This window comes from Coregonus lavaretus, assembly GCF_964263955.1.
Source record: "Coregonus lavaretus genome assembly, chromosome: 32".
Classification (NCBI taxonomy): Eukaryota; Metazoa; Chordata; class Actinopteri; order Salmoniformes; family Salmonidae; genus Coregonus; species Coregonus lavaretus.
The window spans coordinates 33464455-33524585 of NC_140019.1; the positions used below are offsets into that span (position 1 = coordinate 33464455).

Below are 60131 nucleotides of genomic sequence, written 5' to 3' on the forward strand. Positions count from 1 at the left end.
CAACTGAGAAACTAAGATAAAGAGGCCTCCCAATTTAGGGAGGGGAGAAACTGTTATGAAAACATGGTGCAGAATATTGTGAGAACGGCAATAACTGAGTAATGCAGGGAGTAGGATATGTGTGTGTGTGTGTGTGTGTGTATGTGTGTATATGTGTGTGTGTGTGAACTGAAGGTCAGTAGAGCAGTTTTAGAGTGGAAAACTACAGCCCGCCTACAGAGGGAAGGGATTTCTTTTTGTATGAAGTATGAGTATAAAAGATGGACTCTGAAATTGTGATGGCAGAATTCTCAATGAATAAATATCTCTGACCATGCAGACCGGGACTCTGGCCGTTACTTAAATCCCAAAAGACTTACAACCTTTTGGGAGACGCACAGAGACACTAAAATAGTTTGTTAAATAATTCACATAACAGCCTCCCAAACTTCACTCAGTCTCGTTAATAATAGTCCCAGACTTATTAACCACAATCAAACTTGATACCTGGTATCTAGTACATTACATTCGTTGTTATGCAGTGGGGAGAACAAGTATTTGATACACTGCCGACTTTGCAGGTTTTCCTACTTACAAAGCAGGTAGAGGTCTGTAATTTTTATCATAGGTACACTTCAACTGTGAGAGACGGAATCTAAAACAAAAATCCAGAAAATCACATTGTATGATTTTTAAGTAATTAATTTGCATTTTATTGCATGACATACAGTGGGGGAAAAAAGTATTTAGTCAGCCACCAATTGTGCATGTTCTCCCACTTAAAAAGATGAGAGAGGCCTGTAATTTTCATCATAGGTACACGTCAACTATGACAGACAAAATGAGATTTTTTTTCTCCAGAAAATCACATTGTAGGATTTTTTATGAATTTATTTGCAAATTATGGTGGAAAATAAGTATTTGGTCAATAACATAAGTTTCTCAATACTTTGTTATATACCCTTTGTTGGCAATGACACAGGTCAAACGTTTTCTGTAAGTCTTCACAAGGTTTTCACACACTGTTGCTGGTACTTTGGCCCATTCCTCCATGCAGATCTCCTCTAGAGCAGTGATGTTTTGGGGCTGTCGCTGGGCAACACGGACTTTCAACTCCCTCCAAAGATGTTCTATGGGGTTGAGATCTGGAGACTGGCTAGGCCACTCCAGGACCTTGAAATGCTTCTTACGAAGCCACTCCTTCGTTGCCCGGGCAGTGTGTTTGGGATCATTGTCATGCTGAAAGACCCAGCCACGTTTCATCTTCAATGCCCTTGCTGATGGAAGGAGGTTTTCACTCAATCTCACGATACATGGCCCCATTCATTCTTTCCTTTACACGGATCAGTCGTCCTGGTCCCTTTGCAGAAAAACAGCCCCAAAGCATGATGTTTCCACCCCCATGCTTCACAGTAGGTGTGGTGTTCTTTGGATGCAACTCAGCATTCTTTGTCCTCCAAACGCGACGAGTTGAGTTTTTACCAAAAAGTTATATTTTGGTTTCATCTGACCATATGACATTCTCCCAATCCTCTTCTGGATCATCCAAATGCACTCTAGCAAACTTCAGACGGGCCTGGACATGTACTGGCTTAAGCAGGGGGACACGTCTGGCACTGCAGGATTTGAGTCCCTGGCGGCGTAGTGTGTTACTGATGGTAGGCTTTGTTACTTTGGTCCCAGCTCTCTGCAGGTCATTCACTAGGTCCCCCCTTGTGGTTCTGGGATTTTTGCTCACCGTTCTTGTGATCATTTTGACCCCACGGGGTGAGATCTTGCGTGGAGCCCCAGATCGAGGGAGATTATCAGTGGTCTTGTATGTCTTCCATTTCCTAATAATTGCTCCCACAGTTGATTTCTTCAAACCAAGCTGCTTACCTATTGCAGATTCAGTCTTCCCAGCCTGGTGCAGGTCTACAATTTTGTTTCTGGTGTCCTTTGACAGCTCTTTGGTCTTGGCCATAGTGGAGTTTGGAGTGTGACTGTTTGAGGTTGTGGACAGGTGTCTTTTATACTGATAACAAGTTCAAACAGGTGCCATTAATACAGCTAACGAGTGGAGGACAGAGGAGCCTCTTAAAGAAGAAGTTACAGGTCTGTGAGAGCCAGAAATCTTGCTTGTTTGTAGGTGACCAAATACATATTTTCCACCATAATTTGCAAAGAAATTCATTAAAAATCCTACAATGTGATTTTCTGGATTTTTTTCCCTCAATTTGTCTGTCATAGTTGACGTGTACCTATGATGAAAATTACAGGCCTCTCTCATCTTTTTAAGTGGGAGAACTTGCACAATTGGTGGCTGACTAAATACTTTTTTTCCCCACTGTAAGTATTTGATACATCAGAAAAGCAGAACTTTATATTTGGTACAGAAACCTTTGTTTGCAATTACAGAGATCATATGTTTCCTGTAGGTCTTGACCAGGTTTGCACACACTGCAGCAGGGATTTTGGCCCACTCCTCCATACAGACCTTCTCCAGATCCTTCAGGTTTCAGGGCAGTCGCTGGGCAATCAGACTTTCAGCTCCCTCCAAAGATTTTCTATTGGGTTCAGGTCTGGAGACTGGCTAGGCCACTCCAGGACCTTGAGATGCTTCTTACGGAGCCACTCCTTAGTTGCCCTGGCTGTGTGTTTCAGGTCGTTGTCATGCTGGAAGACCCAGCCACGACCCATCTTCAATGCTCTTACTGAGGGAAGGAGGTTGTTGGCCAAGATTGTTGGCTCGCGATACATGGCCCCATCCATCCTCCCCTCAATACGGTGCAGTCGTCCTGTCCCCTTTGCAGAAAAGCATCCCCAAAGAATGATGTTTCCACCTCCATGCTTCACGGTTGGGATGGTGTTCTTGGGGTTGTACTCAGCCTTCTTCTTCCTCCAAACACGGCGAGTGGAGTTTAGACCAAAAAGCTCTATTTTTGTCTCATCAGACCACATGACCTTCTCCCATTCCTCCTCTGGATCATCCAGATGGTCTTTGGTAAACTTCAGACGGGCCTGGACATGGACTGGCTTGAGCAAGGGGACCTTGCGTGCGCTGCAGGATTTTAATCCATGACGGCGTAGTGTGTTACTAATGGTTTTCTTTGAGACTGTGGTCCCAGCTCTCTTCAGGTCATTGACCAGGTCCTGCCGTGTAGTTCTGGGCTGATCCCTCACCTTCCTCATGATCATTGATGCCCCACGAGGTGAGATATTGCATGGAGTCCCAGACCGAGGGTGACTGACGTCATCTTGAACTTCTTCCATTTTCTAATAATTGCGCCAACAGTTGTTGCCTTCTCACCAAGCTGCTTGCCTATTGTCCTGTAGCCCATCCCAGCCTTGTGCAGGTCTACCATTTTATCCCTGATGTCCTTACACAGCTCTCTGGTCTTGGCCATTGTGGAGAGGTTGGAGTCTGTTTGAGTGTGTGGACAGGTGTCTTTTATACAAGTAACGAGTTCAAACAGGTGCAGTTAATACAGGTAATGAGTGGAGAACAAGAGGGCTTCTTAAAGAAAAACTAACAGGGCTGTGAGAGCCAGAATTCTTACTGGTTGGTAGGTGATCAAATACTTATGTCATGCAATAAAATGCAAATGAATTACTTAAAAAACATACAATGTGACTTTCTGGATTTTTGTCTTAGATTCCATCTCTCACAGTTGAAGTGTACCTATGATAAAAATTACAGACCTCTACATGCTTTGTAAGTAGGAAAACCTGCAAAATCGGCAGTGTATCAAATACTTGTTCTCCCCACTGTACCTACGTTTACCCACACACATTCCGGTTAAGTACGCCGACTAACCACATACACAACTGGTAGTTACTACCTAGCACATTTCATTCACTCGTTATATCATCAACGATCGATCGGTTTTAAAATTGCATTCACCACAATACACGCTTCATACATTCAACTAATAATTGTTAATTACGTTATCAACTTTATGAATTATACAATTTGGTAGCTTACATCGAACAGGTGTCTCACAAAATAAATTTGGATAATGCCAATATGCAGAACTTTAGTTATTCACAATAGGTGTCTGCTTACCTTTTTGTCTGACCGGTCAGGATTTGTGAGGCACACCGTCCGACGACAGCAATGGCCAATCGGCCGGACAAGTTCCAGCGAAGTCCTTCTACCAGATCACGTCGGGGTCACCAATTGTTAAGTTGTGTCATTCGAATCTGGTATCAGAACAGAATTTAACACTAAGTCACTGAATATATTCTCAGCTTTTTTATTAATATAATTAGTCAAGCGAATAAATGGTAAATGCAATCTTCGTATATACGGGCTCACTGTAACACCTCACAGGGCTAACAGAGAACTAACTGCTCAAACACAAAGTTATTCTTTAATACTCTGACAGAGATAGTTCCCGCTCAAAGCGGTCCTGTCAGAGTAGAGGCTGAGCGTGGTTTAAACTTACTCAGCCTATCGTTGGCGCACAGGCTGGTCACAGCCTCTTGGCGCTTCACGGTTGCCGGGCATCAGTTGTTTTTGCAACTTGTCTCGAGAGTCAGCAACCACAGACATAGTTTCCTCTTCTTCATTGTTGCAGTACACATGTCCTTGAGCAGTTTAACAAAGAGGCAGTGTGTGTGTGTGTCACAAGTCTATCTCAGCCTCCACCTAACGGTTCCTCACATTAGTCACAGCTTGTTATGTTAAACAATCTATATCAGTACAGCACAACCCTATTATGTTTGATCATTAATGTATTATTTTTAAGCTAGGCATCACATCTAATTATAAGAAAATAGATCCCAACAATACCAAAACTGTTGATATAGTACATGCAGTAAGCTATGGATTTTCTGTTGACAGAAGATACGTTTCTCACCTGTGCTCTTGGCGAAATGTCTGAACTATTGATGCCACTGTGTACCTGCTTAGGTTTGGCTGTACTCTCAGTGTTAGTCCGTGGTTTATTACATGGTCCACAATTGTAGCACGAATTTCGTTACACAGATTTGGTTGTCTTCTTCTTTGTGCATGTCCTACCCCTCCTCCAGGTCTTCCTCTCCCTCTTCCTCTTCCTCTGACACCGTCCATTTTTTTTTGAAGACAGGTGAACTTACCTGTTGCCTTTTTATAGTGCTTAAACCTGATTGGTGTGTCTACAATTAAGCACCAGTGTGTGTGCACACCTGGTGGCTGTGTTTAACCAATTGGTTCATGGGTGTGTTCATTTGAAAGCCTTTGCTTTGAAATTGCAAGGAAATGACATCATGATACATTTCTGTGTCAAATGCATACAAGTGTGTTTAGTGTTTTGCAAATTACTGTGTGTAATGTTTTGCAAAAAGTGTGAAGCTGACAATGTGCTTAGTTGTGCAAATCTAGGCCGGTGTTTTGCTCCTTGAGTGTAAGGTTTTAATTGTGGGAAAGTTGTAATTTTAGTGTGTAAGCAATTGATTTTTTTATTTTTATAACCAACGTTTTGACAGACAAGCTGTCTTCATCAGGTGACAAACACTGTGGGTCACAAGTTTATATCGTGTCAAAGGACACACACAGGTGTCTATAATCATGGCCGGGTGTGGCCTGATTTCGTTGGGAAGGGCTCGTAAACAATCTTTTCAAGGTAAAGCCTACACCTGTTGTATTCATCATATGCGACAAATCAAATTTGATTTAAACAGTACTAATTTTAATTGTAGCCCTCCCTGGAAAAGCACACCTAATTCAACTTGTCAACTAATCATCAATCCCTCGATGAGTTGAATCAGGTGTTTCTGTCTTCGGCTACAACAAAAATGTGTGTTTTTATTTGGAGCTAATCAAATGCTAATCTGCCATAAAGCAGCAGTCCTCCTGTAGTGTGTATTCAAGTGGTTTTTATTTGAAATATTATAAACAACTGAAAGGTGTTATTAAATGGTTTATATTAATTGAATTCATGGTCAAATGAAATGACTTTATCTCCATCCAGGGTCACACACAGGTAAGTTCATTGACCATTCCTGCTCAGTTGATAAATGTTGCAAGGCTGAAGAGAGACTTCTAGTAAACATGGATCATCAATGTTTAAATGTACTTATGGAGTGCACATCATCATCATCAGGAAATCAACAGTGAATTCATGGAATGATAAGGATGTAGAAGATGAGTGGATCCTCCTCTGGTGTTCATCTTGTGTAATTAGTGTCAGATATTAACAACTCACCCAGAGTAAAGACGTATTTTATTATTAAACATAAAATTGGATTAAAACCTTGTCATGTTTATAACTTGGTAGGTATACGTTTCAGTTTAATAAACACTTTTATACATCATTTATGTAAGAGCTCATTGTTTTAATGTTCATACTATAAAATACAATTCTGCCTATCAAATTCTATTACAATTACATTGAGAGAAAACATTATTGGTGTTGATAGTTCTATGAATATAATTTATATACAAATAATTCAACAGTGTCTATGTACAGAACCAGTCAAAAGTTTGGACACTCCTACTCTTTCAAGGGTTTTTCTTGATTTTTACTATTTTGTACATTGTAGAATAATAGTGAAGACATAAACTGTGAAATAACACATATGGAATCATGTAGTAACCAAAAGTGTTAAACAAATAAAAAAATATTTTATATTTGAGATTCTTCAAGTAGCCACCCTGTGCCTTGATGACAGCTTTGCACACTCTTGGCAATCTCTCAACCAGCTCACCTGGAATGCTTTTCATTTATATTTCTTGATAGAACATTACATACATCACCGTCCAATTTCAAGAGAATTCTAAAGTTCTTTACTCTTTTTAGAACATTGGTGTTTCTTTAGCTTGTATGACCAACTGAAACTCTTCCCACACTGGGAGCAGTGGAACGGCTTCTCTCCTGTGTGAATGCGCTGGTGTGTCTTTAAATTTTCTGACCAACTGAAACTCTTCCCACACTGGGAGCAGTGGAACGGCTTCTCTCCTGTGTGAATGCGCTGGTGTCTCTTTAAATTTTCTGACCAACTGAAACTCTTCCCACACTGGGAGCAGTGGAACGGCTTCTCTCCTGTGTGAATGCGCTGGTGTCTCTTTAAATTTTCTGACCAACTGAAACTCTTCCCACACTGGGAGCAGTGGAACGGCTTCTCTCCTGTGTGAATGCGCTGGTGTGTCTTTAAATGTTCTGACCGACTGAAACTCTTCCCACACTGGGAGCAGTGGAACGGCTTCTCTCCTGTGTGAATGCGCTGGTGTGTCTTTAAATGTTCTGACTGACTGAAACTCTTCCCACACTGAGAACAGCGGTGTGGTCGTGGCTTGTCCGTCTCTCTCTGTTTCCTGGTGGGAGCTGGATTGGAGGAACCTGATGTGGTTCCATGGTGTTGTGAGCTGCTGGCGGACATGAGATTCTCTGATCTGATCTCTCCACTCCTCAACAGTCTGACATACTCATCATGGTGACATCTCTTTATGTGCTTGAGGAGGAAGATCTGAGAAGTGAAGGAGAACGGACAGCCAGAACACGAGAAGATCTGGAACTGGGACGACTCAGCGTTCACATCTGAGAGAGATGGAGGGGAGAGAGAAAGAGAGAGTAATTAAAATAAGAGAAATGAAGTTCACAAGGTCATTATTTTTCCAGCCCACTTGACATGAACAGAGAAAATGCAGGACCAGTATGATAATACACAACACAAAATTAATTTAACATCAATGATGACTTTCAATTGAGAAATGAGTAATAATTATGTAATAGGAGGTTAAAAAAATCAATGTAAGAGGAGTGAACAGAGGAGGATATAAACTCAGCAAAAAAAGAAGCGTCCCTTTTTCAGGACCCTAAAAATCCAAATAACTTCACAGATCTTCATTGTAAAGGGTTTAAACACTGTTTCCCATGCTTGTTCAATGAACCATAAACAATTACTGAACATGCACCTGTGGAACGGTCGTTAAGACACTAACAGCTTACAGATGGTAGGAAATTGAGGTCACAGTTATGAAAACTTAGGCCTTTCTACTGACTCTGAAAAACACCAAAAGAAAGATGCCCAGGGTCCCTGCTCATCTGCGTGAACGTGCCTAAGGCATGCTGCAAAGAGGCATGAGGACTGCAGATGTGGCCAGGGCAATAAATTGCCATGTCCGTACTGTGAGACGCCTAAGACAGCGCTACAGGGAGACAGGACGGACAGCAGATTGTCCTCACAGTGGCAGACCACGTGTAACAACATCTGCACAGGATCGGTACATCCGAACATCACACCTGCGGGACAGGTACAGGATGCCTACAACAACTACCCGAGTTACACCAGGAACGCACAATTCCTCCATCAGTGCTCAGACTGTCCGCAATAGGTTGAGAGAGGCTGGACTGAGGGCTTGTAGGCCTGTTGTAAGGCAGGTCCTCACCAGACATCACCGGCAACAACGTCGCCTATGGGCACAAACCCACCGTCGCTGGACCAGACAGGACTGGCAAAAAGTGCTCTTCACTGACGAGTCGCGGTTTTGTCTCACCAGGGGTGATGGTCGGATTCGCGTTTATCGTCGAAGGAATGAGCGTTACACCAAGGCCTGTACTCTAGAACGGGTTCGATTTGGAGGTGCAGGGTCCGTCATGGTCTGGGGCGGTGTGTCACAGCATCATCGGAAGAGTGGGGTAACATATCACAGCTGAACTGGCAAATCTGGTGCAGTCCATGAGGAGGAGATGCACTGCAGTACTTAATGCAGCTGGTGGCCACACCAGATACTGACTGTTACTATTCAATTTCTGTTAGTCACATGTCTGGAACTTGTTCAGTTTATGTCTGTTGTTGAACCTTGTTATGTTCATACAATTATTTACACGTTAAGTTTGCTGAAAATAAACGCAGTTGACAGTGAGAGGGCATTTCTTTTTTTGCTGAGTTTAGTAAGGGCAGTGCTCTTAATGTTCCAGAGGAAGAGAGAGGGATGAAGAGAGGAGGAAGAGGGGAGAGAGAGTCAAGTACCTTTAGCAGAGCTCTTTTTGTCCCAGAGGTAGTCGAAGACAATGCCCAGGTCTCTGGCGTACTCCTCTCCGTACCAAACCAATAGCTCCTCTCCAACAGCTATAGGCTTACAGCAGCGGTATAGAATCTCTCCTCTGTACTGGAAGGCCACCAGATTCTGTTCTTCTTCTCTACGAGCACAGTTCACATACCTGAGAGAGAGAGGGCGAGAGAGAGAGAGAGGGTTAATTATGTACAAGAGATATATTTCTTGAGGTTATCAACTATCAAATAGAGTATGGGACAGGTAGGTACAGAGAAACAGGAGGAGGAAGAGGACTGTGAGACTTCCTCTGTACTTAGAGAGAAACAGGAGGAAGAGGACTGAGAGACTTCCTCTGTACTTCCAGAGAGAAACAGGAGAGAGACAGAGACAGAAACAGGAGGAAGAGGACTGAGAGACTTCCTATGTACTTCCAGAGAGAAACAGGAGGAGACTGAGGACTGTGAGACTTCCTCTGTACTTACAGAGAGAAACAGGAGGAGAGAGACAGAGAGAGAAACAGGAGGAAGAGGACCGAGAGACTTCCTCTGTACTTACAGAGAGAAACAGGAGGAAGAGGACTGAGAGACTTCCTCTGTACTTAACAAAGAGAAACAGGAGGAGACTGAGGACTGTGAGACTTCCTCTGTCCTTACAAAGAGAAACAGGAGGAGGAAGAGGAAGTCTAACAGAAGGAGGAAGAGGACTGTGAGAATTCCTCTGTACTTACAGAGAGAAACAGGAGGAGGAAGAGGACTGAGTACTTCACAGTGTTGCTTACCTCATCCAGTTGGAGTGAGTGTCTCTCCCAGCATCAATGTAGTCGTCCCAGTGTTTGCTCTTATAGATCTGAGGAAAACAACAATTCATATTTACAGTTTTGATCAGGTTGGACAAAATGTAAGCATAGCGCGATGACACACACACACACTCCTCTCACCACCCAGGAGTATCCACTCTCCATGGCCTGGTCCTTGTCTGTGATCTCTCCTTCATAAGGTCCATAGTGGGCTCCTGCAGGCACAGTGTTTCCTTGGTTGAATACCCCCAGTCCTGCTTCAGGGATGCCTGATGTCCTGACCTCCAGGCCGGACGGCAGGGTGAGTCTGGCCCTGTCAGGGGCTCCTAGAGGGGCAGGGATGTCAGGGACAAAGAGAGCAGGACCATGGAGCTCACACTCCTCCATGAAGAAAGACTTGCAGTCCTCACAGTCTGGGAGAGAAAAAGATTAATAGAACATGTTAAACGTCAGTTATCATGATGATGATGATGAAGACATGCAGAGAGGTAGAGAGAGAGAGAGAGCAAGAGAGAGGAAAAGAACAAGAGGAACAAACAGGAATGATACATTTCTGGATAAGAGCGTCCGCTAAATGACCAGGCCATAAAATTAAGACACGCCACCCGAAAAATGCGGGTAGATTTAGGTATTGGCGGGTAAGAATGTCTATTTCACCAACCACATTGACTCTACAGTGTGAGCATTACATTCGCAAATAAAAATAGAGTCAAAAGTAAAGTATGAGCACATGTGCGAGTTGTGATTATTTCACTGGTTGAGAGAGAGCGAAAGACTCACAGAGGTAGTGGTCATCTTTGGGGACCTCCTCTTCCGTGTAAGTGATTCTTGGTCTGTCTCTCAGGTTTCTGCCACGCTTGTATGTGTTCAGCTCTGCTTTCTGCATTTCCAGACACTCTCTCTTAGACAGGCCTGGTACACACACACACACACGTAATAGAATGTATTACTCCAGAAACAGTCTATGTGCCTCGTCTTTTTTCTCTCAGACCAAATAAAATCACAATATCAAACTAACAGTCTATTCCTGTCTGTCTCTGTTACCTGAGGTTGATGGTTTGGAGTACAACAAGGGAGCCCCTCTCTGAGTGACAGCTGGGGTGTCTGCCCCCCTTCCCTGAGTGGATCTCCCTGCCTCCTCTCCACTGGTGCTGGGGGTCACTTCACTCTGACCCTCCTGGAAAGAGACCAGAGGAGAGTTCAAACCTTTGTTTAGTAGCATCATTAATTAAAATATATTGTGTGTTGTGTTATGTGTATGACAGTAACACACACACCTTGTCTCCTAGCGCCTCCTGTCCTCCACTGTGTGTGTCTGCTGTGCTGCTGTCTCTGAGGAAGGCCACTTCTTCAGTCAGCACCTCCAGGAATGGCTGGGGTGGTTCTGTCCTCATATTACTGGGTCCTGCCTCCTCACTGCTGGGGGGCTGCTGAGGACCAAAGGAGGGGGGTTCCAGAGTGTTATGACAAATATCACAATGATGACTAGACAGAGCTGTCAGCCCTCTTCATCTACAGCGTGGCAATTACATTCAGCACATGATATACTGTGCTTTCAGAAAGTATTCACACCCCTTGACTTTTTCACCATTTTGTGGTGTTTTTTGGTCACTGGCCTACACACGATACCCCATAATGTCAACGTTTTTGAAAATGTTTACAAATTAACGAAAAATGAGAAGCTGAAATGTCTTGAGTCAATAAGTATTCAACAGTTTTCCTATGGCAAGCCTAAATAAGTTCAGGAGTAGAAATGTGCTTAACATATTACATATTAAGTTGCATGGACTCACTCTGTGTTTAACATTATTTTTGAATGACTACCTCATCTCTGTACCCCACACATACAATTATCTGTAAGGTCCCTCAGTCGAGCAGTGTTCAACTACAAAGACCAGGGATGTTTTCCAATGCCTCGCAAAGAAGGGCACCTATTGGTAGATGGGTAAAAAAACTAAACAAAAAACAGACATTGATCATCCCTTTGAGCGTGGTGAAGTTATTAATTACACTTTGGATGGTCTATCAATACACCAAGTCACTACAAAGATACAGGCATCCTTCCTAACTCAGTTGCTGGAGAGGAGGGAAACCCCTCAGGGATTTCACCATGAGGTCAATGGTGACTTTAAAACAGTTACAGTTTAATAGCTGTAATAGGAGAAAACGGAGGATGGACCAACAACACTGTACACTGAACAAAAATATAAACGCAACAAGTGTTGGTTCCATGTTTCATGAGCTGAAATAAAAGATCCCAGAAATGTTCTATACACACAAAAAGCTAATTTCTCTAAAATGTTTGGCACAAATTTGTTTACATCCCTCTTAGTGAACATTTCTAATTTGACAAGATAATCCATCCACCTGACAAGTGTGGCATATCAAGAAGCTGATTAAACAACATGATCATTACACAGGTGCACCTTGTGCTGGGGACAATAAAAGGGCACTCTAAAATGTGCAGTTTTGTCACACAACACAATGACACAGATGTCTCAAGTTTTGAGGGAGCGTGCAATTGGCATGCTGACTGCAGGAATATCCACCAAAACAGTTGCCAGATAATTGAATGTTAATTTCTCTACCATAAGTCGCCGCCAACGTCATTTTAGAGAATTTGGCAGTAAGTCCAAACGGCCTCACAACCGCAGACCACGTGTTACCACGCCAGGACCTCACATCTGGCTACTTGACCTGCGGGATCGTCGGGGGTCGGAGGGGGGGAGTATTTCTGTCTGTAATAAAGCCCTTTGTGGTGAAAAACAAATTCTGATTGGCTTGGTTCCCCAGTGGGTGGGCTAATGCCCTCTCAGGCCCACCCTTGGCTGCGCCCCTGCCCAGTCATGTGAAATCCATAGATTAGGGCCTAATCAATGTATTTAAATTGACTGATTTCCTTATACGAACTGTAACTCAGCAAAATCTTTGAAATTGTTGTATGTTGCGTTCATATTTTATATTACTCCACAATACTAACCTAAATGACAGATTGAAAAGAAGGAAGCCTGTACAGAATAAAAAATATTACAAAACATGCAGCAAGGCACGAAAGTAATACTCCCAAAAATGTGGCAAAGAAATTAACTTTATGTCCTGAATACAAAGCATTATGTTTGGGGCAAACCCAACACAACACATCACTGAGTACCACTATCCATATTTTCAAGCATGGTGGTGGCTGCATCAGGTTATGGGTATACTTGTCATCGGCAAGGACTAGGGAGTTCTTTATGATAAAAAGAAACAGAATAGAGCTAAGCACAGGCAAAATCCTAGAGGGAAACCATGTGCAGTGTGCTTTCCAACAGAGACAAATTCACCTTTCAGCAGGTCAATAGACTAAAACACAAGGCTAAATCTAAACTGGAGTTGCTTACCAAGACGACATTGAATGTTCCTGAGTGGCCTAGTTACAGTTTTGACTTAAATCGACTTGAAAAGGGCTGTCTAGCAATGATCAACAATCAACTTGATTGAGCTTGAAGAATTTTTTAAAGAATAATGTGCAAATATTGTACAATCCAGGTGTGCAAAGCTCTTAGAGACTCACAGCTGTAATCGTTGCCAAAGGTGATTCTAACATGTGATGAATCAGGTGTGTGAATACTTATGTAAATAGAATATTTCTGTATTTCCTTTTCAATAAATTTGCTAACATTTCTAAAAACATGTTTTCACTTTGTCATTAAGGGATATTGTGTGTAGATGGGTGAGAAAAAATATATATTGAATCAATTTTGAATTAAGGCTCTAACCCAATAAAATGTGGAATACGTCAAGGGGTATGAATACTTTCTGAAGGCATCATCATTTAATTAATTGGTTCACACTTCATAGCTCCAGTCCTTGAGAGCACAAGTATCTGCTAGTGTAGTGCTGAAGAGAAACAAAACCCCCCCAGATGTATAATATGCAACTGTGAAGGTATTCTAAAAAACACTTACCTGTGCAGGTATTTAAAAAAAGATTTACCTGTACTGTAGGTGTGGCAGATTTGTCAAGCTGAGAGACTCCCTGAGACGCTGCTGGCCTCCTGGTTGGGGGTCGGAAGCTCCGTGGTGCTGTGAGGACAGACTCATATAAGCCCTACCTGGCTACTAAGACTTCTTCTATTAGGGACGTCAAACGTTCAGTCTGCTGCACAGACCCTATGGACGCTCTAGTCTAAAGCGCCTGGTTAAATTGTGCTTAGGAATTATTTATTTTTTTATCTCTAAATGGTTAAACTAGTGAGATATCTGTGATTATTTTAAGAAATCTGTGAGTTTGCTTCATTTACTATCATCCTAACATAAGATATTGAATGATTTTGCCATATCTAATTAATGTATATTACACTACTTTCCATGAAGAGGACAGTATATGTTACTACTTTATACAACCACATCGAATTGGGGGGAATTACATGCCTTTTTTACCTCAGATTAGTGATGTTAGTATAAATATTTATAGTCAACACGATGACAAAAGATCAATTACTTAAAACAGATTAATACCTTTGGTTTTGTTATACGCACTGGGGTTCACTATCATTTTCTTTCTCAAATGGCACCAACAATTCGGAGCGGCCACACCAATTCAAAATCTAGATAGAAGCTAAAAGTTAAAAGTTCTCATCTAACCAACCATGTATTTTGGGGGGGTCATTTAGCAGACACTCTTATCCAGAGCGACCTCAACAGATTTTTCACCTAGTCTGCTTGGGGATTTGAACTGGCAACCTTTCAGTAATTGGCCCAACGCTCTTAACAGCTAGGCTACCTGCCAAGTTTCCGTGTGGCCTTTGAATAGTGTTCGTTTTAACAGTGCAACAACCCAAGCGTTTGCCCCTTTTTCTATTGATTACAGCGTGATATCGATGGAAGTGATTAACAAAAAAAGCATTGCGTTGCACTTACCGTGTTGGCAAACCACTTTAATCAAAATGCAACACTTTAAAATGTAGCTAGCTGTCGTCTACAAATTATCTAACCAGTGATTCCCACGTTATTCCTAGATTCTGTGTGGTTTTTGAGCTGTTATTTTTAACAGGACGTGCAACCTCATCTCCCTGTGATAATCGATGAGTGATTGACAGAACAGTGTTGCGTTTCTCTTTCTGTTTTGGTGACCCCCATATCAAAATGAAACATTCTAAAATATAGCTGAATGTGTTCTGCAGGTTGTCTTCTAACCAGTGATGTAAAAATATATCCAGCTCCATGTGGTTTTTGAGTTGTGGTAGTTTCCACAGAGCATATCTCCCCTCCCCCCATATCGATGAGTAATTTATTGCCACTTGTCAAAACAACAGGGGTTTTGGTGCGTGTGCAGTTTATTAGCTGCTTGTTTAAAACAATACAAGTAACATGATTACTATTGTTGTAAATGTATGTGTAGATAGTAAAGTTTATGTTTTCAATATATCACAAACTGTGTTTTGACATTGGGCCATTTCTCAATATGTCTTGTCAACAGGAAGCAGCAACAGCATCATTTTAAATTTAAGTTTTAGTAATATAAATGCTGAATGAGTCCAAAAACATGCTCTATTTAATTTATTTTCATGATATACCAGATATCAACAAAATGGGTTTGCCCTAAACGTAACACAGACCATTTCACTTATTTTAGCATACCTTCCACTCCTTTAGCCCTACCTGTCTACTAGCCTGGTGGTATCTGGGTAGGTCCTACCTGTCTACTAGCCTAGTGGTATCTGGGTAGGTCCTACCAGTCTACTAGCCTGGTGGTATCTGGGTAGGTCCTACCAGTCTACTAGCCTAGTGGTATCTGGGTAGGTCCTACCAGTCTACTAGCCTAGTGGTATCTGGGTAGGTCCTACCAGTCTACTAGCCTGGTGGTATCTGGGTAGGTCCTACCAGTCTACTAGCCTAGTGGTATCTGGGTAGGTCCTACCAGTCTACTAGCCTAGTGGTATCTGGGTAGGTCCTACCAGTCTACTAGCCTAGTGGTATCTGGGTAGGTCCTACCAGTCTACTAGCCTAGTGGTATCTGGGTAGGTCCTACCAGTCTACTAGCCTGGTGGTATCTGGGTAGGTCCTACCAGTCTACTAGCCTAGTGGTATCTGGGTAGGGCCTACCAGTCTACTAGCCTGGTGGTATCTGGGTAGGTCCTACCAGTCTACTAGCCTAGTGGTATCTGGGTAGGTCCTACCAGTCTACTAGCCTAGTGGTATCTGGGTAGGTCCTACCAGTCTACTAGCCTGGTGGTATCTGGGTAGGTCCTACCAGTCTACTAGCCTAGTGGTATCTGGGTAGGTCCTACCAGTCTACTAGCCTGGTGGTATCTGGGTAGGTCCTATCGTTCTAATAACACGATACTTCTTATAACATCCTAATTTACTACTACTGCTCTACCTGGTGGGCATCTCTCCAGTCGAGGGGTCCACTCATCCTCCTCGGAGTCACTGGGTGCGAGAAGCGGAGCAGTGTTTACCATTTTAGGTCTGCCTCTCCTCATAAACGCAGGTACCGGGGAGTTCAGCCCTGAGGGACACATTAGCACACACAGTAGAGACACTCTGCTCTATACAACACACACAGTAGAGACATGGCGCAATACAGGAGTAAAAAATATATAATAATAACAGTGATGAATCTAAAATCACAGACAGAAGGGGTAAACCAGACACATCACAGGGGCTATAACGATGAAGCGTCTGTTTAGAACGTTCTCACCACCAAATATGGTAGTGAGAGGAAGTCCAGTCTAGAGGGAGAGGATTGAATTAGGTGAAACTGGGCCCACATTCTGCTCATTGTCTCATCGATGAAACATCTGATCTCAATAAATGTTTCTGTTCCCAAATCTAGAATCTGTTACAAACACAGTGCACTAAGTTGTATAGACTTGACGCTTTGGCAAAAAAAATAAAAATGCATTGTTTAGGAGTGCAAAGTGTAATTGAGTTTGTACACACCCATAATTCACAGAGGAGGCGTTCCCTAGTGGAAATATGCAAATACATGCTACAACAAGCCAATAGGATCTCGCTAGCTCTTGCTTGGCTTTGCCCACCTCCTTGCTTGTTCTGCCCACTATGCTCAGGGTTGCCATGTTTTCCCGCTAAATTGGTCTACTTTTAAAACTATGTCGCAGGTGAAAATGTATTGGCTGCGGGTTGCGGGGTTTTTGGGCTACTTCTAAATTGCACCACGGCCACGATGGCATTTCTCTCTTAAGGTAATTTTTTTGTTTAAATATATTCATTGTGACCTGCTGCTGCTGACTATCAGGCAGTGAGGCAGGCTGTTACTGGTGAGTGAGTGAGTGAGTGAGTGAGTGAGTGAGTGAGTGAGTGAGTGAGTGAGTGAGTGAGTGAGTGAGGAGGGGGAGGGCCAGAGGGGGGTGTGTGTTGAGAGCACTGGTTGACAGAGTACTGCAGCAGGCAGCGGAGTCACAGAGACGGACATCATGACAGCTTTTTACCAGTTGCAGGCAGGCTATTTAGATTGGTCATTATGGAGACACCTATTTCCAAAAAACATATTAGCGCGCTAGAACTGATATAAAGGCGACAAAGCACTGGAAAACGACTTTAGGCACACTAGAGCGCTTTAGATACATTCGCTCAGAGGTGGTTTAAAGTCAAATGCATTCTAATGTCGACTTTTCTTATGGAAAACCGTATCAAGAGAAGTTAAGTGTTTTACGCCTTCTCAGTTCTTCGGTCTTGAGCGCTGCACGGGTGGAAATTTGAAATGGAAATGATGGAAATTCCTCCCATCCTTCTGTAATGGGAAAAAGTCCACAATGAAACTGTGGAGAATGATATATTTGCATCTGTTGGCCATCAAGAAGGCTATTAATTTCGATGCCATTGTAGGCTACTGTAGCCTACCATTTGATACAATAAATAAACTCAGCAAAAAAAGAAACATCCCCTTTTCAGGACCCTGTCTTTAAAAGATAATTAGTAAAAATCCAAATAACTTCACAGATCTTCATTGTAAAGGGTTTAAACACTGTTTCCCATACTTGTTCAATGAACCATAAACAATTACTGAACATACACCTGTGGAACGGTCGTTAAGACACTAACAGCTTACAGACGGTAGGAAATTGAGGTCACAGTTATGAAAACTTAGGCCTTTCTACTGACTCTGAAAAACACCAAAAGAAAGATGCCCAGGGTCCCTGCTCATCTGCGTGAACGTGCCTAAGGCATGCTACAAAGAGGCATGAGGACTGCAGATGTGGCCAGGGCAATAAATTGCCATGTCCGTACTGTGAGACGCCTAAGACAGCGCTACAGGGAGACAGGACGGACAGCTGATTGTCCTCACAGTGGCAGACCACGTGTAACAACACCTGCACAGGATCGGTACATCCGAACATCACACCTGCGGGACAGGTACAGGATGGCAACAACAACTGCCCGAGTTACACCAGGAACACACAATCCCTCCATCAGTGCTCAACCTGTCCGCAATAGGTTGAGAGAGGCTGGACTGAGGGCTTGTAGGCCTGTTGTAAGGCAGGTCCTCACCAGACATCACCGGCAACAACATCGCCTATGGGCACAAACCCACCGTCGCTGGACCAGACAGGACTGGCAAAAAGTGCTCTTCACTGACGAGTCGCGGTTTTGTCTCACCAGGGGTGATGGTCGGATTCGCGTTTATCGTCGAAGGAATGAGCGTTACACCAAGGCCTGTACTCTAGAGCGGGATCGGTTTGGAGGTGCAGGGTCCGTCATGGTCTGGGGCGGTGTGTCACAGCATCATCGGAAGAGTGGGATAACATATCACAGCAAGAACTGGCAAATCTGGTGCAGTCCATGAGGAGGAGATGCACTGCAGTACTTAATGCAGCTGGTGGCCACACCAGATACTGACTGTTACTTTTGATTTTGACCCCCCCTTTGTTCAGGGACACATAATTCCATGTATGTTAGTCACATGTCCGTGGAACTTGTTCAGTTCATGTCTCAGTTGTTGAATCTTGTTATGTTCATACAAATATTTACACATGTTAAAAAAGTTTGCTGAAAATAAACGCAGTTGACAGTGAGAGGGCGTTTCTTTTTTTGCTGAGTTTATGTTGAAATGACGATATCACTGGAGTAATACCAAATCAATTTGTGCCACTTGTGTAGCCTACCTGGAGCTGGCAAATGGATAGATAATAAACATTCTATAACTTCAGTTTGTTGTAGCCTTGTGTTATTATGCAATTATTAATGGCCATGTTTAGTTAATTAAATTTGAAGTTATCAATTGTGACCATGGTTACAGCTCTTTCGCAAATGTATCAATCTCCACATTTAATGTCAGTTTCATTGTGGACTTTTCCCTGAAATTAGATGTTGGCTATAGGCTACCTGCATCTAGCTCAGCAAACCATGGCAACATTGAATTGCAATTATAAACCAGATTTTTGTCAGCAGCCTATGCCTATTTAAATAACAAGTAAATCTTGCAAATATGCCATTTATAACGGTTTGTAGTCTTAACATCTGCCACATATTAACAGCACAATTGCCAGGAAATAGCCTAACATTCATTTTTTGAAATTCGTCTAAGTGTTTCTTGCACAGATTTCGAGATCCTATGTCCAACTTCAGCACTCAAACTCTCCTGTCGGATTTATCTATAGTTGTGCACATGAGCAAATGGGATTTATTTCCATTCATAAACTGGGTGGTTCAAGCCCTGAATGCTGATTGGTTGACAGCCGTGGTATATCAGACCACATACCACAGGTATGACAAAACATTTATTTTTACTGCTCTAATTACGTTGTTAACCAGTTTATTATAGCAATAAGGCACCTCAGGGGTTTGTGGTATATGGCCAATATACCACGGCTACGGGCTGTATCCAGGAACTCTGCGTTGCGTCGTGCTTTAGAACAGCACTTAGCTGTGGTATATTGGCCATATACCACAAAACCTTAGGCCTTATTGCTTAATTATAAACTTGGTGGTTTGAGCCTTTAATGCTGATTTGTTGAAAGCCGTGGTATATCAGACGGTGTACCAAGGGTATGATAAAATCATATATTTTTTTTACTGTTTTTTTACTAATTACTTTGGTAACAAGTTTATAATAGCATTAATATTGTATACAGACAGCTGCCGGAGCCAGTTCCCAGGGCACCACCTGGTCAAATATGCTGCGACAGTGCTTTGGTCAGTCTCCTCGAAGGGGATGAGACCAAGCACGGACAGGCTCTGTATGACTTTACTGTCTGGTGCGAGTCATCCCATCTAAAATTTAACACATCAAAAACAAAGGATATGGTGATTGACTTTCGAAGGAACACTACCATGTACACACCATCACTTATAGAAGGTGAGCCCATCGAAATAGTGGAGGAGTAAAAATACCTTAGGCTAGTCATTGACAACAACCTGTCCTGGGATCAGTGTCCTGACACTACTTTTAAGAAAGGCCAACAGACTGTATTTCCTATGGAAACTGCACTTTTGTTTATGTTGATCTAACCATCATAGTTATCTTTTATAAACCATGAATTGAGAGCATTCTGTTCTACTGCTTGACCTGCTAGTTTGAGAATATCAACATTGCACAGAAAAATAGATTGGGCAAGATAGTCAAATCAAATCAAATGTTATTGGTCGCACACACGTTTAGCAGATGTTATTGCGGGTGTAGCAAAAAACGCTTGCGTTCCTAGCACCAACAGTGCAGTAATATCTAACAATACACACAAATTTAAAAGTAAAATAATGGAATTAGAAATGTATAAATATTAGGACGAGCAATGTCGGAGTATCAATATACAGTATATACAGTACCAGTCAAAAGTTTGTGGACACACCTACTCATTCAAGGGTTCTTTATTTTTATGATATAGTAACAAATCAAAATATATTTATTGATGACAGCTTTGCACATGCTTGGCATTCTCTCAACCAGCTTCATGAGGTAGTCACCTGGAATGCATTTCAATTAACAGGAATTGATTTCCTTCTTAATGCGTTTGAACCAATCAGTTGTGGTGTGACAAGGTAGGGGTGGTATACAGAAGATAGCCCTATTTGGTAAAAGACCATGTCCATATTATGGCAAGAACAGCTCAAATAAGCAAAGAGAAACGACAGTCCATCATTACTTTAAGACATGAAGGTCAGTCAAGTTTCATGAAGTGCAGCCGCAAAAACCATCAAGCGCTGTGATGAAACTGGCTCTCACGAGGACCGCCACAGGAATGGAAGACCCAGAGTTACCTCTGCTGCAGATAAGTTAATTAGAGTTACCAGCTTCAGAAATTGCAGCCCAAATAAATGATTCACAGAGTTCAAGTAACAGACACATCTCAACATCAACTGTTCAGAGGAGGCTGCGTGAATCAGGCCTTCATGGTTGAATTGCTGCAAATAAACCACTATTAAAGGATACCAATAATAAGAAGAGACTTGCTTGGGCCAAGAAACATGAGCAATGGACATTAGACCGGTGGAAATCTGTCCTTTGGTCTGATGAGTCCAAATTTGAGATTTTTAGTTCTGTGTCTTCGTGAGACGCAGAGTAGGTGAACAGATGATCTCCGCATGTGTGGTTCCCACCGTGAAGCATGGAGGAGGAGGTGTGATGGTGTTATGCTGGTGACACTGTGATTTATTTAGAATTCAAGGCACACTTAACCAGCATGGCTACCACAGCATTCTGCAGCGATACGCCATCCCATCTGGTTTGCGCTTAGTGAGACTATAATTTGTTTTTCAACAGGACAACGACCCAACACGCCTCCAGGCTGTGGAAGGGCTATTTGACCAAGCAGGAGAGTGATGGAGTGCTGCATCAGATGACCTGGCCTCCACAAACACCCGACCTCAACCCAATTGAGATGGTTTGGGATGAGTTGGACCGCAGAGTGAAGGAAAAGCAGCCAACAAGTGCTCAGCATATGTGGGAACTCCTTTGAAAAGCATTCCAGGAGAAGCTGGTTGAGAGAATGCCAAGAGTGTGCAAAGCCATCATCAAGGCAAAGGGTGGCTACTTTGAAGAATCTCAAATATAAAATATTTTTGTATATGTTTAACACTTTTTTGGTTACTACATGATTCCATATGTGTTATTTCATAGTTTTGATGTCTTCACTATTATTCTACAATGTAGAAAATAGTACAAATAACCCTTGAATGAGTAGGTGTGTCCAAACTTTTGACTGGTACTGTATATATGTGATGGGTGTATAGACATTATGGACAGTATGTGGATAGAATATATAGTATATCTGAAGACTACGTGGATAGAATAGGATAGTCAGGACTCGCAGAAAAATCATGGGGCAGCAACAGCAAGAACTGTCATCTCTCTGCCTGGGCAGAGCCCTCCAGAAGGCAAATAAAATAGCGGTTGACTCTTCCCACCCACTCCACCCTGAATTCCAGCTCCTGGCCACAGGTACTCTTTTATTCCGAATGCAATTCTGCAACTTAACAAAATGTTGGACTAATTACCCTTTATCACTTGCACTTTAACTATGAAATTGCACTTACCCAGCCTACTTCATTGTAAACATCCTTTGCTATTTAAAAAATTATACTTTTTTATATGTGAATTGCCTCTGAGGACATTCACGATTTCTGAATCTGAATAAGGCACCTCCGGGGTTTGTGGTATATGGCCATGTAGAAATGGCGACGACAGAGAGGGCTGCCTCGCTTCTTGTCCTTAGGAAACTTTGCAGTATTTTGTTTTTTTATTTATTATTTCTTACATCGTTAGCTCAGAAAACCTTAAGTGTTATTACATACAGCCGGGAAGAACTATTGGATATCAGAGCAGCGTCAACTTACCAACACTACGACCAGGAATACAACTTTCCCTATGCGGATCCTTTGTCCGCACCAACCAGGGCATTGGAACTGATACCAGATGCCGACCCAAAACAACGCCCACCGCCCATCACTTCAGAGTATATTATTTGCTAATGTCCAGTCCCTAGATAACAAAGTGGACGAGATCAGGGCAAGGGTTACTTTCCAGAGAGACATCAGGGATTGTAACATACTGTTTCACGGAAACATGGCTCTCTCGGGATATACTGTCCCCGTCCATACAGTCATCTGGGTTCTCAGTACATCGCGCCGACAGGAATAAACATCTCTCCGGGAAGAAGAAGGGTGGGGGGGTTTGTTTCATGATTAGCGACTCATGGTGTAATTCTAATTTTGTTCACCTGACCTAGAATTCCTCACAATCAAATGCCGACGTATTATCTCCCAAGATAATTCTCTTTGGTTATTGTTACAGCCGTGTATATCCCCCCTCAAGCAGATACCACGATGACCCTCAAGGAACTTCAATACCACGATGACCCTCAAGGAACCATATATCCTGAGGCTGCATTTATTGTAGCTGGGGATTTTAACAAAGAAAATTTGAGAAAAAGGCTACTTAAATTCTATCAGCATATTGACTGTGGCACTCGGCTGGAAGAACACTAGCTCACTGCTACACTAATTTCCGCAATGCATAAAACGCCCTCCCCGGACCTCCTTCCGGCAAATCTGACCACGACTCCATTTTTCTCCTCCCATTCCTATACGCAGAAACTCAAACAGGAAGCACCCGTGCTAAGGACTATTGAACACTGGTCTGACCAATCAGAATCCACGCTTCAAGATTGTTTTGATCACGCGGACTGGGATATGTTCTGGGTAGCCTCTGAGAATAAATAGACGTACACTTGAAGTCGGAAGTTTACATACACCTTAGCCAAATACATGTAACTCTTTTTTTCACAATTCCTGACATTTAATCCTAGTAAAAATTCACTGTCTTAGGTCAGTTAGGATCACCACTTTATTGCAAGAATGTGAAATGTCAGAATAATAGTAGACAGAATGATTTATTTAAGCTTTTATTTATTTCATCACATTCCCAGTGGGTCGGAAGTTTACATACACTCAATTAGTGTTTGGTAGCATTGCCTTTAAATTGTTTAACTTGGGTCAAACGTTTCAGGTAGACTTCTACAAGCTTCCCACAATAAGTTGGTGAATTTTGCCCCATTCCTCCTGACAGAGCTGGTGTAACTGAGTCAGGTTTGTAGGCCTCCTTGCTCGCACACGTTTTTTCAGTTCTGCCCACAAATGTTCTATAGGATTGAGGTCAAGGCTTTGTGATGGCCAATCCAATACCTTGACTTTGTTGTCCTTAAGCCATTTTGCCACAACTTTGGAAGTATGCTTGGGGTCATTGTCCATTTGGAAGACCCATTTGCGACCAAGCTAACTTCCTGACTGATGTCTTGAGATGTTGCTTCAATATATCCACATAATTTTCCTTCCTCATGATGCCATCTATTTTGTTAAGTGCACCAGTCCCTCCTGCAGCAAAGCACCCCCACAGCATGATGCTGCCACCCCCTTGCTTCACGGTTGGGATGTTGTTTTTCAGCTTGCAAGGTACCCCCCTTTTCCTCCAAACATAACGATGGCTACCCGGACTATTTGCCCCCCACCCCCTCTTTTTATGCTGCTGCTACTCTGTTCATTATTTATACATAGTCACTTTAACTCTACCCACATGTACATATTACTTCAACTACCTCAACTAGCCGGTGCCCCCGCACATTGACTCTGCACTGGTACCCCCCTGTATATATAGCCTCCCTACTGTTATTTTATTTTACTTCTGCTCTTTTTTTCTCAACACTTTTTTGTTGTTGTTTTATTTTACTTTTTTATTAAAAATAAATGCACTGTTGGTTAAGGGCTGTAAGTAAGCATTTCACTGTAATGTCTGCACCTGTTGTATTCGGCGCATGTGGCCAATACAATTTGATTTGAATTGTTCAAACAGTTCCATTTTTGTTTCGTCAGACCAGAGGACATTTCTCCAAACAGTACGATCTTTGTCCCCATGTGCAGTTGCAAACCGTAGTCTGGCGTTTTTATGGCAGGTCCTTTGCTGTTGTTCTGGAATTTATTTGCACTTTCCGCACCAAATTACATTCATCTCTAGGAGACAGAACGCATCTCCTTCCTGAGCGGTATGACGGCTGCGTGGTCCCATGGTGTTTATACTTGCGTACTATTGTTTGTACAGATGAACGTGGTACCTTTAGGCATTTGGAAATTGCTCCCAAGGATGAACCAGACTTGTGGAGGTCTACCATTTTTCCCCCCGAGGTCTTGGCTGATTTCTTTTGATTTTCCCATGATGTCAAGCAAAGAGGCACTGAGTTTGAAGGTAGGCCTTGAAATACATCCACAGGTACACCTCCAATTGACTCAAATGATGTCAATTAGCCCATCAGAAGCTTCTAAAGCCATGACATCATTTTCTGGAATTTTCCAAGATGTTTAAAGGCACAGTCAACTTCGTGTATGTAAACTTCTGACCCACTGGAATTGTGATACAGTGAATTATAAGTGAAATAATCTGTCTGTAAACAATTGTTGGAAAAATTACTTGTGTCATGCACAAAGTAGATGTCCTAACCAACTTGACAAAACTATAGTTTGTTAACAAGAAATTTGCGGAGTGGTTGAAAAACAAGTTTTAATGACTCCAACCTAAGTGTATGTAAACTTATTAGATTTTTGATATACCACGGCTAAGGGATACGTCCTAAGAACAGCCGTGGTATATTGGCCATATAACACACCTCCTTGGGCCTTATTGCTTAATCATAGCAGTCAAAACAAGTTAAATCAACATCCATTGATGAAAAATGATCTGGCCAGTTTAATAAGGGCAAATTCTATTTTCTCTTGCGATCTATTTTTAAGCTCACAATAACTATTATTTAAATGGAAACCTAATTTTCTTCTTAGCCTATGTCGATACATATTACGTCGATATTCCTTCATAATTCGCTCGATAACATTATGGAAAAACATTTTTGGCCTGCTAGTCTGCCCTTGTGGGCGGGGTTTGAGTGGTCATTGGGCTAGAAATTTCAGCTTGACCTGGCAACCCTGACTATGCGTCATTTGCTCCCACTATAAACAACACAGATTAACTATCGTGGGTTAAGTTATAAATATCTTTACAAAATTGTCATTTTGTCACTGTTCAGCTACATCTGGGACACTTACCTATAGTAAGCATAGCCAGGTGGTTCCTCTTCAAGTTTCTGTACCGAACTTTCTCACATTTCACTAGATGGGTCCATTCCATCTTTGAGAAATAGGTCTTCAGATCATCGAAATCATCCTAGTGGGAGTGTGCAGGTGTAGCTATAATGTTGGCTCAGGTACAAATGGCACAAGCAGAAATCACCTGAACATATAACAATATAATATAATAATAATAATATGCCATTTAGCAGACGCTTTTATCCAAAGCGACTTACAGTCATGCGTGCATACATTTGTGTGTATGGGTGGTCCCGGGGATCGAACCCACTACCCTGGCGTTACAAGCGCCGTGCTCTACCAGCTGAGCTACAGAGGACCACCATATCAGATACAGTAGCTACCTAGATAGATAGATGGCTAAATTCTACCTCTCCATCTTAAGTGGTCCCATCTAGAGGTTGACATGGGAGTGAAAATGAATTCCTGTCCCATCTTGTCCTGCAATTTGTTTTCCTGTGCTGTCCTGATCCCGCAAATTCTATATCCCTGGAATATTACTGTCCCTTCCCGATAAAAATCACTCCGATCCCGTTGCGCGCAGAAATATGTAGGCTATTGTGTTAATTTAGGAAGTATTTACAATAATTTCAGTAATGCAATATGCGACTGTGACATGTGGTTCTCTTACATATTTTAGTTAAATGCACTGACTGTAGGCCTAAGTCATATTCTATCAATGACCTAAATATAGATCGATTAAGGCTGGAGGATGAGGACAGAGACCCCAGCAGGATGGTCTGCTCTGCACAGGCATAAAACTGTAGCCTACAGCTGAGCACTGCGCACATATTAACATTTACAAGGCATTGACATTTACAACATGATCATCAAATATGTATAACCTGAGCGGCAGTACTGCATAAGTCAATCAATTTATTGTTCACTCTTCACCTCAGATGGCACGGTTTAGTAAAATACTCGAACAATTGGGATTGACAGTAAAGTTGTTGGGAGTTGAGCAGCTACAGTATGCCCGCTCTCAGGTTCGTAGCCTATTTGATTAAACCGCAGAATGTTTTACAAGCCATGTACTTCGTTCCTTTGTTGTCAAAGACAACTGAACTCCATCAAATTGAGCTAAAACATCTATCCTTGGGTTTAATGTTAATGTTAGTGATGGGTCCTTGGCTGCAACTGATGTAGGTTGGCAATTGAGGCAGCCTAGTAACTACAGAAGCTACAACTGGACCTAACAGAGAGCGAACTGGGAGAGGAGAAATTACAATTTATTTTGTTATCGATTTCTATTAAGTAAACTATATTAGGCCTAGCCTACATTGTTGGTTTTCTTTTATGAAATGCTACATACATTACATTTTTCCTGCCAAAATAGTTTAACACTATTCCTGTACTGACCTTTCCTGTGGACTGTTTGATACTGTCCCATCCTGTCCCGAACTTGACTCTAGAATTTGACTCCCATTCCTGACAGAATCCTGCGGGACCCGCAAGACCCATGGGAGTCCTGTTCCCCTGTCCTCTAGTCCCATCATCAGTATCTTGGTCTATGCTAGTTAGCTACTGTTAGCTGATAAACTTGCTAGGCATTTCTCAACTCACCTCTTCCGAAGAACTCATTTTAGCTGTCTTCCCTCGAAGTTCTTTGCCCCTGAACTTGTAGCTACAAGTGCGAAATATAGGAAAATAGTTAATATCATTATCAAGTGTTAATTTGTCAGCAGGTAGCTAATTAGACTATTTTGGTTAACTAGCTAACGTTAGCGTTAGTCTTTTAGCTAGCTAGCTACCACTAGCTAGGTACATATATAGTAGTTAACACAGTAACGTTCGCTAGCTAGCTACGTTACAGCACTGTACTTCTGTAATTTAGCGCTGCAAATTTGTTTATGGTAACGTAGCTAACGTTAGCTACTGTACATTACCGAGCTAACAAATTATTCTCAATATAGCTAATAACATAGCAATATTTTACTATTTATGGCCTGGTATTCTAGCTAGCTAAATTACCTACCTTTTGAAACCGTTGTTTGGAAAAACGAGCCAATATAATCCGACCATCCACAGTTCAGTCACTCTAAACTGAGGTAAATTTCGCGAGCAATTGAACAAGCCCACTGGTCCGCGAGACAACTTCTGGCGCCAAACAAAGCCCACTGGTCCGCGAGACAACTTCTGGCGCCAAACATACAACAGCGGGAAAGAGGGTGGAAAATCACTGACTGAACTCTCTCTGCCCAGTTGCCACTTGCCAGTGTTGCTGTTGTTGTCTGCCCATGGTGCTGACAGTCCAGCCAGTCTGTCTCTTCATTATCTGATAGAGCTCAATGGTTGACTGTTTCTTTCTATGTAGAATTATACATTTAGTCTGAGCTGCCAACTCTCAAGCATTGGCCATGAGTCACATGCATTTGACCAAATTCTCATGCTCTCAAGGCATTATATCTCATGCATTAAAAAGTACAGCGCATTAACCTTTCAACTGTGCTCCAAATCTATAGGATTATAATGATGACAGAACTATGTGAGCATGTATTTTGAATTTCGTGGTAGTACATTGACATTCGTGGTTGCAAATATGATTGCAAATGTGTAATTTAATTTAGCAAGCTTGTATCATATGTGAAAGATTTAACAATGGTCGCAAACTTGTAACTTGACATTTGTTCATACATTCAATAAGATTTGCAAGTATAATTTATTTTCAGAATTATTACAGGTCCATTTATGAGTATGAATATTCTGCTGTAAATAAAAAATACACTTGCAGATTTTGAATCTGCCGCACACAGAGTTCTGTAACTGTTGTCATGTTACCAAAATATTCATGAACTTGTAAAATGTTTTGTAAATTTGTAGAAAGAGATTTGCAAGTAAAAATGTGATTTATGCAGCTCTGGGGGCAGGATCTTTTACTCCTGACCAATCAGTTCCCTCTGCCAAAACCACAACCACCTAACCATTGGCTGGATTGTTGCATCAATCAAATCTCAGGAAGTAGCTCCCCACATGAGCAAGAGAGGATGAGTGAGGTAAATGCAGTGGCGATTTTAGCATGTCAATCTTGGTGGGGCAAACAATTTTTTTTTTTTTTTAATGCAAGCCAGCAAAGCCACTACACAACACTAAACAATACATTAACTGCACTATAACGGTGACTAATGGTGCCCACAAACTGTTAGGACCTACATAAAGCTGTCCCAACACCTTACCACTGCTACATCAGCAGAGCCTTGTCTGTCTGCGAAACAGTTCATCAGCCTCATTTACTGCCTTTAAAAAAAAAACATAGCTGATATGGCTGACTTGCTTAAACAAATGTGGTTTCTACTGACAATTGAGATGTACAAAATATGGCATAAGGGGACGATGAGCGGATAAGAGGCAATCCGTAATTTCGATTAAGACATTAATGAGCGAGCTAGGACGGACGTAGTCAATATAACTATTTTTTCAGCACTTTTGAAATGTACAGCGACAGAATTCAGAACATGGCCCATTCTTACAGCATTTTCCCTGTACAACAAGTCAGAACCATAGGATAAATAAAGGGGGCATATAAGCAGACATTGAAAGCTCTTACAATATTAGATGATTACATTTCTCTAAAACAGGCTATAGGCTACATGTGCTCCACCAAGTCAGAACAGTACGCGGAATTCAAATCAAATCAAATTTTATTGGTCACATGCGCCGAATACAACAGGTGCAGACATTACAGTGAAATGCTTACTTACAGCCCTTAACCAACAGTGCATTTATTTTAAACAAAAAAAGTAAAAATAAAAACAAAACAAAAAAAGTGTTGAGAAAAAAAAGAGCAGAAGTAAAATAAAGTGACAGTAGGGAGGCTATATGTACAGGGGGTACCGTTGCAGAGTCAATGTGCGGGGGCACCGGCTGGTTGAGGTAGTTGAGGTAATATAGGCAGGTTATCTTAGTGTCCTTGGGCACGGGGACTATAGTGGTCTGCTTGAAACATGTTGGTATTACAGACTCAGTCAGGGACATGTTGAAAATGTCAGTGAAGACACTTGCCAGTTGGTCAGCACATGCTCGGAGTACACGTCCTGGTAATCCGTCTGGCCCTGCGGCCTTGTGAATGTTGACCTGCTTAAAAGTCTTACTCACATCGGCTACGGAGAGCATGATCACATAGTCATCCGGAACAGCTGGTGCTCTCATGCATGCTTCAGTGTTGCTTGCCTCGAAGCAAGCATAGAAGTGGTTTAGCTCGTCTGGTAGGCTTGTGTCACTGGGCAGCTCGCGGCTGTGCTTCCCTTTGTAGTCTGTAATAGTTGCCACATCCGACGAGCGTCAGAGCCAGTGTAGTACGATTCAATCTTAGTCCTGTATTGACTCTTTGCCTGTTTGATGGTTCGTCGGAGGTCATAGCGGGATTTCTTATAAGCGTCCGGGTTAGAGTCCCGTTCCTTGAAAGTGGCAGCTCTACCCTTTAGCTCAGTGCGGATGTTTCCTGTAATCCATGGCTTCTGGTTGGGGTATGTACGTACGGTCACTGTGGGGACGACATCATCGATGCACTTACATTTACATTACATTTACATTTACGTCATTTAGCAGACGCTCTTATCCAGAGCGACTTACATTATTTTTTTTCATACCCCCTGTGGGAATCGAACCCACAACCCTGGCGTTGCAAACGCCATGCTCTATCAACTGAGCTACATCCCTGCCGGCCATTCCCTCCCCTACCCTGGACGATGCTGGGCCAATTGCGCGCCGCCCCATGGGTCTCCCGGTCACGGCCGGCTACGACAGAGCCTGGATACGAACCAGGATCTCTAGTGGCACAGCTAGCACTGCGATGCAGTGCCTTAGACCACTGCGCCACTCAGGAGACACTTGTTGATGAAGCCAGTGACTGATGTGGTGTACTCCTCAATGCTGTCAGTATATGCTGTCTGAAGAATCCCGGAACATGTTCCAGTCTGTGCTAGCAAAATAGTCCTGTAGCTTAGCATCTGCGTCATCTGACCACTTTTTTATTAACCGGGTCACTGGTGCTTCCTGCTTTAGTTTTTGCTTATAAGCAGGAATCAGGAGGATAGAGTTATGGTCAGATTTGCCAAATGGAGGGCGAGGGAGAGCTTTGTATGCGTCTCTGTGTGTGGAGTAAAGGTGGTCTAGAGTTTTTTTTCCTCTGGTTGCACATTTAACATGCTGGTAGAAATTAGGTAGAACGGATTTAAGTTTCCCTGCATTAAAGTCCCCGGCCACTTGGAGCGCTGCATCTGGATGAGCGTTTTCCTGTTGATTAATGGCCTTGTACAACTCATTCAGTGCAATCTTAATGCCAGCATTGGTTTGTGGTGGTAAATAGACAGCTATGAAAAATATAGATGAAAACTCTCTTGGTAAATAGTGTGGTCTACAGCTTATAAGATACTCTACCTCAGGCAGGCAAAACCTCGAGACTTCCTTAGTATTTGATTTTGTGCACCAGCTGTTGTTTACAAATATACACAGACCGCCACCCCTTGTCTTACCGGAGTCAGCCGTTCTGTCCTGCCGATGTAGCGTATAGCCTGCTAGCTGAATGTTATCATTGTCGTCGTTCAGCCACGACTCGGTGAAACAAAAGATATTACAGTTTTTAATGTCCCGTTGGTAGGATAACCGTAATCTTAAGTCGTCCAATTTATTTTCAAATGATTGAACGTTGGCTAATAGGATTGATGGAAGAGGCAGTTTACTCGCTCGCCGTCGGATCCTTACAAGGCACCCGATCTACGTCCACGATATCTCCGTCTCTTCCTCACGCGAATGACGGGGATTTGGGCCTTGTCGGGTGTCTGTATGATATCCTTCGCGGCCGCCTCTTTGAAGAAAAAAATCTTTGTCCAATACGAGGTGAGTAATCGCTGTCCTGATATCCAGAAGCTCTTTTTGGTTATAAGAGACGATGGCAGAAACATTATGTACAAAATAAATTACAAATAACGCGGAAAAACACACATAATAGTACAATTGGTTAGAGGGCTGTAAAACGGCAGCCATCTTCTCCGGCGCTGTTTAGAGTGAATTAAGAGGGCAAAATAGACCAAATTATTAGTGTGAGGCACATGGGCTACTAACATTTTACTACACAACATACACTTAGTATTACTTTCTTAGCTACAGTACACATATCTCCCTGGCATATTACATCATTTATGCAGCAGCATACAATACATTTTTGGACTCACCTTGTTGTGCTGTGCTCACTTGAACAGGAAGGTGGCGTGGCAGTTCTTTGTGGGCAAATTTTGTCATCAAAGTCTGGCATTCTCTGGATATACAGTGGGGAAAAAAAGTATTTAGTCAGCCACCAATTGTGCAAGTTCTCCCACTTAAAAAGATGAGAGGCCTGTAATTTTCATCATAGGTACATGTCAACTATGACAGACAAATTGAGATTTTTTTTCTCCAGAAAATCACATTGTAGGGTTTTTAATGAATTTATTTGCAAATTATGGTGGAAAATAAGTATTTGGTCACCTACAAACAAGCAAGATTTCTGGCTCTCACAGACCTATAACTTCTTCTTTAAGGAGGCTCCTCTGTCCTCCACTCGTTACCTGTATTAATGGCACCTGTTTGAACTTGTAATCGGTATAAAAGACACCTGTCCACAACCTCAAACAGTCACACTCCAAACTCCACTATGGCCAAGACCAAAGAGCTGTCAAAGGACACCAGAAACAAAATTGTAGACCTGCACCAGGCTGGGAAGACTGAATCTGCAATAGGTAAGCAGCTTGGTTTGAAGAAATCAACTGTGGGAGCAATTATTAGGAAATGGAAGACATACAAGACCACTGATAATCTCCCTCGATCTGGGGCTCTACGCAAGATCACACCCCGTGGGGTCAAAATGATCACAAGAACGGTGAGCAAAAATCCCAGAACCACACGGGGGGACCTAGTGAATGACCTGCAGAGAGCTGGGACCAAAGTAACAAAGCCTACCATCAGTAACACACTACGCCGCCAGGGACTCAAATCCTGCAGTGCCAGACGTGCCCCCCTGCTTAAGCCAGTACATGTCCAGGCCCGTCTGAAGATTGCTAGAGTGCATTTGGATGATCCAGAAGAGGATATGGAGAATGCCATATGGTCAGATGAAACCAAAATATAACTTTTTGGTAAAAATTCAACTCGTCGCGTTTGGAGGACAATGAATGCCAAGTTGCATCCAAAGAACACCATACCTACTGTGAAGCATGGGGGTGGAAACATTATGCTTTGGGGCTGTTTTTCTGCAAAGGGACCAGGATGACTGATCCGTGTAAAGGAAAGAATGAATGGGGCCATGTATCGTGAGATTTTGAGTGAAAACCTCCTTCCATCAGCAAGGGCATTGAAGATGTAACGTGGCTGGGTCTTTCAGCATGACAATGATCCCAAACACACCGCCCGGGCAACGAAGGAGTGGCTTCGTAAGAAGCATTTCAAGGTCCTGGAGTGGCCTAGCCAGTCTCCAGATCTCAACCCCATAGAAAATCTTTGGAGAGAGTTGAAAGTCCGTGTTGCCCAGCGACAGCCCCAAAACATCACTGCTCTAGAGGAGATCTGCATGGAGGAATGGGCCAAAATACCAGCAACAGTGTGTGAAAACCTTGAAGACTTACAGAAAACGTTTGACATTTACATTTACATTTAAGTCATTTAGCAGACGCTCTTATCCAGAGCGACTTACAAATTGGTGCATTCACCCCATAGCCAGTGGGTTAACCACTTTACCACAACATTTTTTTATTTTTTATTTTTTTTGGGGGGGGGCTAGACGGATTACTTCATCCTATCCCAGGTATTCCTTAAAGAGGTGGGGTTTCAAATGTCTCCGGAAGGTGGTGAGTGACTCCGCTGTCCTGGCGTCGTGAGGGAGCTTGTTCCACCATTGGGGTGCCAGAGCAGCGAACAGTTTTGACTGGGCTGAGCGGGAACTATGCTTCCGCAGAGGAAGGGGAGCCAGCAGGCCAGAGGTGGATGAACGCAATGCCCTCGTTTGGGTGTAGGGACTGATCAGAGCCTGAAGGTACGGAGGTGCCGTTCCCCTCACTGCTCCATAGGCAAGCACCATGGTCTTGTAACGGATGCAAGCTTCAACTGGAAGCCAGTGGAGTGTGCGGAGGAGGGGGATGACGTGAGAGAACTTGGGAAGGTTGAACACCAGACGGGCTGCGGCATTCTGGATGAGTTGTAGGGGTTTAATGGCACAGGCAGGGAGCCCAGCCAACAGCGAGTTGCAGTAATCCAGACGGGAGATGACAAGTGCCTGGATTAGGACCTGTGCCGCTTCCTGTGTAAGGCAGGGTCGTACTCTCCGAATGTTGTAGAGCATGAACCTGCAGGATCGGGTCACCGCCTTGATGTTAGCGGAGAACGACAGGGTGTTGTCCAGGGTCACGCCAAGGCTCTTCGCACTCTGGGAGGAGGACACAACGGAGTTGTCAACCGTGATGGCGAGATCATGGAACGGGCAGTCCTTCCCCGGGAGGAAGAGCAGCTCCGTCTTGCCAGGGTTCAGCTTGAGGTGGTGATCCGTCATCCATACTGATATGTCGGCCAGACATGCAGAGATGCGATTCGCCACCTGGTTATTAGAAGGGGGAAAGGAGAAGATTAGTTGTGTATCGTCAGCGTAGCAATGATAGGAGAGGCCATGTGAGGATATGACAGAGCCAAGTGACTTGGTGTATAGGTAGAAAAGGAGAGGGCCTAGAACTGAGCCCTGGGGGACACCAGTGGTGAGAGCACGTGGTGCGGAGACAGCTTCTCGCCACGCCACTTGGTAGGAGCGACCGGTCAGGTAGGACGCAATCCAGGAGTGAGCCGCGCCGGAGATGCCCAGCTCGGAGAGGGTGGAGAGGAGGATCTGATGGTTCACAGTATCAAAGGCAGCAGACAGGTCTAGAAGGACAAGAGCAGAGGAGAGAGAGTTAGCTTTAGCAGTGCGGAGAGCCTCCGTGACACAGAGAAGAGCAGTCTCAGTTGAATGACCAGTCCTGAAACCTGACTGGTTTGGATCAAGAAGGTCATTCTGAGAGAGATAGCAAGAGAGTTGGCTAAAGACGGCACGCTCAATAGTTTTGGAAAGAAAAGAAAGAAGGGATACTGGGCTGTATTGTTGACATCAGTGGGATCGAGTGTTGGTTTTTTGAGAAGGGGTGCAACTCTCGCTCTCTTGAAGACGGAAGGGACATGGCCAGCGGTCAAGGATGAGTTGATCAGCGAGGTGAGGTAGGGGAGAAGGTCACCGGAGATGGTCTGGAGAAGAGAGGAGGGGATGGGGTCAAGCGGGCAGGTTGTTGGGCGGCCTGCAGTCACTAGTCGCAAGATTTTATCTGGAGAGAGAGGGGAGAAAGAAGTCAAAGCATAGGGTAGGGCAGTGTGAGCAGGACCAGCAGTGTCATTAGACTTAACAAACGAGGATCGGATGTCGTCAACCTTCTTTTCAAAGTGGTTGACGAAGTCATCCACAGAGAGGGAGTAGGGGATTCAGCAGTGAGGAGAATGTGGCAAAGAGCTTCCTAGGGTTAGAGGCAGATGCTTGGAATTTAGAGTGGTAGAAAGTGGCCTTAGCAGCAGAAACAGATGAAGAAAATGTAGAGAGGAGGGAGTGAAAAGATGCCAGGTCGGCAGGGAGTTTAGTTTTCTTCCATTTCCGCTCAGCTGCCCGGAGCTCCGTTCTGTGAGCTCGCAATGAGTCATCAAGCCACGGAGCTGGAGGGGAGGACCGAGCCGGCCGGGAGGATAGGGGACACAGGGAGTCAAAGGATGCAGAAAGGGAGGAGAGGAGGGTTGAGGAGGCAGAATCAGGAGATTGGAGGGAGAAGGATTGAGCAGAGGGAAGAGATGATAGGATGGAAGAGGAGAGAGTAGTGGGAGAGAGAGAGCGAAGGTTGCAGCGGCGCGTTACCATCTGTGTAGGGGCAGAGTGAGTAGTGTTGGAGGAGAGCGAGAGAGAAAAGGATACAAAGTAGTGGTCGGAGACATGGAGGGGAGTTGCAGTGAGATTAGTAGAAGAGCAACATCTAGTAAAGATGAAGTCAAGCGTATTGCCTGCCTTGTGAGTAGGGGGGGGCGGTGAGAGGGTGAGGTCAAAAGAGGAGAGGAGTGGAAAGAAGGAGGCAGAGAGAAATGAGTCAAATGTAGACGTAGGGAGGTTGAAATCCCCCAAAACTGTGAAGGGTGAGCCATCCTCAGGAAAGGAACTTATCAAGGCGTCAAGCTCATTGATGAACTCTCATGTGTCATTGCCAACAAAGGGTATATAACAAAGTATTGAGAAACTTTTGTTATTGACCAAATACTTATTTTCCACCATAATTTGCAAATAAATTCATTAAAAATCCTACAATGTGATTTTCTGGAATTTTTTTTCTCGTTTTGTCTGTCATAGTTGACGTGTACCTATGATGAAAATTACAGGCCTCTCATCTTTTTAAGTGGGAGAACTTGCACAATTGGTGGCTGACTAAATACTTTTTCCCCCCACTGTATATCCCAGACAAGACTGAAGAATAGGACAAATAGGCTGCATTTATTTAGGTAGCTCAAGTCTGATCTTTCTTTTCACAAATTGGTATTTTGACCAATCAGATCAGCTCTGAAAAAGAGCTGATGTGAACAGATCTGATGTGATTGGTCAAAAGACCTATTAGTGGAAAACACTATTGGGCTGCCTGTCTAAAACGCAGCTAGGGACAAGTGAAGTCAGTTCTTGTGTACGTAGCAGTTCCTATGAATTTGAGTGGGTATATTCAGTACATGTTAAATGGCTACAAGACAGAGATATGGAAACGTGCTGTAATCAAAGGGCACTGAATGCCCCAGTATTCAGGCAGGCAGCTTGAAGCAGATGTGTGTCACCATCCAGGTCCTTGTCACAGCATGCAGTGGCATGATAGGGAGATGACAATAAATACATGATGTACGTTTCACCACCAAAGCCATGTTAGCATTTACTGCACATTGCTCAACAATCCAACCATTTTGTCAGTAACTAGTCTTTAAAATATAGCTTCAAATATATATTTTTTATTTTCTAGAAAACTAGCTAACAATAGCTACACTGCAGTGATGATGGTGGGAGTTAGCTAGCTTTCCCACAGTAGTTTCAATTTAGCTATCTAGCTAGCTAATGGCATTTATAATCAACTTCATCAATCAAATGGTTAACTAACTAGCAAATATATTAATTTTCCCTTCGCATCTAAAGCTGCCTGATAAGGTTAGCTAGTTAATAGTGAAGCTAGTGTCAAGTTGCGTCAATTCAAATCTGGTATAGGAACAAAAAGAGGTCAATACACGTCTTCTAAAATAGACTAGTATTTTAATTAATGCAAACACTTGAATGGTGAATATGATGTTCGTATATACGGGCCCACTGAAAAACCACGCAGGGCAGACAGAGAACTGAGCTTTTGTTATAAGTTCTTCTTTAAATACTCTGACAGAGATAGTTCCCGCTCCCTGCTGCGCCTGTCAGAGTAGAGGCTGGGTGTGGTTTAAACTAACCCAACCTATCGATGGCGCACAGGCTGGTCCCAGCCCCTTGGCGCTTCACTGTTGCCGGGCATTAGTTGTTATCTTTACAACTTGTCTCGAGTCAGCAACCTCAGACATAGTTTGTTCTTCTTCATTGTAGCAGAACACATGTCCTTGAGCGGTTAAACAAAGAGGCAGTGTGTGTGTGAGTCACAAGTCTGTCTCAGCCTACCCCCTAACGGTTCCTCACATTAATCACAGCTTGTCATGTTAAACAATCTATATATCAGTACAGCACAAACCTATTATGTTTAATCATTAATGTATTCTTTCTAAGCTAGGCATCACATCTAGTAAGAAAATAGATCCCCACAATCCCCCTTTTCACACCCGCTGGGTGTGGACCCAAAATAAGAAAACCCAAAATAAGAAATTTCAGGGAAATTTAGGATTCCCCCTTTTGACACCCACTAGGGTGTCACTCATTAAAATACAATACAAACAAAAATAATCACACTTTTATTAATAGGCAATAATGATAATAAAAAGGCCTTCAGTCTTCCATCTACACCTAACTTGTACTAGGTTGGCTACCAGCCACCCAGGAACTTCAAACCTTCACCTAAGGAAAGACAAACATTCACAATAGTTAAAATGGATTAAAACATAAAAACACAAACAGGGAATTTTGATTCCCCCTTTAGACACCCACTAGGGTGTCACTCCACCACCTCACCAATAGCAAACCAAGGGTCATCCTTTGTCAACCCCATTTTCCTCCGAAAGCTAGACTCAGTGTCTGCATCTCCTTCTTGTGCCTCCAGCAAAGGCATCATACCAGCAGTGTGCACGACATCATACCAGCAGCATGCACGACATCATACCAGCAGCGTGCACGACATCTGTAACAGACTTTCTCAGACAAGGGATAATACAGGCAGCACAGCATCAAAATTAAAAACATAACAATTAAGGTCAGAAATCCAGTAACCACCAGTGCAGCATACTTACCAAACCACTCACCCAACCAAGAAAACAGTCTGTTTTCTTCCACTCCAGCCATGCTCTTCATTTCAGCTGATAGTTTATCTAAACCAACTAGGGCTTTAGAGATACTCCCGTCAGGACTGGTATTGCTGAACGGGGTTTGGTACCTTTGGTGGTGGTTCGACTGGATCTGTCCCTATCCGGTCGGGGCTGGTGGTGGTTATTGGCAGCACTTTTATGGTGAACATCCCCATCGAATCTCCCCCCGTTCTTTCCAATCCTTACCGTCTTTACCCCCATTCATTTCTAGTGCTGACTTCAATGCTTTCAGCACCCTCTCGGTCTCCTGGTTGGTCATATTTAATTTTAATCTACCGTGATCTAACTATCCACGTTTATTTATTACTCCTAGTGATCTATTTCCTTAGCACTGAATTGAATGATATAACTCAGGTCCCCGACCTTTTATTTACCCGTAGGTCAACCAAACCGATATTAGATCTCTGACTAATATCAAATGTACTACATACACTCAGTAAACCTCCTCAGTATAACCTAGAACCTGGCCTGTAATATGTTCACAATTACAGGACCTTGCCTTGGAGAGAACCTAGCCCGTACAGCTACGGGACCTTGCCTTGGAGAGAACCTAGCCCGTACAGCTACGGGACCTTGCCTTGGAGAGAACCTAGCCCGTACAGCTACGGGACCTTGCCTTGGAGAGAACCTAGCCCGTACAGCTACGGGACCTTGCCTTGGAGAGAACCTAGCCCGTACAGCTACGGGACCTTGCCTTGGAGAGAACCTAGCCCGTACAGCTACGGGACCTTGCCTTGGAGAGAACCTAGCCCGTACAGCTACGGGACCTTGCCTTGGAGAGAACCTAGCCCGTACAGCTACGGGACCTTGCCTGTATTTATTATCCGTGGATCATTCAAACCGATATTAGTGCGCCGACTAATATCTAATGTACTTCATTCACACGATTGGGTTGGCTTCCCAAACTTCACTCAGTCTCGTTAATAATAGTCCCAGACTTATTAACCACAATCAAACTTGATACCTGGTATCTAGTACATTACATTCGTTGTTATACAGTGGGGAGAACAAGTATTTGATACACTGCCGACTTTGCAGGTTTTCCTACTTACAAAGCATGTAGAGGTCTGTAATTTTTATCATAGGTACACTTCAACTGTGAGAGACGGAATCTAAAACAAAAATCCAGAAAATCACATTGTATGATTTTTAAGTAATTAATTTGCATTTTATTGCATGACATACAGTGGGGAAAAAAAGTATTTAGTCAGCCACCAATTGTGCATGTTCTCCCACTTAAAAAGATGAGAGAGGCCTGTAATTTTCATCATAGGTACACGTCAACTATGACAGACAAAATGAGATTTTTTTTTCCAGAAAATCACATTGTAGGATTTTTTATGAATTTATTTGCAAAAAATTGTGGAAAATAAGTATTTGGTCAATAACATAAGTTTCTCAATACTTTGTTATATACCCTTTGTTGGCAATGACACAGGTCAAACGTTTTCTGTAAGTCTTCACAAGGTTTTCACACACTGTTGCTGGTACTTTGGCCCATTCCTCCATGCAGATCTCCTCTAGAGTAGTGATGTTTTGGGGCTGTCGCTGAGCAGCACGGACTTTCAACTCCCTCCAAAGATGTTCTATGGGGTTGAGATCTGGAGACTGGCTAGGCCACTCCAGGACCTTGAAATGCTTCTTACGAAGCCACTCCTTCGTTGCCCGGGCAGTGTGTTTGGGATCATTGTCATGCTGAAAGACCCAGCCACGTTTCATCTTCAATGCCCTTGCTGATGGAAGGAGGTTTTCACTCAATCTCACGATACATGGCCCCATTCATTCTTTCCTTTACACGGATCAGTCGTCCTGGTCCCTTTGCAGAAAAACAGCCCCAAAGCATGATGTTTCCACCCCCATGCTTCACAGTAGGTGTGGTGTTCTTTGGATGCAACTCAGCATTCTTTGTCCTCCAAACACGACGAGTTGAGTTTTTACCAAAAAGTTATATTTTGGTTTCATCTGACCATATGACATTCTCCCAATCCTCTTCTGGATCATCCAAATGCACTCTAGCAATTTTCAGACGGGCCTGGACATGTACTGGCTTAAGCAGGGGGACACGTCTGGCACTGCAGGATTTGAGTCGCTGGCGGCGTAGTGTGTTACTGATGGTAGGCTTTGTTACTTTGGGCCCAGCTCTCTGCAGGTCATTCACTAGGTCCCCCCGTGTGGTTCTGGGATTTTTGCTCACCGTTCTTGTGATCATTTTGACCCCACGGGGTGAGATCTTGCGTGGAGCCCCAGATCGAGGGAGATTATCAGTGGTCTTGTATGTCTTCCATTTCCTAATAATTGCTCCCACAGTTGATTTCTTCAAATCAAGCTGCTTACCTATTGCAGATTCAGTCTTCCCAGCCTGGTGCAGGTCTACAATTTTGTTTCTGGTGTCCTTTGACAGCTCTTTGGTCTTGGCCATAGTGGAGTTTGGAGTGTGACTGTTTGAGGTTGTGGACAGGTGTCTTTTATACTGATAACAAGTTCAAACAGGTGCCATTAATACAGCTAACGAGTGGAGGACAGAGGAGCCTCTTAAAGAAGAAGTTACAGGTCTGTGAGAGCCAGAAATCTTGCTTGTTTGTAGGTGACCAAATACTTATTTTCCACCATAATTTGCAAATAAATTCATTAAAAATCCTACAATGTGATTTTCTGGATTTTTTTTCCTCAATTTGTCTGTCATAGTTGACGTGTACCTATGATGAAAATTACAGGCCTCTCTCATCTTTTTAAGTGGGAGAACTTGCACAATTGGTGGCTGACTAAATACTTTTTTCCCCCACTGTAAGTATTTGATACATCAGAAAAGCAGAACTTTATATTTGGTACAGAAACCTTTGTTTGCAATTACAGAGATCATATGTTTCCTGTAGGTCTTGACCAGGTTTGCACACACTGCAGCAGGGATTTTGGCCCACTCCTCCATACAGACCTTCTCCAGATCCTTCAGGTTTCAGGGCTATCGCTGGGCAATCAGACTTTCAGCTCCCTCCAAAGATTTTCTATTGGGTTCAGGTCTGGAGACTGGCTAGGCCACTCCAGGACCTTGAGATGCTTCTTACGGAGCCACTCCTTAGTTGCCCTGGCTGTGTGTTTCAGGTCGTTGTCATGCTGGAAGACCCAGCCACGACCCATCTTCAATGCTCTTACTGAGGGAAGGAGGTTGTTGGCCAAGATTGTTGGCTCGCGATACATGGCACCATCCATCCTCCCCTCAAAACGGTGCAGTCGTCCTGTCCCCTTTGCAGAAAAGCATCCCCAAAGAATGATGTTTCCACCTCCATGCTTCACGGTTGGGATGGTGTTCTTGGGGTTGTACTCATCCTTCTTCTTCCTCCAAACACGGCGAGTGGAGTTTAGACCAAAAAGCTCTATTTTTGTCTCATCAGACCACATGACCTTCTCCCATTCCTCCTCTGGATCATCCAGATGGTCTTTGGTAAACTTGAGACGGGCCTGGACATGGACTGGCTTGAGCAAGGGGACCTTGCGTGCGCTGCAGGATTTTAATCCATGACGGCGTAGTGTGTTACTAATGGTTTTCTTTGAGACTGTGGTCCCAGCTCTCTTCAGGTCATTGACCAGGTCCTGCCGTGTAGTTCTGGGCTGATCCCTCACCTTCCTCATGATCATTGATGCCCCACGAGGTGAGATATTGCATGGAGTCCCAGACCGAGGGTGATTGACGTCATCTTGAACTTCTTCCATTTTCTAATAATTGCGCCAACAGTTGTTGCCTTCTCACCAAGCTGCTTGCCTATTGTCCTGTAGCCCATCCCAGCCTTGTGCAGGTCTACCATTTTATCCCTGATGTCCTTACACAGCTCTCTGGTCTTGGCCATTGTGGAGAGGTTGGAGTCTGTTTGAGTGTGTGGACAGGTGTCTTTTATACAGGTAACGAGTTCAAACAGGTGCAGTTAATACAGGTAATGAGTGGAGAACAGGAGGGCTTCTTAAAGAAAAACTAACAGGGCTGTGAGAGCCAGAATTCTTACTGGTTGGTAGGTGATCAAATACTTATGTCATGCAATAAAATGCAAATTAATTACTTAAAAAACATACAATGTGACTTTCTGGATTTTTGTCTTAGATTCCGTCTCTCACAGTTGAAGTGTACCTATGATAAAAATTACAGACCTCTACATGCTTTGTAAGTAGGAAAACCTGCAAAATCTGCAGTGTATCAAATACTTGTTCTCCCCACTGTACCTACGGTTACCCACACACATTCCGGTTAAGTACGCCGACTAACCACATACACAACTGGTAGTTACTACCTAGCATATTTCATTCACTCGTTATATCATCAACGATCGATCGGTTTTAAAATTGCATTCACCACAATACACGCTTCATACATTCAACTAATAATTGTTAATTACGTTTTCAACTTTATGAATTATACAATTTGGTAGCTTACATCAAACAGGTGTCTCACAAAATAAATTTGGATAATGCCAATATGCAGAACTTTAGTTATTCACAAAAGGTGTCTGCTTACTTTTTTGTCTGACCGGTCAGGATTTGTGAGGCACACCGTCCGACGACAGCAATGGCCAATCGGCCGGACAAGTTCCAGCGAAGTCCTTCTACCAGATCACGTCGGGGTCACCAATTGTTAAGTTGTGTCATTCGAATCTGGTATCAGAACAGAATTTAACACTAAGTCACTGAATATATTCTCAGCTTTTTTATTAATATAATTAGTCAAGCAAATAAATGGTAAATGCAATCTTCGTATATACGGGCTCACTGTAACACCTCACAGGGCTAACAGAGAACTAACTGCTCAAACACAAAGTTATTCTTTAATACTCTGACAGAGATAGTTCCCGCTCAAAGCGGTCCTGTCAGAGTAGAGGCTGAGCGTGGTTTAAACTTACTCAGCCTATCGTTGGCGCACAGGCTGGTCACAGCCTCTTGGCGCTTCACGGTTGCCGGGCATCAGTTGTTTTTGCAACTTGTCTCGAGAGTCAGCAACCACAGACATAGTTTCCTCTTCTTCATTGTTGCAGTACACATCCTTGAGCGGTTTAACAAAGAGGCAGTGTGTGTGTGTGTCACAAGTCTATCTCAGCCTCCCCCCTAACGGTTCCTCACATTAGTCACAGCTTGTTATGTTAAACAATCTATATCAGTACAGCACAACCCTATTATGTTTGATATTTAATATATTATTTTTAAGCTAGGCATCACATCTAATTATAAGAAAATAGATCCCAACAATACCAAAACTGTTGATATAGTACATGCAGTAAGCTATGGATTTTCTGTTGACAGAAGATACGTTTCTCACCTGTGCTCTTGGTGAAATGTCTGAACTATTGATGCCACTGTGTACCTGCTTAGGTTAGGCTGTACTCTCAGTGTTAGTCCGTGGTTTATTACATGGTCCACAATTGTAGCACGAATTTCGTTACACAGATTTGGTTGTCTTCTTCTTTGTGCATGTCCTACCCCTCCTCCAGGTCTTCCTCTCCCTCTTCCTCTTCCTCTGACACCGTCCATTTTTTTTTGAAGACAGGTGAACTTACCTGTTGCCTTTTTATAGTGCTTAAACCTGATTGGTGTGTCTACAATTAAGCACCAGTGTGTGTGCACACCTGGTGGCTGTGTTTAACCAATTGGTTCATGGGTGTGTTCATTTGAAAGCCTTTGCTTTGAAATTGCAAGGAAATGACATCATGATACATTTCTGTGTCAAATGCATACAAGTGTGTTTAGTGTTTTGCAAATTACTGTGTGTAATGTTTTGCAAAAAGTGTGAAGCTGACAATGTGCTTAGTTGTGCAAATCTAGGCCAGTGTTTTGCTCCTTGAGTGTAAGGTTTTAATTGTGGGAAAGTTGTAATTTTAGTGTGTAAGCAATTGATTTTTTAAATTTTTATAACCAACGTTTTGACAGACAAGCTGTCTTCATCAGGTGACAAACACTGTGGGTCACAAGTTTATATCGTGTCAAAGGACACACACAGGTGTCTATAATCATGGCCGGGTGTGGCCTGATTTCGTTGGGAAGGGCTCGTAAACAATCTTTTCAAGGTAAAGCCTACACCTGTTGTATTCATCATATGCGACAAATCAAATTTGATTTAAACAGTACTAATTTTAATTGTATCCCTCCCTGGAAAAGCACACCTAATTCAACTTGTCAACTAATCATCAATCCCTCGATGAGTTGAATCAGGTGTTTCTGTCTTCGACTACAACAAAAATGTGTGGTTTTATTTGGAGCTAATCAAATGCTAATCTGCCATAAAGCAGCAGTCCTCCTGTAGTGTGTATTCAAGTGGTTTTTATTTGAAATATTATAAACAACTGAAAGGTGTTATTAAATGGTTTATATTAATTGAATTCATGGTCAAATGAAATGACTTTATCTCCATCCAGGGTCACACACAGGTAAGTTCATTGACCATTCCTGCTCAGTTGATAAATGTTGCAAGGCTGAAGAGAGACTTCTAGTAAACATGGATCATCAAAGTTTAAATGTACTTATGGAGTGCACATCATCATCATCAGGAAATCAACAGTGAATTCATGGAATGATAAGGATGGAGAAGATGAGTGGATCCTCCTCTGGTGTTCATCTTGTGTAATTAGTGTCAGATATTAACAACTCACCCAGAGTAAAGACGTATTTTATTATTAAACATAAAATTGGATTAAAACCATGTCATGTTTATAACTTGGGAGGTATACGTTTCAGTTTAATAAACACTTTTATACATCATTTATGTAAGAGTTCATTGTTTTAATGTTCATACTATAAAATACAATTCTGCCTATCAAATTATATTACAATTACACATTACATTGAGAGAAAACATTATTGTTGTTGATAGTTCTATGAATATAATTTATATACAAATAATTCAACAGTGTCTATGTACAGTACCAGTCAAAAGTTTGGACACTCCTACTCTTTTAAGGGTTTTTCTTGATTTTTACTATTTTGTACATTGTAGAATAATAGTGAAGACATCAAAACTATGAAATAACACATATGGAATCATGTAGTAACCAAAAGCGTTAAACAAATAAAAAAATATTTTATATTTGAGATTCTTCAAGTAGCCACCCTGTGCCTTGATGCTTTGCACACTCTTGGCAATCTCTCAACCAGCTCACCTGGAATGCTTTTCATTTATATTTATTGATAGAACATTACATACATCACCGTCCAATTTCAAGAGAATTCTAAAGTTCTTTACTCTTTTTAGAACATTGGTGTTTCTTTAGCTTGTATGACTGACTGAAACTCTTCCCACACTGAGAGCAGTGGAACGGCTTCTCTCCTGTGTGAATGCGCTGGTGTATCTTTAAATCTCCTGACTGACTGAAACTCTTCCCACACTGGGAGCAGTGGAATGGCTTCTCTCCTGTGTGAATGTGCTGGTGTCTCTTTAAATCTCCTGACCCCCTGAAACTCTTCCCACACTGGGAGCAGTGGAATGGCTTCTCTCCTGTGTGAATGTGCTGGTGTCTCTTTAACTCTCCTGACCGACTGAAACTCTTCCCACACTGGGAGCAGTGGAACGGCTTCTCTCCTGTGTGAATGTGCTGGTGTCTCTTTAACTCTCCTGACTGACTGAAACTCTTCCCACACTGGGAGCAGTGGAATGGCTTCTCTCCTGTGTGAATGTGCTGGTGTCTCTTTAAATCTCCTGACCCCCTGAAACTCTTCCCACACTGGGAGCAGTGGAACGGCTTCTCTCCTGTGTGAATGCGCTGGTGTGTCTTTAAATCTCCTGACCGACTGAAACTCTTCCCACACTGGGAGCAGTGGAACGGCTTCTCTCCTGTGTGAATGCGCTGGTGTGTCTTTAAATGTTCTGACCGACTGAAACTCTTCCCACACTGGGAGCAGTGGAACGGCTTCTCTCCTGTGTGAATGCGCTGGTGTATCTTTAACTCTCCTGACTGACTGAAACTCTTCCCACACTGGGAGCAGTGGAACGGCTTCTCTCCTGTGTGAATGCGCTGGTGTATCTTTAAATCTCCTGACTGACTGAAACTCTTCCCACACTGAGAACAGCGGTGTGGTCGTGGCTTGTCCGTCTCTCTCTGTTTCCTGGTGGGAGCTGGATTGGAGGAACCTGATGTGGTTCCATGGTGTTGTGAGCTGCTGGAGGACATGAGATTCTCTGATCTGATCTCTCCACTCCTCAACAGTCTGACATACTCATCATGGTGACATCTCTTTATGTGCTTGAGGAGGAAGATCTGAGAGGTGAAGGAGAACGGACAGCCAGAACACGAGAAGATCTGGAACTGGGACGACTCAGCGTTCACATCTGAGAGATGGAGAGGAGAGAGAAAGAGAGAGTAATTAAAATAAGAGAAATGAAGTTCACAAGGTGCATGCATGATCATTATTTTTCCAGCCCACTTGACATGAACAGAGCAAATGCAGGACCAGTATGATAATACACAACACAAAATATATTTAACATCAATGATGACTTTCAATTGAGAAATGAGTAATAATTATGTAATAGGAGGTTAAAAAAAATCTATGTAAGAGGAGTGAACAGAGGAGGATATAAACTCAGCAAAAAAAGAAGCGTCCCTTTTTCAGGACCCTAAAAATCAAGATAACTTCACAGATCTTCATTGTAAAGGGTTTAAACACTGTTTCCCATGCTTGTTCAATGAACCATAAACAATTACTGAACATGCACCTGTGGAACGGTCGTTAAGACACTAACAGCTTACAGATGGTAGGAAATTGAGGTCACAGTTATGAAAACTTAGGCCTTTCTACTGACTCTGAAAAACACCAAAAGAAAGATGCCCAGGGTCCCTGCTCATCTGTGTGAACGTGCCTAAGGCATGCTGCAAAGAGGCATGAGGACTGCAGATGTGGCCAGGGCAATAAATTGCCATGTCCGTACTGTGAGACGCCTACGACAGCGCTACAGGGAGACAGGACGGACAGCTGATTGTCCTCACATTGGCAGACCACGTGTAACAACATCTGCACAGGATCGGTACATCCGAACATCACACCTGCGGGACAGGTACAGGATGCCTACAACAACTACCAGAGTTACACCAGGAACGCACAATCCCTCCATCAGTGCTCAGACTGTCCGCAATAGGTTGAGAGCGGCTGGTCTGAGGGCTTGTAGGCCTGTTGTAAGGCAGGTCCTCACCAGACATCACCGGCAACAACGTCGCCTATGGGCACAAACCCACCGTCGCTGGACCAGACAGGACTGGCAAAAAGTGCTCTTCACTGACGAGTCGCGGTTTTGTCTCACCAGGGGTGATGGTCGGATTCACGTTTATCGTCGAAGGAATGAGCGTTACACCAAGGCCTGTACTCTAGAGCGGGTTCGATTTGGAGGTGCAGGGTCCGTCATGGTCTGGGTCAGTGTGTCACAGCATCGGAAGAGTGGGATAACATATCACAGCAAGAACTGGCAAATCTGGTGCAGTCCATGAGGAGGAGATGCACTGCAGTACTTAATGCAGCTGGTGGCCACACCAGATACTGACTGTTACTTTTGATTTTGACCCCCCCTTTGTTCAGGGACACATAATTCCATTTCTGTTAGTCACATGTCTGGAACTTGTTCAGTTTATGTCTGTTGTTGAACCTTGTTATGTTCATACAATTATTTACATGTTAAGTTTGCTGAAAATAAACGCAGTTGACAGTGAGAGGGCATTTCTTTTTTTGCTGAGTTTAGTAAGGGCAGTGCTCTTAATGTTCCAGAGGAAGATAGAGAGGGATGAAGAGAGGAGGAAGAGGGGAGAGAGAGTCAAGTACCTTTAGCAGAGCTCTTTTTGTCCCAGAGGTAGTCGAAGACAATGCCCAGGTCTCTGGCGTACTCCTCTCCGTACCAAACCAATAGCTCCTCTCCAACAGCTATAGGCTTACAGCAGCGGTATAGAATCTCTCCTCTGTACTGGAAGGCCACCAGATTCTGTTCTTCTTCTCTACGAGCACAGTTCACATACCTGAGAGAGAGAGGGCGAGAGAGAGAGAGAGGGTTAATTATGTACAAGAGATATATTTCTTGAGGTTATCAACTATCAAATAGAGTATGGGACAGGTAGGTACAGAGAAACAGGAGGAGGAAGAGGACTGTGAGACTTCCTCTGTACTTAGAGAGAAACAGGAGGAAGAGGACTGAGACTTCCTCTGTACTTACAGAGAGAAACAGGAGAGAGACAGAGACAGAAACAGGAGGAAGAGGACTGAGAGACTTCCTATGTACTTCCAGAGAGAAACAGGAGGAGACTGAGGACTGTGAGACTTCCTCTGTACTTACAGAGAGAAACAGGAGGAGAGAGACAGAGAGAGAAACAGGAGGAAGAGGACCGAGAGACTTCCTCTGTACTTACAGAGAGAAACAGGAGGAAGAGGACTGAGAGACTTCCTCTGTACTTACAGAGAGAAACAGGAGGAGAGAGACAGAGAGAGAAACAGGAGGAAGAGGACCGAGAGACTTCCTCTGTACTTACAGAGAGAAACAGGAGGAGGAAGACGACTGAGTCCTCTTCCTCCTGTTTCTCTGTACTTAACAAAGAGAAACAGGAGGAGACTGAGGACTGTGAGACTTCCTCTGTCCTTACAAAGAGAAACAGGAGGAGGAAGAGGAAGTCTAACAGAAGGAGGAAGAGGACTGTGAGAATTCCTCTGTACTTACAGAGAGAAACAGGAGGAGGAAGAGGACTGAGTACTTCACAGTGTTGCTTACCTCATCCAGTTGGAGTGAGTGTCTCTCCCAGCATCAATGTAGTCGTCCCAGTGCTTGCTCTTGTAGATCTGAGGAAAACAACAATTCATATTTACAGTTTTGATCAGGTTGGACAAAATGTAAGCATAGCGCGATGACACACACACACACTCCTCTCACCACCCAGGAGTATCCACTCTCCATGGCCTGGTCCTTGTCTGTGATCTCTCATTCATTAGGTCCATAGTGGGCTCCTGCAGGCACAGTGTTTCCTTGGTTGAATACCCCCAGTCCTGCTTCAGGGATGCCTGATGTCCTGACCTCCAGGCCGGACGGCAGGGTGAGTCTGGCCCTGTCAGGGGCTCCTAGAGGGGCAGGGATGTCAGGGACAAAGAGAGCAGGACCATGGAGCTCACACTCCTCCATGAAGAAAGACTTGCAGTCCTCACAGTCTGGGAGAGAGAAAGATAAATAGAATATGTTAAACGTCAGTTATCATGATGATGATGATGAAGACATGCAGAGAGGTAGAGAGAGAGAGAGATCAAGAGAGAGGAAAAGAACAAGAGGAACAAACAGGAATGATACATTTCTGGATAAGAGCGTCCGCTAAATGACCAGGCCATAAAATTAAGACACGGCACCCGAAAAATGCGGGTAGATTTAGGTATTGGCGGGTAAGAATGTCTATTTCACCAACCACATTGACTCTACAGTGTGAGCATTACATTCGCAAATAAAAATAGAGTCAAAAGTAAAGTATGAGCACATGTGCGAGTTGTGATTATTTCAGTGGTTGAGAGAGAGCGAAAGACTCACAGAGGTAGTGGTCATCTTTGGGGACCTCCTCTTCTGTGTAAGTGATTCTTGGTCTGTCTCTCAGGTTTCTGCCGCGCTTGTATGTGTTCAGCTCTGCTTTCTGCATTTTCAGACACTCTCTCTTAGACAGGCCTGGTACACACACACACACACGTAATAGAATGTATTACTCCAGAAACAGTCAATGTGCCTCATCTTTTCTCTCAGACCAAATAAAATCACAATATCAAACTAACAGTCTATTCCTGTCTGTCTCTGTTACCTGAGGTTGATGGTTTGGAGTACAACAAGGGAGCCCCTCTCTGAGTGACAGCTGGGGTGTCTGCCCCCCTTCCCTGAGTGGATCTCCCTGCCTCCTCTCCACTGGTGCTGGGGGTCACTTCACTCTGACCCTCCTGGAAAGAGACCAGAGGAGAGTTCAAACTGACCACTGGGTCTGTGTGTCATCATCACTTTACCTTTGTTTTGTAGCATCATTAATTAAAATATATTGTGTGTTGTGTTATGTGTATGACAGTAACACACACACCTTGTCTCCTAGCGCCTCCTGTCCTCCACTGTGTGTGTCTGCTGTGCTGCTGTCTCTGAGGAAGGCCACTTCTTCAGTCAGCACCTCCAGGAATGGCTGGGGTGGTTCTGTCCTCATATTACTGGGTCCTGCCTCCTCACTGCTGGGGGGCTGCTGAGGACCAAAGGAGGGGGGTTACAGAGTGTTATGACAAATATCACAATGATGACTAGACAGAGCTGTCAGCCCTCTTCATCTACAGCGTGGCAATTACATACAGCACATGATATACTGTGCTTTCAGAAAGTATTCACACCCCTTGACTTTTTCACCATTTTGTGGTGTTTTTTGGTCACTGGCCTACACACGATACCTCATAATGTCAACGTTTTTGAAAATGTTTACAAATTAACGAAGTCAATAATGTTTACAAATGTTTACAAATTAAAGAAGTCAATAAGTATTCAACAGTTTTCCTATGGCAAGCCTAAATAAGTTCAGGAGTAGAAATGTGCTTAACAACTTACATATTAAGTTGCATGGACTCACTCTGTGTTTAACATGATTTTTGAATGACTACCTCATCTCTGTACCCCACACATACAATTATCTGTAAGGTCCCTCAGTCGAGCAGTGTTCAACTACAAAGACCAGGGATGTTTTCCAATGCCTCGCAAAGAAGGGCACCTATTGGTAGATGGGTAAAAAAACTAAACAAAAAACAGACATTGAACATCCCTTTGCGCATGGTGAAGTTATTAATTACACTTTGGATGGTCTATCAATACACCAAGTCACTACAAAGATACAGGCATCCTTCCTAACTCAGTTGCTGGAGAGGAGGGAAACCCCTCAGGGATTTCACCATGAGGTCAATGGTGACTTTAAAACAGTTACAGTTTAATAGCTGTAATAGGAGAAAACTGAGGATGGACCAACAACACTGTACACTGAACAAAAATATAAACGCAACAAGTGTTGGTTCAATGTTTCATGAGCTGAAATAAAAGATCCCAGAAATGTTCTATATACACAAAAAGCTAATTTCTCTAAAATGTTTGGCACAAATTTGTTTACATCCCTCTTAGTGAACATTTCTCCTTTGCCAAGATAATACATCCACCTGACAAGTGTGGCATATCAAGAAGCTGATTAAACAACATGATCATTACACAGGTGCACCTTGTGCTGGGGACAATAAAAGGGCACTCTAAAATGTGCAGTTTTGTCACACAACACAATGACACAGATGTCTCAAGTTTTGAGGGAGCGTGCAATTGGCATGCTGACTGCAGGAATATCCACCAAAACCATTGCCAGATGCTAATGCCCTCTCAGGCCTACCCTTGGCTGCGCCCGTGCCCAGTCATGTGAAATCCATAGATTAGGGCCTAATCAATGTATTTAAATTGACTGATTTCTTTATATGAACTGTAGCTCAGCAAAATCTTTGAAATTGTTGTATGTTGCTTTCATATTTTATATTACTCCACAATACTAACCTAAATGACAGATTTAAAAATATTACAAAACATGCAACAAGGCACTAAAGTAATACTCCCAAAAATGTGGCAAAGAAATTAACTTTATGTCCTGAATACAAAGCATTATGTTTGGGGCAAACCCAACACAACACATCACTGAGTACCACTATCCATATTTTCAAGCATGGTGGTGGCTGCATCAGGTTATGGGTATACTTGTCATCGGCAAGGACTAGGGAGTTCTTTATGATAAAAATAAACAGAATAAAGCTAAGCACAGGCAAAATCCTAAAGGAAAACCATGTGCAGTCTGCTTTCCAACAGAGACAAATTCACCTTTCAGCAGGTCAATAGACTAAAACACAAGGCTAAATCTAAACTGGAGTTGCTTACCAAGACGACATTGAATGTTCCTGAGTGGCCTAGTTACAGTTTTGACTTAAATCGACTTGAAAAGGGCTTTCTAGCAATGATCAACAATCAACTTGATAGAGCTTGAAGAATTTTTTAAAGAATAATGTGCAAATATTGTCCAATCCAGGTGTGCAAAGCTCTTAAGAGACTCACAGCTGTAATCGTTGCCAAGGTGATTCTAACATGTGATTAATCAGGTGTGTGAATACTTATGTAAATAGAATATTTCTGTATTTCCTTTTCAATAAATTTGCTAACATTTCTAAAAACATGTTTTCACTTTGTCATTAAGGGATATTGTGTGTAGATGGGTGAGAAAAAAAATATATTGAATAAATTTTGAATTAAGGCTCTAACCCAATAAAATGTGGAATAAGTCCAGGGGTATGAATACTTTCTGAAGGCATCATCATTTAATTAATTGGTTCACACTTCATAGCTCCAGTCCTTGAGAGCACAAGTATCTGCTAGTGTAGTGCTGAAGAGAAACAAACCCCCCCCAGATGTATAATATGCACCTGTGAAGGTATTTTAAAAAACACTTACCTGTGCAGGTATTTAAAAAAAGATTTACCTGTACTGTAGGTGTGGCAGATTTGTAAAACTGAGAGACTCCCTGAGACGCTGCTGGTCTCCTGGTTGGGGGTCGGAAGCTCCGTGGTGCTGTGAGGACAGATTCATATAAGCCCTACCTGGCTACTAAGACTTCTTCTATTAGGGACGTCAAACGTTCAGTCTGCTGCACAGACCCTATGGACGCTCTAGTCTAAAGCGCCTGGTTAAATTGTGCTTAGGAATTATTTATTTTTTTATCTCTAAATGGTTAAACTAGTGAGATATCTGTGATTATTTTAAGAAATCTGTGAGCTTGCTTCATTTACTATCATCCTAACATAAGATATTGAATGATTTTGCCATATCTAATTAATGTATATTACACTACTTTCCATGAAGAGGACAGTATATGTTACTACTTTATACAACCACATCGAATTGGGGGGAATTACATGCCTTTTTTACCTCAGATTAGTGATGTTAGTATAAATATTTATAGTCAACACGATGACAAAAGATCAATTACTTAAAACAGATTAATATCTTTGGTTTTGTTATACGCACTGGGGTTCACTATCATTTTCTTTCTCAAATGGCACCAACAATTCGGAGCGGCCACACCAATTCAAAATCTAGATAGAAGCTAAAAGTTAAAAGTTCTCATCTAACCAACCATGTATTTTGGGGGGGTCATTTAGCAGACACTCTTATCCAGAGCGACCTCAACAGATTTTTCACCTAGTCTGCTTGGGGATTTGAACTGGCAACCTTTCAGTTATTGGCCCAACGCTCTTAACAGCTAGGCTACCTGCCAAGTTTCCGTGTGGCCTTTGAATAGTGTTCGTTTTAACAGTGCTACAACCCAAGCGTTTGCCCCTTTTTCTATTGATTACAGCGTGATATCGATGGAAGTGATTAACAAAAAAAGCATTGCGTTACACTTACCGTGTTGGCAAACCACTTTAATCAAAATGCAACACTTTAAAATGTAGCTAGCTGTCGTCTACAAATTATCTAACCAGTGATTCCCACGTTATTCCTAGATTCTGTGTGGTTTTTGAGCTGTTATTTTTAACAGGACGTGCAACCTCATCTCCCTGTGATAATCGATGAGTGATTGACAGAACAGTGTTGCGTTTCTCTTTCTGTTTTGGTGACCCCCATATCAAAATGAAACATTCTAAAATATAGCTGAATGTGTTCTGCAGGTTGTCTTCTAACCAGTGATGTAAAAATATCTCCAGCTCCATGTGGTTTTTGAGTTGTGGTAGTTTCCACAGAGCATATCTCCCTCCCCCCACCCCCCATATCGATGAGTAATTTATTGCCACTTGTCAAAACAACAGGGGTTTTGGTGCGTGTGCAGTGTATTAGCTGCTTGTTTAAAACAATACAAGTAACATGATTACTATTGTTGTAAATGTGTGTGTAGATAGTAAAGTTTATGTTTTCAATATATCACAAACTGTGTTTTGACATTGGGCCATTTCTCAATATGTCTTGTCAACAGGAAGCAGCAACAGCATCATTTTAAATTTAAGTTTTAGTAATATAAATGCTGAATGAGTCCAAAAACATGCTCTATTTAATTTATTTTCATGATATACCAGATATCAACAAAATGGGTTTGCCCTAAACGTAACACAGACCATTTCACTTATTTTAGCATACCTTCCACTCCTTTAGCCCTACCAGTCTACTAGCCTAGTGGTATCTGGGTAGGTCCTACCAGTCTACTAGCCTAGTGGTATCTGGGTAGGTCCTACCAGTCTACTAGCCTAGTGGTATCTGGGTAGGTCCTACCAGTCTACTAGCCTGGTGGTATCTGGGTAGGTCCTACCAGTCTACTAGCCTAGTGGTATCTGGGTAGGTCCTACCAGTCTACTAGCCTGGTGGTATCTGGGTAGGTCCTACCAGTCTACTAGCCTAGTGGTATCTGGGTAGGTCCTACCAGTCTACTAGCCTGGTGGTATCTGGGTAGGTTCTACCAGTCTACTAGCCTAGTGGTATCTGGGTAGGTCCTACCAGTCTACTAGCCTAGTGGTATCTGGGTAGGTCCTATCGTTCTACTAACACGATACTTCTTATAACATCCTAATTTACTACTACTGCTCTACCTGGTGGGCATCTCTCCAGTCGAGGGGTCCACTCATCCTCCTCGGAGTCGCTGGGTGCGAGAAGCGGAGCAGTGTTTACCATTTTAGGTCTGCCTCTCCTCATAAACGCAGGTACCGGGGAGTTCAGCCCTGAGGGACACATTAGCACACACAGTAGAGACACTCTGCTCTATACAACACACACAGTAGAGACATGGCGCAATACAGGAGTAAAAAATATATAATAATAATAGTGATGAATCTAAAATCACAGACAGAAGGGGTAAACCAGACACATCACAGGGGCTATAACGATGAAGCGTCTGTTTAGAACGTTCTCACCACCAAATATGGTAGTGAGAGGAAGTCCAGTCTAGAGGGAGAGGATTGAATTAGGTGAAACTGGGCCCACATTCTGCTCATTGTCTCATCGATGAAACATCTGATCTCAATAAATGTTTCTGTTCCCAAATCTAGAATCTGTTACAAACACAGTGCACTAAGTTGTATAGACTTGACGCTTTGGCAAAAAAAAAAAAAATGCATTGTTTAGAAGGAGTGCAAAGTGTAATTGAGTTTGTACACACCCATAATTCACAGAGGAGGCGTTCCCTAACGGAAATATGCAAATACATGCTACAACAAGCCAATAGGATCTCGCTAGCTCTTGCTTGGCTTTGCCCACCTCCTTGCTTGTTCTGCCCACTATGCTCAGGGTTGCCATGTTTTCCCGCTAAATTGGTCTACTTTTAAAACTATGTCGCAGGTGAAAATGTATTGGCTGCGGGTTGCGGGTTTTTGGGCTACTTCTAAATTGCACCACGGCCACGATGGCATTTCTCTCTCAAGGTAATTTTTTTGTTTAAATATATTCATTGTGACCTGCTGCTGCTGACTATCAGGCAGTGAGGCAGGCTGTTACTGGTGAGTGAGTGAGTGAGTGAGTGGTGGAGAGGGGGAGGGCCAGAGGGGGGTGTGTGTTGAGAGCACTGGTTGACAGAGTGCTGCAGCAGGCAGCGGAGTCACAGAGACAGACATCGTGACAGCTTTTTACCAGTTGCAGGCAGGCTATTTAGATTGGTCATTATGGAGACACCTATTTCCAAAAAACATATTAGCACGCTAGAACTGATATAAAGGCGACAAAGCACTGGAAAACGACTTTAGGCACACTAGAGCGCTTTCGATACATTCGCTCAGAGGTGGTTTAAAGTAAAATGCATTCTAATGTCGACTTTTCTTATGGAAAACCGTATCAAGAGAAGTTAAGTGTTTTACGCCTTCTCAGTTCTTCGGTCTTGAGCGCTGCACGAGTGGAAATTTGAAATGGAAATGATGGAAATCCCTCCCATCCTTCTGTAATGGGAAAAAGTCCACAATGAAACTGTAGAGAATGATATATTTGCATCTGTTGGCCATCAAGAAGGCTATTAATTTCGATGCCATTGTAGGCTACTGTAGTCTACCATTTGATACAATAAATAAACTCAGCAAAAAAAGAATCATCCCCTTTTCAGGACCCTGTCTTTAAAAGATAATTCGTAAAAATCCAAATAACTTCACAGATCTTCATTGTAAAGGGTTTAAACACTGTTTCCCATGCTTGTTCAATGAACCATAAACAATTACTGAACATGCACCTGTGGAACGGTCGTTAAGACACTAACAGCTTACAGACGGTAGGAAATTGAGGTCACAGTTATGAAAACTTAGGTGTTTCTACGGACTCTGAAAAACACCAAAAGAAAGATGCCCAGGGTCCCTGCTCATCTGCGTGAACGTGCCTAAGGCATGCTACAAAGAGGCATGAGGACTGCAGATGTGGCCAGGGCAATAAATTACCATGTCCGTACTGTGAGACGCCTAAGACAGCGCTACAGGGAGACAGGACGGACAGCTGATTGTCCTCACAGTGGCAGACCACGTGTAACAACACCTGCACAGGATCGGTATATCCGAACATCACACCTGCGGGACAGGTACAGGATGGCAACAACAACTGCCTGAGTTACACCAGGAACGCACAATCCCTCCATCAGTGCTCAGACTGTCCGCAATAGGTTGAGAGAGGCTGGACTGAGAGCTTGTAGGCCTGTTGTAAGGCAGGTCCTCACCAGACATCACCGGCAACAACATCGCCTATGGGCACAAACCCACCGTCGCTGGACCAGACAGGACTGGCAAAAAGTGCTCTTCACTGACGAGTCGCGGTTTTGTCTCACCAGGGGTGATGGTCGGATTCGCGTTTATCGTCGAAGGAATGAGCGTTACACCAAGGCCTGTACTCTAGAGCGGGATCGATTTGGAGGTGCAGGGTCCGTCATGGTCTGGGGCGGTGTGTCACAGCATCATCGGAAGAGTGGGATAACATATCACAGCAAGAACTGGCATATCTGGTGCAGTCCATGAGGAGGAGATGCACTGCAGTACTTAATGCAGCTGGTGGCCACACCAGATACTGACTGTTACTTTTGATTTTGACCCCCCCTTTTTTCAGGGACACATAATTCCATGTATGTTAGTCACATGTCCGTGGAACTTGTTCAGTTCATGTCTCAGTTGTTGAATCTTGTTTTGTTCATACAAATATTTACACATGTTAAAAAAGTTTGCTGAAAATAAACGCAGTTGACAGTGAGAGGGCGTTTCTTTTTTTGCTGAGTTTATGTTGAAATGACGATATCACTGGAGTAATACCAAATCAATTTGTGCCACTTGTGTAGCGTACCTGGAGCTGGCAAATGGATAGATAATAAATATTCTATAACTTCAGTTTGTTGTAGCCTTGTGTTATTATGCAATTATTAATGGCCATGTTTAGTTAATTAAATTTGAAGTTATCAATTGTGACCATGGTTACAGCTCTTTCGCAAATGTATCAATCTCCACATTTAATGTCAGTTTCATTGTGGACTTTTCCCTGAAATTAGATGTTGGCTATAGGCTACCTGCATCTAGCTCAGCAAACCATGGCAACATTGAATTGCAATTATAAACCAGATTTTTGTCAGCAGCCTATGCCTATTGAAATAACAAGTAAATCTTGCAAATATGCCATTTATAACGGTTTGTAGTCTTAACATCTGGCACATATTAACAGCACAATTGCCAGAAAATAGCCTAACATTCATTTTTTGAAATTCGTCTAAGTGTTTCTTGCACAGATTTCGAGATCCTATGTCCAACTTCATCACTCAAACTCTCCTGTCGGATTTATCTATAGTTGTGCACATGAGCAAATGGGATATATTTCCATTCATAAACTGGGTGGTTCAAGCCCTGAATGCTGATTGGTTGACAGCCGTGGTATATCAGACCACATACCACAGGTATGACAAAACATTTATTTTTACTGCTCTAATTACGTTGGTAACCAGTTTATTATAGCAATAAGGCACCTCAGGGGTTTGTGGTATATGGCCAATATACCACGGCTACGGGCTGTATCCAGGCAGTTGTGTCGTGCTTTAGAACAGCCCTTAGCCGTGGTATATTGGCCATATACCACAAAACCTTAGGCCTTATTGCTTAATTATAAACTTGGTGGTTTGAGCCTTGAATGCTGATTTGTTGAAAGCCGTGGTATATCATCAGACGGTGTACCAAGGGTATGATAAAAACATATATTTTTTTTACTGTTTTTTTACTAATTACTTTGGTAACAAGTTTATAATAGCATTAATATTGTATACAGACAGCTGCCGGAGCCAGTTCCCAGGGCACCACCTGGTCAAATATGCTGCCGACACTGCTTTGGTCAGTCTCCTCGAAGGGGATGAGACCAAGCACGGACAGGCTCTGTATGACTTTACTGTCTGGTGCGAGTCATCCCATCTAAAATTAAACACATCAAAAACAAAGGATATGGTGATTGACTTTCGAAGGAACACTACCATGTACACACCATCACTTATAGAAGGTGAGCCCATCGAAATAGTGGAGGAGTAAAAATACCTTAGGCTAGTCATTGACAACAAGCTGTCCTGGGATCAGTGTCCTGACACTACTTTTAAGAAAGGCCAACAGACTGTATTTCCTATGGAAACTGCACTTTTGTTTATGTTGATCTAACCATCATAGTTATCTTTTATAAACCATGAATTGAGAGCATTCTGTTCTACTGCTTGACCTGCTAGTTTGGGAATATCAACATTGCACAGAAAAATAGATTGGGCAAGATAGTCAAATCAAATCAAATGTTATTGGTCGCACACACGTTTAGCAGATGTTATTGCGGGTGTAGCAAAAAACGCTTGCGTTCCTAGCACCAACAGTGCAGTAATATCTAACAATACACACAAATTTAAAAGTAAAATAATGGAATTAGAAATATATAAATATTAGGACGAGCAATGTCGGAGTATCAATATACAGTATATACAGTACCAGTCAAAAGTTTGTGGACACACCTACTCATTCAAGGTTTATTTTTATTTTTATGATATAGTAACAAATCAAAATATATTTATTGATGACAGCTTTGCACATGCTTGGCATTCTCTCAACCAGCTTCATGAGGTAGTCACCTGGAATGCATTTCAATTAACAGGAATTGATTTCCTTCTTAATGCGTTTGAACCAATCAGTGGTGTGACAAGGTAGGGGTGGTATACAGAAGATAGCCCTATTTGGTAAAAGACCATGTCCATATTATGGCAAGAACAGCTCAAATAAGCAAAGAGAAACGACAGTCCATCATTACTTTAAGACATGAAGGTCAGTCAAGTTTCATGAAGTGCAGCCGCAAAAACCATCAAGCGCTGTGATGAAACTGGCTCTCACGAGGACCGCCACAGGAATGGAAGACCCAGAGTTACCTCTGCTGCAGATAAGTTAATTAGAGTTACCAGCCTCAGAAATTGCAGCCCAAATAAATGATTCAGAGTTCAAGTAACAGACACATCTCAACATCAACTGTTCAGAGGAGGCTGCGTGAATCAGGCATTCATGATTGAATTGCTGCAAAGAAACCACTATTAAAGGATACCAATAATAAGAAGAGACTTGCTTGGGCCAAGAAACACGAGCAATGGACATTAGACCGGTGGAAATCTGTCCTTTGGTCTAATGAGTCCAAATTTGAGATTTTTAGTTCCGTGTCTTCGTGAGACGCAGAGTAGGTGAACAGATGATCTCCGCATGTGTGGTTCCCACCGTGAAGCATGGAGGAGGAGGAGGAGGTGTGATGGTGTTATGCTGGTGACACTGTGATTTATTTAGA

The 60131-nt window shown here is 42.9% G+C and overlaps 1 protein-coding gene and 1 pseudogene across 2 annotated transcripts; both read right to left on the minus strand.

Annotated features, from left to right (window-relative positions):
* Positions 1 to 6717: 6717 nt before the first annotated feature.
* Positions 6718 to 16133, minus strand: LOC311107253 (histone-lysine N-methyltransferase PRDM9-like; the record flags this gene model as incomplete). Its single annotated transcript, XM_084149734.1, has 7 exons — positions 6718 to 7478; positions 8914 to 9104; positions 9717 to 9784; positions 9876 to 10147; positions 10779 to 10911; positions 11012 to 11164; positions 16098 to 16133. The coding sequence occupies 7 exons, from the start codon at positions 16131 to 16133 to the stop codon at positions 6718 to 6720; spliced, it is 1614 nt and encodes a 537-aa protein (XP_084005860.1).
* A 47-nt stretch (positions 16134 to 16180) lies between these two features.
* LOC311107254 (histone-lysine N-methyltransferase PRDM9-like) lies at positions 16181 to 54967 on the minus strand (annotated as a pseudogene). The gene is made up of 8 exons: positions 54932 to 54967; positions 50383 to 50535; positions 50116 to 50248; positions 49215 to 49486; positions 49056 to 49123; positions 48122 to 48312; positions 46356 to 46640; positions 16181 to 16266 (listed from the first exon to the last, which is right to left on the minus strand). The product of its transcript is annotated as a histone-lysine N-methyltransferase PRDM9-like (transcript).
* Positions 54968 to 60131: the final 5164 nt, after the last annotated feature.